Genomic DNA, 52596 nt, shown 5'->3' with positions numbered 1-52596 from the left:
AGGACGACGAGAACAGAAAGGACCTACGCATTGAGGAATGAGCAGGAAAGGAAGTGTGCCGCCACTTTGAAGGAGCCTGAGCTCAAAAACAAAGGGTTGGCCAAAGCCGAGCTGCAGGTGTCCCCCATCCAAACCAAAATAAACTGAAGCAGTGAAACGCAGCACTAAGGCCTTGTGTGGGGGCTTGGAGTATGTTCGGACACAGGTTGACTTACCAGCTGTTGAGAGAGAATCTCGCTTGACATATTTCAGGCCTCGTACATATGACGTTGGTGTCGCTTCTGTACGCATCTCTTTTGTATTCTTACTTTGAGAATGTTTATTACCATTTTTTTTATTGAAGATATTTGCTGTGCATTTTACTAACCCCTAGTTCGTTTTTGAATAAACACTACGCCTTACTATTCGAACTGGATCAACTTTTTAACATGCTTACTAGGGAGTGACAGCATTGGGTGAGGTGGTGTCAGTCTGTCTTGATGTGAAACAGTTGTGTCGCTCTGGAAATTTTGCAAAGGCACTCAAGGAAAACTGGGAATTTGGAAATGTCAACTTGTTAGACACCCTGCTTCTGCTATACATGTGTGTAGTGAGGAAAGGGCTGGTTTTATATTCTGGAAGTTGTGCTCAACACGATGGCACATCGCACATTTTCTAGATTGCATTTTGACCTTCATCTGTTGCAATTTGGATTGGCTTGATATACTTGAGTGTTGCCGTCTGTCATAAACATTCCACTGTTTGACAGATGGCGGCACGCTTCCTTTCCTGCCATTTGCCAGCGTATTGGGTTCCTGCTGTTTTCAGTGTGCGTGTACCCGTGTTGCTTCGAACTACCTTGCTCTACGCCTATGAATCGAGGATATAAGTTGGGTTTACAAAGCAATCCCTAACATAACCAAGGTAGGCAATTTAAAGGTGCTGCAGTTCTTGCAAATGGGATGGGATCACTGCTGTCAAAGCCTTGCAATGTGACCAGCGCTGTAATTGAGTGGGGCAAATGCAACAGTTTGCTGCTCTTGTGCAGGGTGTATTTGAGGCAGAAGCACAAAATGCGTTGACTTCATTTTATTTATTTATTTATTGTACCTTCAAGGCCCAAAGGCGTTACAGAAGGAAGTGTAATGAAATACAGAGCATGTGCAGGTAACGGCATAATAAAAAAATTAGGAAGTGCGGATTAACAAAAGTATTCAATACTAGTTCTAAAGGCAGATGTATCGGTTATGTTAACAATTGAGGCCGGCAGCTGATTCCATTCATTGGTAGTTTTAGGAATAAATGAATAAAAAATAGGTTCGTGCGACAGTGGAATGCTCAGTTTATGCAGATGATCAGTACGAGAGGATATATATGCAGGTTCGGACAAAAGTTCACTTTTTAATTCCAAGCCAGGGTCCCATACAGAAGAGGCATGTTCAAGCTTAGGACGTATTAGTGTTTTGTATAGAAGTAGCTTTCAGTTAGCAGGTGCCATAGAGAAATAAAGGCAGCACTTGCAAACATGGCTGTTAAAGCTCTGCTACTTAAGGCAAGTGGTTGAAGGGCAGAGGGTACGCATACCTTGCAAGTGTTCAGCATTCTGTGGCAAGGGGCAGCGGTTCAATGTAGCAATTGTGGAGTTGTTTGTAGTTACCTGTATTTCATAAGCAAGGTTCAACTGAATTGTACTGTTCCAATTTTACCAGCTACATGCATTGAATCTAGTGTAACAGGGGATATGTGATGCTTCCTAAAAGGAGTGCAGGCTACAACAATCGGCTGTCTGCTTTATAGCAATGGTACCTGCTTCTTTTATCCATTAGGTGTGCAGTATATGGAATAATCGCTTCTAATCAAAATGTTCCGTGACGAGGACGTAAAACAGTAGGCATATTCGGCATTTGTAAAAAGTAAGCAATTCATATATTTGAAGCAGTTGTGCTTGCGACCTTTCAAGTCGTCTTGATTTACTTGGCACACTGCGAGGCTTTAATAACTGCCTGTGGTGCAATTGCCACATTTGCTTGCTAAATTACTGTAGAATGATAGGCAAATACAGCATTCAGGAGGTAGTTGCACAAATCTAGTCGAATGCTAATAGCTTTCCTGCAGGTTGCCACAGACCTAGGTCCGAACACCAGTATCGTCAGTTGGCACAGAGTAGCACGATGGCAATATTCATGAACATCTAAAGAAGAGCAGTTCGAATGTCTAGCAGTCTTGGAACAGCTGCACGAGGTACAAAACATTGCATCGAGAAAGCAGTGTGCTTGTGCAAAATAAAGTAGCAGTGGTACCAGCACATTTCAGTAAGGTGTTGTTTTGCTGCGATTGCTTCCATAATTTGGTAACAAGTGTGGGCAGGAGCTTGTACTAGGAAAATTTGGCTTGCATCTACTCAATTTCGGCGATGCAGTCGGGAAGAGCAGATGGCAGACTTCATTTCTGTAATATCCTTATTGCGTGGCAAGTGCCTTCTGTATTGGAATGTTGTATACCTGTAGCAATGTGACATTTTAGTAATGTGGCATTAAATACGATTATTTTCCCAAGAGGCTCTGCAGGATGCATGAAGCCGGCTATTCAAGTGGGGCATTTGAACTGTAGGTAGCTGTCAAGTTATAGGAACATTAAATAGAAATGCTGAATCAATTCACTCAATCAAATACTATGTAATCTTTTAAAGGGTCCCTCAGCAGGCCCCATAGCAAATTTTGGTTATACACTGCAAGTTGTGTTCTCTAGGGAATGTTCTGCCGTAAAAATTTTCAAATCTGCTCATTAATAGCAGATATAAATATTTCAGTGCCGCGAACCCATGATTTCGGCAGGCAAGCTCCACTGCTAAGCGGGGCACTCTCTCACCCCGTCTAGCCTCCACAAGTGAAATTTCTTCCCTGCGTTCTCGCATAGTGTACATCGACGATCACATGACACATACGTCACGGGCCCCGCCTTCCATTTTTTTTTCTCACTTGGTTCTTTTGCGGTGCTGCGCACTTCCACTGACTGCGTCACGCACAAGCTGTTCACGAGGACACATGACTAGCGGTATAATTCAGTGCTACACAAATATCGAGGCACACACGAGCGAATTGCCGAGCATGATCACATGCTGGAACACGCACACGTGACTGCACGACCATGGGAACATGCATATGAAGCGGAAGGACATCTCTCTTGCTTCGCTGCGGAGTAAAACAAACACGTAGGCAATCCGTTTGTGTGTTTTATTATTTCTCTAAACTTCAATTGCTAAATTCAAGCAACAGATCACACAACAGATGTTGCCTTGAATAATTCTCCAAGTCGCATGTCTCGATCATTGACTTCACACTGCGAACACAAGTACGTCACCGTCTGGCTTGGAGTGTAGTCGCCACGAAGGAAAGGAAAAATGGTGTTCAAGTTTAAATTTTAGACCTTTCTGCAGCGTGTAGCAAAGTAATACTTTGCAAACGCCATTATTAGTGTGCATTGTATGCTCTGCACTTGTCAGCTCAAAATGGCCAGAACTGGTGAGGGGCTTTTTAACAATATGTTCATTAACTAGGAAAGAAGCGACTCCTTTGATGCCAGGTGTCGGACAGGCTTTGCTTAACCAACTCTGATTTTCTTCTAAAGTATTGTGATTATTTGCTACTTTGGTGGTTGCCATTCTGCAGTATATTGAAAAAAGATTTTCTTGCCACGGCGTGCTGTCGAAATATGCTTAAGTATGAAAGTATGTGCAGAGGCACGGAAATAAAATTGCTCTATCATGTAATGCCACGCAACATTACCTTCAAAGGTATTTTAATATGCCCTGTTTGTTGGCACCTTCAGTAGGAAAAACTGCTTTAAATGCCTGAAACATTAACAAAAATTTGTCAGATTTCCTATTTTTCACTGGCGGAATGACTATTCTGATCGTTGCAATAATTTTACATGATTGTTCCAGAGTTGTATGGCACCTTCAGTAGGAAAAACTGCTTTAAATGCCCGAAACTTTAACAAAAATTTGTCAGATTTCCTATTTTTCACTGGCGGAATGACTATTCTGATCGTTGCAATAATTTTACATGATTGTTACAGAGTTGTATTTTAAAGCAACAATTCTCTTGCATCAACACATTCTAGAGACTGAGAAAGCAAGACAGACTTGCCAGTTTGTCAGCTCTGGCCTACTTTCAGCCCTGATTTTCGCAGTGTGGTGCTCTATGCAAAATGATACAAGAGGCATGTTTATTTGTGTTCCATATGCGTTACCTCTTCGTTATAGGCAAGATATGAGTTTTTGAGTTTGGTCCCTGAACCACACTCTGCCTAGTTCCGTGCCACTGCAGAGCCCAAAGGCTGACAGGCAGTTGGCATATGCCGTGTGGGTCTAACACGAATGTATTCAGCACCTGAGGACTTTACTCTGCTGCCCTCAGGTGCTAAATAAAAAAATTGCAGCAGAGCTCGTCTTACGATGACTGTCGACCGTAATGCAATTAGCGTTCAAGCAATGTAGCGACGCTGTGTCCATGAAGTCACGTTTATTTGATATCTGTAGTCATTCCGAAACGTCCATTGCTTTGGTTGTATGTGACATAGTACAGTATCGTCCCACTGTGCTGTGGCACTCGCTCGCCGAAGTCCGATTAGCACGGTGCAAACGCAGACAATGATTGAATAATGAAGGAATAGCCTCAATGGAGAGATGAAGGCGTTAATTTCTTGCGTTTGGCCCCCATCGAAATGCGCTTGCTCAGTGGCGTAGCTAGGTCGTTTGGCACCCGTGGCCCATAGGTCTTGTATCACCCCCCGGGCGTAGCCGGCGGAAAGAGGGGTGTCTTCAGACGTATATGCCAACCCCCCGCTGGCCCCTTGCACCCGGGGCCCACGGCCCCCCGGCCCTCCCTGTTGCTACGCCACTGCGCTTGCTGGATTCGAGATTTGATCCTGCGCCCTCGTGCTTAGCAGTCGTATGCCAAAGCCACTAAGCAACCACGGTAGGTACGACAGCGTGACGTCACCGTCGTGATGGCAATAGGATGACAAAGCTGGAATGACTGGTACGACCACAGCGGAACTGCGAGGACTATTTCTCTCCTCGGTAGGTCAACTGTAGTACTGCGGCATCCGTTGGACAAGGACTGGAGGTGACTTTATTGTTATGCTTTGTGCGGGGCGATTCTAACCCCAATTTTTTGATTAATGATTTCATCACGATTAATCGGTTGAACTGGCATGAGAAAAGTGGTGTATTAGGTTTAGCTTGTCCGGAGCGCAGGCGGACACCGAGGCGTTGGGGCGGAGGCGTAAACGTGAGCGTCCTGCATGTCCGCGATAGCGGGCAGCTGATCTTACGTTCGCTTATTGGCAGCGAACTTGTATTGCCAATTTTTTTTTATGCGAACACCCCCTTGCACGCTTCGGCCTCCGCGGGCCCAACCCACGGGCCGCCCTGCTTCGAACTTTGATCTCCCCGCTACCCCTTGGGTGGCCTGGAGATCCTGTGCCACCTGCTTTACTATAACCTCAGGGGCTCTCCGTTTGCCGGTTACATATGCCCTCATGGAGCGGTGCTTGTAAAAAAATCCAATCTATCGTCGCGACGAAAAAAGCGACCCGCGAATTATGCAACACCAGCCATAACATTGCCCCTTCAGACACGGCGATCACCAAGGGGTAGCGGGGGGATCAAAGCTGGAATCTTGGCGGCCCGTGGGTTGGGGCCGCGGAGGCCGAAGCGTTCCAGGGGGGGGGGGGGGGGGTTCGCATAAAAAAATTTGCTGACAGTCGATCTTATGCACCCCTGGCACGCGCAGGCGAGCCCCAACCCACGGACCAGTCCGGGTGCTAGCTTTGGCATCCCCGTTGCCGCATTGGTGTCCTGGAGAGGCCGCCTGTAATGCGAAATAATGACGCGTTGTTACAATTAGTAAAAATACGTTTGAATAAATATAATTACGTCTAGCCGCCAACTTGTGACGTTATAAGTTCAGCACTGCCGCGCCCCGCGACTTCTGCAGCACCAGTCGGAACTTTGCGTCTGAAGGTAGATCGGACAGACTTCCTCGCGCCTGCGGCGCTGGGGCTGGGTCAGTCATCGTCCCCGGTGGCCTTTCAGCCACTTGCGTTCAATTGCGATTGCTAAGGCGCTCTGCCTTCCAGACAATATATGCGGCCCGGGCTCTACGATCGCTACTGCTCCTACAGAAACATCTGTGATGTTATTTACAAGGTGCCCTCCTGGAGCAGTGCTTGTAAAACGCGATCTATCGTCGCGACTAACAAAGTGACCCGCGACTTGTACAACACCAGTCAGAACCTTTCCCCTTCAGAGACTGATCACCAAATGGGGCGTCCGTGTCCACTGCCTCACCGCGCGGGCAGTCAGCGGCGGAGCGTAAACAAACTCGGCCCCCCTCCGCCATGCCGGCACGCCTAGGGACAAACGCACGCTACACGCGCAAAGCAACTTCACCGTAGTGCCTAGGCAGAGTCACATATTCAAGGAGCAAAGGCCCCCAAATTTTCTCTCTCGCACCCGCTCTTACTCGCGCCTGCGCAGAAGCGTCGAGCGCCGTCAAAAGCGCCACGCCCCGCTGTACCTACTAGCCATTGTAAAAACGCGTTTGTACCGCTAACAAAAGCTACAACATTGTACTACGTGGAATCGGTGCACCCTCTATGGCGATGTTGTTGCGAGCCTCCCACTAACCAGCGTGCACAGGCCTCTCAAGGAAGCTTGATAGGCGTCTGCACTTAGCCATATATGGTATCCCAGTAGCCAGGATTCTTAAAAAATCAACGCAGTATAGCTTGACTGCAGAGCTAAGAACAATCACTCGTCATATGAGAAGTCAGGACGTAATCTTCATGGAAATGGCTGTGTCAAGGACTTTGTGAATGCGAGGCTTACTGACATCTAAATTGCGAGGAGGCACGGTTTACCTGCCGGCAAAGCGATCGCGTCGGACGCTCGGAAGGAAGCGTTCGAGAAAGATTGTAACCGGATAAGAGACAGGCCGGAAGAGTTTCCGCCCAACTTTAGCACATATTCTACGCACGCAGACGCGCTCTCGGCAAAGGTCGAGTCCCCTTTAGGGCGGTCCAGGTTTCGGGCGTTCATCTTTTTTATGCGCGCTCCTCCACACACTAGGTACGCAAATTCTATGCAGATGAATTACAGCGGTCATGTTGAAACCGCGTCAATGACATATAGTCGTGCACACGGAGCATCGTTCGTCTCAGCGGACGAACATTCTGAGGAAGATTAGATTCCGAGGTAATATTAAAAAAAAAAGCAAAGAAAGAAAGCGGGCAGTGACTAGGATACCTGGAGAGTGAGGACATTCGCAATTGATGTGAGCGAAAATTTCCGATAAACAAGGGGCCCAATGTGTGACGCTTATCCAGGCTGAAAAGAATGAGTACAATTAAGGGTAAGAATCCAATGCCGCTCGCACTTTCGATCGCGATCGTGTCAGCTATGAGCTAATTTCGCGAAAGCGAGATGACGTAGCTTTTACACGTAGCTATAGTGCTATCATATGTCGGGTGCCGGCACCCATATACATCAGTCGACGTCATTTTGTATCTCACACGAAGACCGCAGAACTCGGAGTATTCCTTCGCAAATTCTCTTGCGTATAACTGCGTTATCAACCATGACATCAATCCGCCTCTTGAGAAGCCGCTTTACCACAAAGTTCAGGCACTCTTACTCGATCCATGTTTAATGTCGCACATGGTTGGCAGGAGCGCCAAGCGCGTTGAGTGTGAGCTGTTCTGGTCGCTATTGCATTTGCTGGTTTAGCTGGTTTGGTTGAGTCTGTCGCATGTTGTTGTTGTTGTTGTTCGTAATTGTACGCTGCGTAGTGGCCCCTTTCCATTTTTGTTATGCTTTACCGCATAACACTGTACTGCGGCTAAGCTAACTTTATGCAGTGAGCTATTGGTGTAAAGCCTGCTCATGCTACCGAGTCATGTGAATATCTCACGAGGACATTCTTATTCGCGCGGTAAAGTTAATGAAGCGATATAGTTTCTCCGGTGTTTACAACCGAGTTATGCAACGCTCTTTACCCTTGCCGGTTTGTGTTTGGGCAACGGCTGACGTTTAAATGATAATCAAATAAGTCAAACAACATTATATTTAAATTCTCGCAGAAGCAGGCTGTTCTTGTGTCTGGCCAATGTGCAGACAAACACTGACGTTGCGTAGCATGCAAATATATCTTTTTCAAAAAGAAAGTAAAACCCTACCTAGGGGAAAAAAAGAAATAAAGTCGCGCGGACAGACTACACATCAAAATCGTAGAAATGCTCCCGGCCGGACGTCAAGGTAAGTGCGGAGCTTGTCAAGCTTTCAATAAAACTAGCAGAGCAAAAGCATTTGGCTTCTGCAGTGAGCACTAATAAAATTGTGCGGTCTGTACTTCTCAGATGCTAACAAGAAAAATTCCATTCATCTATGCATGTGAGCTGAACTTGTTTCATTGTTGTTCTGCATAACTATAGCCCATTCTAGCACAAGAATACTAACATAATAGAACAATTAGAAGCAACAGCGTTGTAATGTGGCTGTGTGAATTAATGATTAATTTGCCCCATCATATATATTAGTAAAAACATTTACGCACAATAAACGAAAATGCCAAGGATTGCAGAAACGTACCAGAAACGTACGCATGGTTCAGACACACTGGTTGAAAATAAGGAACCTCAGATAAACTTTATCCCTTCATTAACACGACTGACCTCGCGAATAATGTCCTAAAACTGAAAGGACTTATTTTTCCCCCTCCATATGTGTACTCTTCAAGGCGACAAGGGCCATTTTTGTACACCTCGTTCGCCACTTGCATTTCATCCGCCGATTCATAGAGTGTCTGAAACTCCGCGGAAAAGACATGGGATGTCTATAAATGGAAAAAGAAAACTCGGTTACATTTAAGGCGACGCCACTCGTATCGGCATAGCCGAGGGACATGTTCACTAGACTCGGTAGTACGAGCAGGCTTTGCACGATGCAACACCGTTGCATCTAAGGAAACGTCTCTCTGCGCACTACGGACATTTGTACCCACTGTTTAGGCACACGCACACACGAAAAGGGGCCACCGTAGCGACGAAAAAGTCCGATAGCATACACACAGGCTATTAATCTCAAAACGAGGAACGAAGTTGAACGATGTCGACTGCCGACGAACATCCGTTAGCTCTCTCTCTCTCTCTCTCTCTCTCTATATATATATATATATATATATATATATATATATATATATATACACACACACTTCTTTTTCCCACCGCTTCACCTCCTCTCTCGACCTCAAGTGTACGCCAAAAACTGTCTCGTGCAAGAACTTGCACGAGAGGGCTTGTGCGAGCGGCGTTGCTTGGGCAAGAACTGAGCAATGGTAGGCGCAATTTAAAAAAAAAAGATTTTAGGTGCAAATTACGAACATTCCTCTACACTCTCATGGTTCAGCTCACATTGCTACGAGTGCATATTTTTGGGCTGGTTGGTTCGTTGCAGTAATTGAGGTCACGGCGCTGAATTGACACGAGAAAAGCGACAGGGCGTGAGCGCACGTCCTGTCGTCTTTGTTGTCCGTGACAGCGCAGGGCTATGACCTCGATTACCAGGGTCAGCCATGACCATGACGGCATGACCACTACTGTACCATAGATGACTGTACGATGACCACAGCTCTGATTACGATGAAATGACGAAGAAGGAACGACAACGATTGAACGTCGAATGTTGCGTGACGACGACGGGTTGACGTTTCTGCAATCATGACGAGGGTACGACTGGCAGCTCGTGAAGATGACGGCAACACAAGAGTCAGATGACGGAGCTGAAATGATGACGACGGCATCGCGGCCACACAGACAGACAGACAGATAGATAGATAGATAGATAGATAGATAGATAGATAGATAGATAGATAGATAGATAGATAGATAGATAGATAGATAGATAGATAGATAGATAGATAGATAGATAGATAGATAGATAGATAGATAGATAGATTTACACGTAAGTTCAAATTACGTGCATCACCTGGCTCCCTCGACATCACTGTGCCGAGCATCGTGTCGCAGAAGACAAAGAAGCTGTCAATTCGATCGCGCGCGGCCCGTGCCTCCACGCAACGACGGTTTCTCGAATCAGCTGCCACGTGCTGTGAAGAACATAGCCGGCGAGTGGTCGCGTTGGGGCGGTGTTTTCGGTCGTCTTCGAAGCGTCGCACTTGGTCTCTGGTGAAGCGGCCACCATGGCTTGCTACTGCGAGTACGTACTGACGGCCAGCGGGATCCTCAAGCTGTTCCAGATGGTCGTTGGCGCCGGCATCGTGTTCCTGCTGAGCGAAGGCCGCCTGGACGCCAACTGCTACCTGTCCATGCGCCTGGACGCATTCATCCTCTTCATCGCGTCCATCGTCTTCTTCTTCAACGCGCTACTCATACTCATCTGCGTGCTGGTCGGTAAGTCTCTCCCCCTTCGTAGGCGTCCGCGAAACTCCTAAAACCAACGCCTCATTCACCTATCCATCAAACGCGCTCGAAAGTTAAGTGGAAAAGGCACTTGTACTTGGTTGGCGTATATATAGCCTCCGAGATATACAGCGTGCGCGCACCCATCCAATCTGGCAGGACATGTTTAGCGTTAATGAAAGGTTAAATTGTCATTCTCCTGACTGTAGCACGAAGCTACAAAAGAGAACCGTACGGCTTTCTCAGAAATAAAGCTTCGTAGTAGAAGAAAAATTCCTCCCGGTCCAGTGATCGAATCCAGCACCACCTTTCCGGGGCAGTCGCTCTACCGTCCTCGGATAAGTGGTATAGATCAGACGCGGCTGCTCTGGAAAGGTGTTGGGTTCGATAGAACAAATGTTTTTCTTCCCCTCTGAAGCTTTCCGAGAAATCTGTACTGGTTTCCTTGGTAGCTTCGTGCTACAGTCAGGTGGATGACACTTTTTTTCTTTCATGAACTTTCCTCCACCTTGCGGGCTTCCGCAGAACTGATTTTCCATGTTTAGCGTTCCTTTATAACGAAGGAAAATAAAATTAACTTGATTAAGTCGAGAGGAACGCATTCATCATAAGCGACTGCTCGTGTGAGTTACGATTCCAAGATATGAAGGTTGTGAACAACTCCGCGCGAGCTGATGGAGCCTGTCGTATTCATAAAATATATATATATATATATATATATATATATATATATATATATATATATATATATATATATACATATATATATATATATATATATATATATACACGGCATTACTGATACAGCGTGGACATATCGGGCCCTTCGGTTTTTTCAACGGGGTGTGGTATACTATACTGTCTGAAACCTCCTGGGGCTCTTCATATTAGGCTATATAAAGCACGCCACACAGTGGAAGGCTCCGGATTAATTTTGGTTTCCTGGGCTTCTACAATATGTGGCCTGAAATGGAAATTCGCGGGCTTCTGCTTTCAGCTCCTATCCAGAATGCTGCAGCCACAGGCTTGTGTTCGCACTCACGACCTTGTGCGAAATTGTTATAAGCTTTTTTTTTTTCCTGCTTCTTCCCTTTCTTGTGAATTTTTCCCCCGCAAACCGTGAGCCACGCAGGCACTGTCGTTAACACGACTGACGGCGCGAATAATGTCCTAAAGAAATGTTCACTAGACTCGGTAGCATCAGCAGGCTTTGCACCAGCAACACCATTGCATCTAAGGAAACCTCCCTCTGCACACTACGGACATTTTTATCCACTGTTTAGGAACACGCACACACGGAAAGGGGCTACCGTGTGCTTACACATTTGTTGTCCGTTATCCATAAACGGGCATATATCCTGATAGAATGTCATGCTTGAGCTTGGGCTCCCTGGGCATCTTTTCCGTGTAGTCTCGGTAGTCCGGTCAGCGCGAACAGGCTGTCAACTGCGCCGCGTCTGTCTGCACGCAGGCGCCCTGGAGATTCCCGGTTCGACGGTGTACCGGATGAACTACTTCCTGGCCACCTTCATCCACGTGCCGACCAGCATCGCGTACCTGTGCATCGAGACGCGCACGGGCGTCTACGTCCAGGGCTCCATCGCCGGCGCGCTGGGCATCCTCAACAGCCTCATGTTCCTCGCGAACGCCGTCATGGCCTACCACCCGCGCGTCGTCTGAGAATAAAACGCCCGCCGCGGGCGCGTATCGCCGACCGAGCGTAAATGAGCCACGTAACTAATTTGTGATCTCTCTATATAGGCGTAGTAATAGTATACCAATACATAACTTTAATTAAACGTTGCATTCCGCTTCCTTTTAAGTGTCCTTTACTTCACGTGCGGTATAAGGCTTTCAGGGTGCACCCAAAGGTGTTGCGAAAGTGCACGATGCCGTCTTTAGCACGATTGGTGATTGTGTCAGTTTGGGGACAAGATAAGTTGAATTAAGTTCTGGGTTTTTACGTGCTAAAACCCCAGTATGATTACGAGGCACGGCCGTGTAGGGAACTCCGGAATAATTTTGATCACCTGGGGTTCTTTAACGTGCACCAAATGCACCGTACATAAACGGGTTTTTTTTTTTTTTTTTTTTTTTTTTTTTTGCATTTCGCCCTTATCGAAATGCAGCCGCCGCGGCCGGGATATCTGATCCCGCGACCTCGTGCTTATCAGCGTAGCGCCAAAGTCACTACGCGACCATGGCGGGTCAAGATAAGTTTCAAAAGAGTGCACATTATTTCCTGGAGTGCACGTGTTTGATAGCCACCCCGCAACCGCAAGAACGCAGGCAGTACATTCGGCCATTCAGACGAGGACGAGGTAGGTTTTCCTAATCTTATCCTTGATGCAAAGGCTATGCACAGCTAGGATAAAGCAACCAGTTTAGAGCGCGTCTCTCTTCTGGAGCAGTAAATTATACCAAGCACCGATCATCGTTGGTGCTGATGGATAACGAGAGAGAGAGAGAGAGAGAGAGAAAGAAAAAATTTATCCAGAACAGTACGTGGTCGAAGTGAGCGTCCGGAAGTTCATCCGCCCTGCAGTGGGCAGGTGGTCCTCTCAGTACAGCACAGTAGTCCAGAGACCTTAGCTGTCCCTTTCACTCGGTCGACAAGCTCGAGATGGCCAATCAAGTCGGAGATGGACACCGCTGCCTTCCATTTTATGTCTGGCGGAGTGTGTTAATGGCGGCAGAACCTCCGATCAGCCGGCGAGCACGGCGCTGCGATAGCTCTACGTGAGCAAAGCGTCTCGCGCAAGTTCGAGGCCGAGCACGCGCGGCTAGTGCGATGAAGAAGAAGGGGCACCATGGCGGTGCACATCCCTGCGGTGATGGCCATGCTGTTGTATTTCGTTCTCATCATGTGCGTGGGCGTGTGGTCGGGCCGCAAGCTGCACATCTTCAAGGAGGATGGCCACATCTCAACGTCGGACCTGCGCCACAGGCGGCCGCAGCAGAACCGCTTCCTGCACCGGATGTTCCTGGCCGACAGGAACATGTCGCTGACACTCGGCATCAGCTCCATGACAGGTGAGCCGCGTCTGCCCTTCTACAAAGCAGGGACAGACGTGAGAGCTTCGATCGATCAATCAATCAATCAATCAATCAATCAATCAATCAATCAATCAATCAATCAATCAATCAATCAATCAATCAATCAATCAAAATTAGGTTTACTTAAACAATTCAAGAAATGCGTGCAATGTACTTGGACCAATAGTCTATGTGGCTAGTAGCTAGTCAAGCGAGCAGTAGTGTAGCCAGAAATGGGTGAGGTGTTTGAGGGGGTCGCACCCACTTTACTGGGGACGGGAAGGGGGTGGTAGACAGCATGCTAACGCAGAAATGTTGAGGGCGGGGGGCGGCGTGCCCGGTGTTCCACCCCCTGGCTGTGCCACTGCAACCATGGACATGCTTGCTCAACGAGTGAGAACATTAAAAGAACGAGCATTAAGTTGACTAAAGAAGAGTTGTGACATTTGATTAGACAAGTAGAAGCGCTAACATGCAAGGTGAAGGTATCTGGCATCTTTTACACCTTCACATGACTGAGCTTAGAGTGTTTCTTTTTTTTTTTTTCACGCAGATACCTTGTGCTTTTTAAAGTGAATCGCTTTCTTACCGAACCCTCCCGGATTTTGAATCACCGTGGCCGCTGATGATACCTTGCCGAATATCCGCGCCCGTCACGTGCGCGCACGAGAACACGTGACGCGCGCTCTATTGTTTACACGAGGCGCAAGGCGCAGGAATAAAACGCGTGAATAATAGTCAAGCTTACCCCCTGTCTTTCGCATGGTACTCTTCTCCGTGCGTACGCCCCTCTTCGCCATTATTCCCTTGACAAGCATCAATCATCGCTCCCGTCCCCGTGACATATTACTGCGTCGACGTCTTATACAATGTATACATTTGCACGAACGGCTCTTTGCATTTCGGCCCAGTTTGTGAGCGCTGAATTGTACAAGCACAAATGTCACGTCACATTGAAGTAGTCACCTGTGCGGGACACCAACATAGACATTGCGTGAGATTACGTGTTGTATATAGGATGACAATACGGACTATCGTGCGCATCGCGATTGGTTTTATAGCATTTAATTAGCCGCTTCACTAAAACTTCGCTTGGCGTAGATTCCAACTCGTGCGTCGAATCTGCATATATATTTTTTTATTTGTACAGATAAATAGATAAAAATAACCGTGGAGCATACGGTGCAATTCGGCCCGTTCAGGTGGATTACCTGAAGAGGCGGGCATTATACGTGCACGACGACTAACAATGTCCAGGCAGCTAATTAATTCTATATGTTCTAACTAACTTTAACACGATTATTCCCTTTAGGGCGCGTGTTGAAAATGCGAAATCGAAGCCAAGCTTTAGTGAGGTCACGAGTACTTATCATAAATCCTAACACTATAGCACCAATTACGGTATCCATCCTTAAGATGCGCTACGATGTACAGTGGACTGTCCATTTCAACGGCCGCTGACTGGCTGGAGGTACGAGAGAGAAGGAGACAGGCGTCCCCAGCCAGTTACCTTCTCGCTCGCACAGCTGCAGCCAATCAGTGGTCACTGAAATTTACAGTCCACTAGGTGGACACTTACAATAGCCCCCCTCCCCCATGCTCTTGCGAAGAGTGCTAGCGTAAGAACTTTTCTTCTTCCGTTTATGAATACGAGTCCTGTTTACGAAAGGGTTAAATATGTGGCGCCGGTTTCGTCAACAGCCATATGGGTCGGAGGCGGCTACCTGAACGGCACTGCCGAGGCTGTCTACACACACGGCATCCTCTACTGCCACGCTCCGATCGGTTACGCTATAAGCCTCATACTCGGTGAGTGAAGACCACGGCATTTTAGGCTTCTGAAACTTGGATTCGATCACGTGATACGTTTTTGCATAATCTGGGGCCATATAACGTAAAGCTATTCCAATGTGTTTTTATTCCAATCTCCTGACGTCAAATTTGCATAGCCGCCGACGCAAGCATCGGGCGATGACCCGCAGCGTTGCCTCAACACCCCAATCGAACGCCCTCTTAGCTTATAGGAGGTCACTTTTCCTTGGTTTCAAAACGAATAACATTGCTTACGCTGAGCGGCTTGTCTTATATAACTGGCTGACAAGAGGCGAGGAGCACGCTCAAGTGGAGGCGGTTTCGATGGGGCAGAGCCAGTGCACTGAATATAGATAACCGGATGAGGAGGGTGGCACCGGCGTCTGCAATTGGCCCGCTTCCCCTTATACTTAGCTTGCGGTGGCTGGTCGAAAATCGCGGCGGCTTGCAACGGAAGGTTAAGAACGCTGCTAAAACGGATCCTCAGCAAGGAAGAGTTGGTAGAGCGAGGTCGTAAACGAGTCGAAAGTGCTCAAAAACGTTACACGGTCACGCAAAAAGTTTTATTATAGGCAAATAAACCCACGAATGCTCTCCGGCAGGTGCGAGTAGGCAGTGCCTGAGCGATCGGCGGCAGCCATCTTTTATTCATTTCGGAACGGGGCTGCAGCCTGCGGCCATTCAGAAAAGAAAAATTGTTTTGTTCGGCATATTAATGCATCTTTAACGCGTACACGTCACTTCGAGGGGGTGAGTTTTCGCAGTTTTGTGACGTCGCGTGACCGGCAGGGGAATTAAGTAGCTGCAGCCTGAAAACTTTCGACCAATAGCCGAGGGCTAATGGCGAAAAGGCTTCGAATGAGAAATAACTATTTTTCTTTTGTTCAGTCTAATCATGCATAATCAGTGTGTACGGGTCATATTAGATGGGGAGCTATCGCGGTTTTCGTGACGTCGCGTGACAGACAGGCGAAGTGGAGGTGATCGAAAAAAGTTTTTGACCAATTGCGGAGGGCTTATTGCAGAATTGGAACAGAAAAGTTTGGAATAGCTTTACGTTATAGCACTCCTGGTCCATCTCTGTGCGCAAAAGGCTTCCAGGATGAATCTTCTTCAACTTTAAATGGCGACGTAACCACGAATTACAAACAATAACTGTATACAGCCGAACGCTGTCGAAATTTATGACATCACGAATAAATGGGCCGGGGTGATGTGGTTCCATTCCAATGCCGTTCCTTTTCGCGCCTCATCAGCGATGTGAGTGGCGCTCCGCCCGCCTTATCGACGTAATCATCAACCGACTGTTAACGGTAGACGATGAGAGTGGCGTAGATGCGAGTGGAAGGAAGCGCTACGTCATACTGCGCTACCAAATACCGGCTCTGGCGAAGGAATTCAAAATGGCATCACCACCGCCCGTCATTGCTGCCTTCCAATCAGCATGCCCTCACGGTAAGACCTGCCGGCCTGTTGGTAGTTCCAGAAGTGCAAGTCATTATTCCGGATTAACTGCAGACATCCCTTAAATGTGACACTACAAGAAATAATAATAATAAAAGGAAACGAAAGGTCTCACCGAGACTCATGCATGCATGCATGCATTGCTGTCATGTCATGCATCATGATGCCATTTCAAGCACGTATTTCACGAAATGTGATTAATGTCACGCCATGCATGCATGTCATATGATGTCTTTAAGTGTCATTAAGTGTCAAGTCATGCATATCACATCGTGACATGTCGTTCATACCATGCCATGCGTGTTAGACGGCGAATTCCGATGTTGATGGCACTGATGGAAACGAAAAGTTGGCATCGCGTCCGTGAAGTTGGCTTCTCCGCAACACAGCGGAACATTTGACGTCATTTTAGACCACGTGTTGAGAGTCGGCGAGTAGCGGCACGAGCGGCGCGCGGAAAACAGAGGCGTAACTCTGGCTCACTTCGAGGCATGCTGTGTGTCGCAGCTAACGCTAGACAAGTCAGTTACAAACAGAATATATATATATAAAGAAAGATAAAAGGTGGAAAAATCACGGTGCAATAAACGATTATAAGCCTGACTACCGAACAGCGTAACACTTAAAATTGTACCTTGCACCATGTTTATTGAAGTTTTTTTCTTTTCTTTGACCAGCTTCGCTAACGTCAGCTGCGACACCCTATATATGGAGGGACTACGCCCTCCTCCAACGCAGCTCTTCATTCAGCATATTTTATTGACGTAATCTGCATTCTTTCGCAAAATTGTTGCACAACAATGATTAGCGTTATATTGTCCTCTGATTTCTACCATCATACTATATTCAAGACATTGCAAATGAAAATAATTGTTTAAAATATGAAAAAAATAATTACTCATCGTGGTGAGGAGGCGCCAACACTTTTGTGCTGACTGTGTGGCAAGACTGTCACGTGTGCGGCCATCGGAGAGCAACACTACGACCTTGCACTTTTTTTTTAACCACGGACTTAAAAAAAAAAAAAAATACGCAGCGGGGTGCTTTGCACGCCCGAATGTCATCTTGCAGAAAATCAAGCCCCTCAGATCAACGTATTATTTTTCGCTCATCCAGATCTAGCGACCCGCTTATGAAAAGTGCCGAGACTTACTTATACGCTGGTATTTATGAGCTGAAAATTAATAGGAAGCTTTATCTCGGAGCCTCTTATCTAAATGCATGGGAAAGGAGAAATCATTTTTCTCGACGACCACTGCACGAAATTTGATGAGGTTTGTTGCATATAAAAGAAAAATTCCAAATGTAGTGACTGTTAGTAGCGAATTTTTTATTTATGTCGTCAATATTTAAAAATAAAAGTTGACTAGGATCGTGAATTTTCAGAAAACGAAACTATCAAGTTTGCAACTCTAATTCAGCAGTAAAAAATGATATCACAATTCTGTAAATTGCACCTAATAGTACATCCAAGGCGGAGAAAATCGGTATGTTATACATGGCTTTCAAATAGATCACTAAACTGTGAGCAGGATTTTTGAAATACTCTTGTAAATAATGTAACAAAATCGCGTAAGATATGACTTGACGTGTAAAATTTGTCCTCTTTGGATGTTCTAATGGATGGATTTTACAGGTCTGCGATTTCTGTTCAAGGTGCATAGCTACGAATTGGTTAACTTCGCGCTTCTATTTTTTTTATCTTATCAATATTTGAAAATTCCATAAAAAAAGAAACTCAGGCCCTAAATCGAAATTGCGCTTCCGACAGTCGCTAGAATTTAGCCTTCTCTCTCAATTGCAACCAATTTAAAATCGCCCTAAATGCTATCTCAGAAAGAGCGTTTCTGCGTTTTATACGTATTTGAATAGGAGACATCGGAGTCGTGCCCGAGCTATAGCTTCCTCTTAAGCGCAGTGCGCTTCTTTTTTAACAAAGCCCAGATAGACGAATCTTATTACCAGGCCACGGCCGGGGATGCTATTTTGGACTCGAAATTCCACCACATTGTCAAATTCACCATCTTGCTTAGCTCCGATTGGTTGACAGGACGGCTACGCCCTCTGATCGGCTCAGAACGCAAACATGGCGGAATTCAACAGTATGGCGAAATTCGACCGTGTGCAGAATAGCATCCATGAATGCATCAATCCCATCATTGCAAACAAAGAAGAAGAAAAAAAAGAGTCACAACACAACGAAGGAATCTGAGGTAGATCGAGAGGAGGTCATAGAAAAAGAATCACAATGAGACGTGAATATTGAAAACGTGCTTTGGTCACGCCGCGCAATTAAAGCTCGCGTGAACGCAAGAACAAAAAAAAAAGAAAGAGTTATACGCAGGTCTCACCGAGACTCGAACTCGGATCGCTGGATTCAAAGTCCAGAGTGCTGACCATTACACCATGAGACCGCAACCTCTTCCGACGCCGGGAATCGAACCCGGGCCTTCTGGGTGAAAGCCAGATATCCTAGCCACTAGACCACGCCGGAACTGCGAGCGGAGAAGGCATATGGCGCACGCTTTCGGCAGATTTACGGCCGCATATATATATATATATATATATATATATACGCGCACACACACACACGACGTATGCCTTACGTCATGCCAGGCGAGGCACGCACTCGACATGTCTTTTACAGCTGTTGGGACTGCGTCAGTCGGGAGCGAAGCGTAGACGTCATCGCGGCGTGCTGGCTTTGCGAAGGTTTCGCGTCTAGATCGCGTACCGTCTGGTGACATTTCTCGTCGACACCCAAAAAGAACATGAAATAACGCAAGAAAAGTAGGGAATTCGTTCATTGCATATGTTGGAAGGCCTGGTACTCAAGCCTAAAAAAAAAAAGAAAAATATTTAAAAAGAGAAGGAAGGAAGGAGGAAACAGCGAACGGAAGAAAGGGGAGGGGAAAAAAAGAAGAGAAAACTAAATGTCTGAAAAAGAAATTCTCTTAAAATATGAGAGCGAAAGAGAAATGAGACAATGGAAAGCAAAGTGAAAGAATAGCGGACAGACAAAGCAGCATCTATTTTTTTTCTTTTTTTTTCTGTGCGTGAAGCTTTAGCCCAGAAATCTTGACATTTCTTGATGCTCTTACTCGCGCCCTGCTCTCGCATTCACCTACCTTGTCGTTGAATTCTATCGGCCAGGGATATATCGTACTTCCTGGATATCGGAAGTATGGCGCACTAGTGTCTGAAGTTGTTATAAGCAACTGAGGAGAAAAAAATAAGGGGGCGAAGTAATGTAAGCGATTGTAAGCGCAAGGTACAGTGGATAGATCGTGAGAAAGTGTGTATAAGCTACCAAATACGTAATTGATTACTCAGTGCGCGTTCCTGGGCTTCGAGTTTTTTTTAGTAGTCTGCTAAACACCCAATTGGTGAAGTCATGCATTGTATTGTAGCTAAATTAAAACAAACACAAAGAACAGAGGATCGAACACCACGGGTGACACCCATAGAGGCCGTGGTGCCAGGTCCTCTGTTCTTTTTGTTTGTTCTAACTGCTCCATACAATGGCTTCACCGAGTATCAACTAACTTGCCTAAGACAATTCATGCTAATCACCTAATTATCTCAGTTGGCCGAGTCACCGTCCCGGAAAAGCGGTAGTGCGGAGTTCTACTGCAATACCAGGGCGAAATCTTCAATTTGGAATGTTCTTTATTTGTTACTTTTTTTTTCATCATGAACACGTACGGGTCGTTACGTAAAAGGAAGAATTGTGACCGTCGTGTAAATTGCAATATGGATGCCAAGTTTTCGTCTATACCATCGGCCGCGCATGCGCGCCTTGTGATCGCAGGCGGCTTCTTCTTCGCGCAAAAGATGAGGACGACGAACGCGGTGACGATGCTGGACCCCTTCCAGGAGCTGTACGGCCGCTGGATGGGGCTGCTGCTGTGCCTGCCGGCCGTGTGCGGCGAGGTATTGTGGACGGCCGCCATGTTGGCCGCGCTGGGTGAGCAGGGACGTTGATCGAGGGTCTGGACTCTGCACGCACCGATGTTGAACATCGTTGGGCTCGACAGTTGTAGCTTCTCCGTATGCGTGTTCACGAAACACGAGTGACGATGACGACTTGCGGTTTTAGAGCGCAGCTCCTATGCGACCCGTTCTCACGGCGAGCGTCGGCGTTGAAGGCGGTGGCGTAACCGAGTGAGCGAGCACAGCGAAAGACGAAAGCGAACGTGGAGCGCAGCGGGGGATGAAAGATGCGAGGAGGAAAGCGGAGGGGGAGGGTACGGCGAAACCGTGAGAAGAAAAGCGTATTGCGCGGCGACGACGGCTACGAGATGGCGCCAGAGTAGCGAGCGTCGTCTGGGACAGGGTGTCAAAACGAAATGTTTTTCGTTATTGTTTAAATTTGTTCCACTGAAAAATGTTCCCCTCCGGTCCTGCTCTGGAACAAAAAAAAAAATAAGAATGATCCGTAACGGTTCATAACGGTTTTGGTTCGCTTGCAAAAAATATTCGAAGCAAAATACCTATAAAAACGCAGTATTTATTTTTCGCCATAAGTGAATAATTATTTCTGAGATCATGCACAGTGCCTTGACTCAAGGTACCGAGCATGATTGCAGAAGCAGCGGGTCATCGAGTGTACTCGCCGAAATGCGAGACCATTGTTCCGATAAAACGAACCTAGCTAGGCGAACGATAAAGCTTCGGTAATTAATCGTTGCACCCGTAGAAAACGAAACTATAAGCTCTTCGGCGCACAATCCTTGGGTTTCGCTACGATGCCGATCTGCTATTGCACTGAGTGGCAAGCTAAGATTAGTGGAGTGCTCGCCCGGCTACCACTCGCACTGTACCTGCCCGAGATACGCGCTTAGGCGGACCCTCGAGATACGCGCCAAATCGGACGTTACCTGACGTCGGTTGTTTCGGATTGCCGACTTTCCCCTTGAACCGAAAACCGATCAAAAATATTTCTATTTCACTGTAAAACAAAATAATAGATAACGTTCTGGTTACGATTTGTTTCCGGTCAAAAATATAGGGTTTTTTTTTCGTTTTTGTTTTCGTTCCAATCAGACACACTGGTCTGGGAGGTCTGTCGATGGCGGCTGCTGTGAATCGCGCGCACGCGTCACTCACACGCTGCTTCTCGCGATTTCCCGATTAACGAGGCAGTCGCGCCACACTTCGCTCCGTTTGCAACGTGGAGCACGAGACAGGTTATCCGCTCCAGTCAATATATCGCGAAATGAAAACACGTATACAGCTGCGCTCATATTTCGCATTAGGGAGTATCGTAATAATCGCTGCTTTTTTCTTTTTATTTGCGCAAAGGTCAGGGATGGCCCATGGCCCAAAAGCGCCGTGCAAGTAGACATATGAGTTTTTAATGGGTAAATGAAAATGTACCCGTTGTAATACATTCCGAATAGTAGATGTATTATATGGCTGTAAAGAAAACTAAAACCTTAGTCACTGTAAATTGCGTAAGACATATATCTAATAGAAGTGTGGTAATTATTAGTGATGTGTGCTATAAGTATAAAAACATGCGTTGCGAAGCATCGGGACACCGTAGACGCGTAGACTAGACAACGCGTGCTGCCCAGTCTCAGAGGCCATGCACAAAGCCGCGACATCCCGAATCGTGCCTTTGCAATCTCGGAGGCCAAGCACAGAAATATTATGTTCTACCTATCTTCTGTCACGAAGGCGTTGATAGGAAAAATTACTAGCCCATAATAGATATAATTTTATTTATGCCGCAATGCAAAAACTTTTCTAATGCGTTGTGATTCAGGAAAGTACTGCGTTACAACGTGTGGCGCTGCTACTGCCGTGTACGACTCCCTGAGTCCATAAAACTGTAAACTTTTAACCCTCCCTGACGATAAGTTAGGTTTTTCTTTCTTGACCCACTCTGACGATGTTTTAACCGGCCCGGGGTCCTGTCTTCTGCCGAAGGCCGGACAGTTGCCGGAACTTTCGAAGTAAGTAGAGGTTTCGCACGTAGCCCGTTCATTTCGAATGCTTATAAACCACTGGATCTGCAGAAACGTTCACTTGGTATATACGGGGTGTTTCAGCGAACACTTTCAAAAATATTTAAAGCTTGCTGACAGCACAATTCTAGTTCATGAGCTGGTCTGCTCGAAGAGGTGGACATTACTTGCACAAAAAATTGAAATACATAATCCACGAATTAACAAACATTCACTAATTAGATTTTAAACTAATTACCATAGGGTCCATGTTGCAATTTACAAATTGTAGCCGTGGAGTTCGCAAGGCGGATCCACTTGGAACGAATTCTCAGTACGACACCAGTTTCGAGATAGTAATTCCCGTACTTTGCGGAGAAACGCATTGACATTTCACTTACCTTCTTAACAAGACGTCGTTATATGCATTCAAGCACAAAACTAACTGAAACGCCTATGCATTTCTTCGCAAAGTCCTGGAATTAATATATCAGAACTGGTGTATTCCTGAGAATTCGTTTCAAGTGGATCCGCCTTGCGAACTCCACGGCCACAATACGTAAATTGTAACATGGGCCATAAGGTAATTAGTTAAAAATCTATTTAGTGAATGTTTGTTAATTTGTCGATTATGTATTTCAATATTTTGTGCAAGTAATGTCCTCCGCTTCCAGCAGACCACCTAGAATTGTGTACGCAAGCAATTCCCAGCACCAAATTTTCTTAACCACTATTGGGAACTTTGTTTTTGCACACCTCCGTTGTTTGTGGTCTCCCTCCTTTTCTGCCATCAAACCTCCAGTCCCCTCTTACTACTCTTTATTGCGGAGATTTACTTTCCCCCTGCTATCCCTGAACCGAAGGAATTCAAGGAGGCCGGATGAGCCTAAATCTATCGCTATGCAGATATCTTTACATTCCTATCATAACATGCTCCGTCTTTTCCTTAGCTTTACCACAGCAAGCACATGCTTTTTCTTCCTTGGTGCACCTCGCTTTATAACTACGTGTTTTAGGGCATCCTTATCTCGCTTCAAAAAGTAAGGAGTTTCTCTGAGTTTTTATTACTCTTAGATTGTTACTCATAGCAGGTTTCTTTTCAATTGCCACAAACCATGAGATCGTCCAGCCTCTCTGACTTTGCGTTTGACGTACTTTGTTGCCATGCTGCTTACTATACTGGTCGCATACTTGCTGGTAAGCTTCACTGTTCTTTTCCTGTAATGTGAGTCAATGTTTTCCCCATAAATATACCTAAACACTCTTCCAGCCCATTTACCTTCTTCCATATTCCTCAGTCGTTCTTCACAATCAATTTTACTCGGAGCTTCCCTCACTTCAAAACTTGTCCAGCCCATATCACCCTGCACAGCTTCATTTGTAGTGTTCCCGTGAGTGCGCTATGCTAGGCCTCCCACTGACCTTTGGTTGCCATTGAGTCCTGATTGTACCTCTGATTTAAAGCAACAAACAACCGCATTTCCAAAAGTAAGTCCTGGAACCATTACACCTTTCCACATACCACCTTTCCACATACCTCGGAGGACCTTGTACCTATTGTATCCCCATAGCGCTCTGTGCTTCATTATGGCTGCATTTCTCTTCCCCTTCACTGTTATTGTTTCTTCCTGTGTTTCCATATATCTATATCTTTTGTTTATACATATGTCAAGGTATTTGTATTCCTTTACCTGAGGTATTTCCTGGACCTGTGTTGACACTGTCTACTCACACTTTTTATTGAATATCATAAAACCTGATTTTCTAACGCTATATTCCGATGCTAAATTCTCACGTTCCTATCCCCGAATCTTATCCGGATGTTGCGTATAAATTTGCCTGCTACCAATCAACACAGTGTCGTCAGCATAAAACAAACCTGGAAGCTGCTGCTGTACTACTATACCTGCCTGTTTGTATGAGAGATTATACCCGATATTCTCTCTAGCGCCCTTTTCCTCCCCCCCATGACATCATAAACAGCAGTGGGGATAAAGGGCACCCCTGCCTCAGTCCTTTGTTGATATGAGCGCTTTCTTCTCGCTCCTCATCCCTTGCAATTCAACGCAAACTGTATTTTCTAGTTAAATCTCTCTCAAAGGCTGTAACAGTCGTTTCCCACGCCTTCTTCGAGAATATCCCATACCGTATTTACTCGATTCTAAGCACCCCCTTTTTTTCACGATCGCGATGCCCAAAGTGAGGGGGGGGTGCTTAGATTCGAAAAATCTAGAATGACCCCCCCCCCCCTCCCTCTTTTCGCTGCGACATCACGACGAGACGGTTGTGAGAAATAAAATTTTATTTTGCAAACATCCAAAAGAAAAATCGGTGCAGACACTGAACCCATCGCTTGTGTCGGATGCTCAGTTACTATCACTGCCGCTCGAGTTCGTCGCACCGCTTGAACCGCCGCTCTCGGTGTCCCACAGCAGGCGCCGTCTTCCGTTCCGTCGAAGTGGTTTGTAATCGAGCACTTCTTAAATGATTTGACCACAGCGTCCGCTTGGACCCGCTTCCAAGCATCCGAAATCCACTTTGCGAAGGTTGACGGGGACAGTTTCTGCAGCTTTCGCCGTACAGCCGTACAGTCCAGTTGTACGGCGTACTCGCGCCGTGGACGCCGTGCCACCTCGGGACTCGGACTATCCGACGGCTCCGGCTCGATGGCAGAATGAGCAAGCGCGCTTGGTAGCCTTGGCTACGCGCTCCTCCTAACAAATAGGGGGGTGCTTAGATTCGCATGCAAACGTTTTTCCGAATTTCTTCGCGAAAATAGAGGGGGGGTGCTTAGAATCGCGAAAATACGGTAATATGTTGTGGGTTGCGGCCCTGTTTCAAGTTTCCCACAAAATGTTGCGGCCTACGTTGTCATATGCTCTAGTAATGTCTAAAAAACTCACATTTAACGGTCTCATTTCTCCTCCGGATATTTCAATACAGGGAGTAAGAACAAATACGTGATTATCCGGACGCCTATCGATTCTGAAGCCATTCTGAAGTTCTCCCAATGTGCCACTTATGTTCAGCCCACCCTTGCTGCAGCTTTAATGTAATCGCCTGCATTGCTAACCTATATATTACCGATGAAATGTCAACGGCATGGATGAGTGAATTCTATATTTCCCCCCCTTACCTTTATAAATTAAATACTCTCTACTGAATACGAGAAGGTGGCGCCATCTGTAACTGCTATTGTGAAATGCGGCTTTAATCAACAATTTATTTACAAAGCGTCACCGCAGGCGGCGCACACTTAGTTTCTATCGTGATCAAAAACGCAAGTAATGGTTGCAACCGGTCGTATTAAACTGAACCCTCGGCGAAATACTACCTTTTGTGACAACTGTGAGCGGTAATCGGCTATCGGTTTAGCTTGAAGTGTCACGCATACCTGCCGCTCCTGTTTTATGCAACACTCAGTAATACCGCAGCGTATGTGCGCGCAGTCCTCGGATAACGCCGCCAGCCTAAAAACGAGAACAAATATCAAAGGTTAGGTCTTCGAGCAATCATTGCTGACTTGTGAGGCTTACGCGCTAAAGTATTGCCTGTGTGCGTGACACTGCGTAATGGTACGTAACCTCACGTGTTCGGCGCCACAGGTGACACGGCGGACGCCATGTTGGAAGTGGACTCGCAACTCTTCATCGTCTTTGCCGCGACGACCATATTCTTTTACACCGCGCTGGGAGGCCACTACTCCATCGCCTACACCGACGTCCTCCAGCTGTGCACCACGGCAGTATTCATGGTAAAGAATAATGTCTTTTTCACGGTGCGTTCGTGACAAAGGCATAGCAGACCATTTGAGCTCAAGTCGTTCGCGGTAATCAATCAATGGGCTCGCTTTGAAAGAGTACTTCGAAAGTCACGCAAAGCAGAGAATACGCCATTTGAAGCGCTTGTACTCATAGTTAAGGGAGATTTTTAATGCTCATGCACGGTATACTCGAACTACTTAGGTAAATATGAAAAAAAATAAAAAATTCCGCCTCCGTTTCACCCCGTGAAAGCGGATGTACAGCGAAGCTGTTGCCTACGTTAGACAAGCACAACCGACGTTAGACAAGTACCGCCACCCCAACTGACCTTAGACGAGATTACATGCTCGGCCCCTTGCGCACGTAGTTGCTCGGGTCTGGCAGCACGCCGCTGCTTGGAGGGCTCACGCTGCTCTTCGGCAGACCTACGTATGCGAGGCCTACCTATCTGCCATTGGGTTGCTCCGATTGACGTCAATCCACACGCCACCAACGGCAGGTGCGCTGTCTAGTGGTGTCATCCCCCCCCCCTTTTTTCTAGCTTCTAGCTGCCGTTCGAGGGATGTCTGAGTGGGCGCGGCCGCTAGGTGGCGGCACTCTTTCTGGACAGTGTTTGCCATAATGTCGATTACCGTGGCAGCACACGCTGCGCGACAGATGCAACGTACAGAGCGTCCACGCTTCAAGGACATGTACACTGTGCGCCACGTACGTCACGCGCGCACGCACGTGTGCGGAAGTGTAGCATATACCCTCATTCTTATAGGCCCTCAGCCAAGCTCAAGTGCCTTATTGAACTTATTGAGATTTTCAACGTACATTGCGTCAGAAAATTTATGAGGTACGACTTACGCACAAGCTGCAGACGTGATGGCTTCGGATTGTAATTCGAATATGTTAGAAAACATAAATCTTTTACGCGGGAACTCATGGATAAAGCCCTTTTTCCAGCTGCCGTTTAAGGTTTGTTTGAGTGGTCGTAGCCGCTAGGTGGCAGTACTGTTTTTGGCTGAGCGCGAGTCGGCGAAAAATCCCGACGAACTATAGAAGCTAACAGCTTCGCTGTAAAAGAAATGATCTAATGACCACTGACATGATTTTACATGCGTGCCGTTGTGTCTACTGATGCCGCAGTGGGTGTGCGTACCGTACGTCCTGAAAGGCCGCGGCGTGGGAACTGTGACCGGTCCCGAGACCGACTTGCTCGGCCACATTCCGATGGCGGACGCCGGCCAGCTGTTCGACGCCTTTCTTATGACCGCTCTCGGAGGCATCCCGTGGCAGGTGGGTAAAGAGGAGGCTAAATGGTAAATCGCACTAAATATGACTGCAAAGCTAGTGGATAGTTAGGAATGCAGAATAGGCGTCTCTCAAAAGAAGCCGTCCCTCCCAACCCGAAGAAATGTGTTGTTCACTTTACCGATCCAACAGGCATGAATGGGCGATGTCCCAGGTGTCGAGAAACAATGAGTACTTCATATGCGTCGCACACGATAAACAAGAACAAAGAAGAGAGGAACAAGGACACATGAGCTTGAACAAGAACTTGAAAAATTAGAATTTTTGGTTAGGAATGGGAATGCAGTGAGCATGCGCGACGACCGTATATCCCAGATACAATATGTAGCGAGGTATACGTTAAGAAAAGATCAGTTGAAAGTCAACGTTACGTGTACGCTCCATTTCTCTCTTCTTTTTTTATTTGTTCTTTTTTATCGCACGCTAACCATATGAAGGCAAGAACTTGCTCAAACAGCTACACAATTGTGAACAATGAGCACGCAGCGCTCATGCACCGTACCCACCGACTGGAAACATCGCCAGCTTGTATGAACAAGAAAAACAGCTTGCAATATAAACGGGAAGCTTGAAAAATAGGGAAAGGGATGTGTCTCCCCTAAGGGAACGTTAAGAAAGGCACTGCTCTCCTGTCAGCATTGCAGCATAGGCGCTCCTGGCAAAATGTGAGAGCTGTATGGCCACACCGTTCGCTAGAATTCTGTTGTGAGGAGACACGTGGATCCTGCGCGCTCGGCTGCAGTGATGCCGATCTCCGGAGCAGGGCTCACCTGTGCCTCGGAGCTGACTGTCGATCCTTTGGCTGCCTCCGCTTGGCTCTTTGGCACGAACGGCGAAGGTCGTGCATGTTCAAGCGAGTGGTCCGAAAGACCAACTATATGCTCTGCTTGTAATCAGTAAAGCAGTTTTATCATCTTTCATAGAGATAGCAATCATATGGACACTGAAGGCGCATTTCCGCCGTCGGCGTCGGCGTGATGTTCCGTGTAAAGGCCAACTGCGATAACACCGTTGCAGCGCGCCATATATTGTAGCGAAAGCGTGCGAGAGTGAGTCCAGAATGGCGACTTGATCTCTCGCTCGCAAAGGAGCAAGGCGGGGAGGAAGCGCGCCGTCTTCCACCGCGTGGGAAGCACAGGGAGAGCGGGGAGGTGTACTCTGGCGGCGGCTACATATGGCGCGGCTGAGCCTGGCCACACGGGCCCTATCTTGAAAGCAATGTGCGATGAGGGCAGACTCTATAAGTGGGCCGAGGGCTGATACCTTCGTGTGCGCTGTGTTCTCGCCGCATAATTCGCGTTGAAGCGAGAGGCAGCACGAAGGTCAATTCGCTCGCTGCTGCTGCTGCTCTTCCTCACGCCAGCGTTTTAACACCGAGCGTCCGCGCTCATCGAGGGAAATGTGTTTATGTTTGCCTGTGCGCGCGTGACATGATGCTTGTGAATTTAGTTAGTAAGCGAATGTTTACGAATCTATATGGCCGGTAAAACTACTATAATTATTTCGCATAACTGTCCACCAATTTTCTATAGCAATCGATGCTTCGCCTTTCGGGCGAAACTGAGACTTCTTTAAATGAACCGCTTCTAAAGTTTTCTCTGGCCTATTTGCTAACGAATTTACGAAAAAATTCATTGCGCAACATTGAAACAGAAACAATAGTTTCTTCCGCTGACAAGAGATTCTTTCTCGTCTAATAAATGCAGAAACAGAATTCTCAAAGTGCACTGGACAGTAAACATATATGGATTTGGCAGCTCTCTTCAGCACACCTTCAAGCCTCACAATTTTGACATGATGGTCTCGCCCGGACAGGTCTATTTTCAATGCATACTGGGCTGCAAGAGCGACTTCGACGCCGTGGCGCTTTCCTATGTGGCCGCCCTAGGATGCGTCTTCATGGCCTTGCCACCGCTGATCATCGGAGCAGCAGCTAAGACGACAAGTACGCAGTAATTGCTGATAGCAGATGGAGAGGGCTGATTATACCGCAGTGGCTGTTTCGTGTATGCTTCGTCTTATTTGTCGCGTTTTTTTAGAGCTGTCATTGGCGCAAGTATATGCGGTGAGTCCGTTACTCTAAAAGGTGTGCGCACGCGGCGGCGCTAGCACTGCGCACGACGCGGAAGTGGGGATAACCACAGCGCGCAGGGTGTCTGAATGCGGCGGCGTTGACTTGGGTCGCCATGAGTTGCTTCGAACAGTGGGAGAAAAGGTCGGACAAGTGTGTTGACGCCGATCGATGTTGTTTTGAAGGGAACTAGCTTATTTTCTAAATGCAAACATTTTCTTTCGGAAACAGTTTCTTTTTTAGGGGGTAGGATTTTCCCCTCGTATTAGCGATGCTTTGTTATTATTTTTGTTATGTTGATGTTTTGCTTTATTACCATACCGGTAAAGTATATGTTGATTTCTATCTACGAGGCGGCAACAACATTTAGCATTCGGCCATGAGTTGGCGATTATTTTTGAGAAATTTTCGCAGCCCGCCCACTTGTAGTGCATGCGTGAAATTTCAAACGGCGGCTGTTCCATATCTAAACTGTCCGATACTACCATTCTTTACACGGTCTACTATTTCGTTGTAGTCCGCCCAGGAAGGAGCCACTAACAAGAAAGAATAAATCAGTTATCGACTGTGATAAAGTATTCTTTGAAAACTCTGCTCTCGTTAATTTTGCGACAATTTACGATCATCATCAGAAGAAAAAATGATGGGCAATGTTACGTTTTTCTTTTCTCTTTGTTAATTTCGCGCCGAAACCTCGATGCCGGTATGTCGGTGTGACAGCACGGATTTCACAAGTATTCTGCCGCATTTGGGCCGCTGTGGCTCTAAGATTTTCTGAAACTGCAGTCCTTGCCTCTCCTAGAAAAAAAAAAAAAAGATGGATGTCCCTTTTTACCCATGAAAAATTAACTATAGGCTCCAGCAGACGCATTCAATATCCATGACGTCACGATTTGTTGGTGCGGCAACTTCAAGGCGGCGTCGTCACGAACCTGTCCTTCGCTTTTGCGTCTTTTCCCACTTCGGGGTAAGAGGGGCTTTCCAAGCGAAGGTTGTATTGGCTCACAAGTTTCGCTGGCGTTGTTGTGGTCACGCAAAAAAACCCAGTTGCTCCCAGAGCAGAGCAGCTGCGAGAAAGGGTGGTTTGATGAGTTGGCAGTTGCGCCGTCGCCGGAGCCTGAGTCATTAGCAAGGATTCTAGCTGCATAGGCGCGCGCTCATGCCACGCGCGAACCATCCAATCACAATGCCATGCCACGCGCGCAATCACAGCCGTTTTGCTTCCGCCGGGGAGGGAAAGGGCGGAAAGGGTATCGCGCTCTGCGCCGGCTTCGTTTCCGTTCAGTTTTCGAAAACGGATGGGACCGCCACGGGTTGTGCGTTCCCATAGGAACAGGCAGTCTTCGACGAGCGGCGGCTAAAACTCGCCCGTGAGAGAGCTCGCCGTCGGCGCGCCGATCCAGCCGTTAGAGCCGCCCGAGCCCAGGCAACCCGACAGCAACGTGACGCCAAGTTGAGGGAGCGGGAGGCCGAAGCAATCTGGCACCGTTACCTGTGGGTTACTTACCCGTGATGAAGGTCAGGTGTACTGGTGCCAAGAAAACGTGCACTCGCCAAGAATGTTAGAAAAATAAAGAACAGACGTTTCGGGCCCCGTACGGGTCCCTTGAACACTATGAAGATATAATCACAATGAAGATATAAGCATGGGACCCGTACGGGCCCATATAAGCAAGGGAACCATACGGAGCCCGAAACGTCTGTTCTTTATCTTTCTTGGCGAGTGCACGTTTTCTCGGCACCAATATGTTTCCTCGCCAGACGAGTTTTCGTCGAACACTTGACTAGGTCAGGTGTGCGCAGGGCAAGATTCGCTTACCCCCATTTTCCGGTAGGGGAAGGGTTGGTCTTTCTTTTTTTCAGTATAACAGATCGAGTAGTAAATTACTAACGCAGCTCAAGTATACTTTCCCCTTTAATGTCCCATTAGGGAGCTTGCAGGTAGCAAATTCTACGCCTACTCACGACGGTATGCGCGCGCACGCATGCTCTGGCGCAGACTTCACGGCAGCGGGCTACCCGGGCCCGTGGCAGCTGAGCGACAAGTCCAGCGTGTTGCCGCAGTCGATCCGCTACCTGACTACGCCCGTGGTCTCCATCATGGGCATGCTGGGCATCACGGCGGCCGTCATGTCGTCCGCCGACTCGTCCATGTTCAGCGCCTCCGCCATGGTCACCAAGAACGTCTACCACGTGCTCATACGGCCGAGCGTGAGTTGTTCAATTCTACAGCTGCGCCACGTCCCGCTCGCATCTTTTGTTCAATCAATCAATCAATCAATCAATCAATCAATCAATCAATCAATCAATCAATCAATCAATCAATCGCTTTATCGGAAAATATATTGTCCAACCGAAAGCAAGACGCCAGTTCAAGGCATAACTCTTATTACGTGTACAATTGCAACAAAAAATATGTAGATCCAGCGCACATGTTAGAATGTACGTGAAGCGGTTAATTAAATGCTATACAACGAAACGTGATTGCACAGTTGTGTCTATTTTCATCCTATTCAACGTGTAATCCCATGCAGTGTTTATGCACTACACGGTACCAAAGCTATGCGAAATGCAAACCGCCATAAAAGCAAATCTTAAAAAAAAGACTGATTCATAGCTGGGCCAGAACAATGTAGCGATTCTTTTCGTTCGATTTACCTGACCACAGTGGCTCACAGCAGCCATGGCGTCCTCGGCACGAGCTGGAGGGGTTCGATTCCCCGACAGCGGTGGTCGCATTCTGATGCAGAAGAATCATATTTTTAGCGCAAAGAAACGCACGACACGGGAGAAGGCGCACGGGTCACTAGCGCCGCTTCCTGTCTGCCTTCTCTCGTGTCGTGCGTTTCTTTGCGCTAAAAACATTAACGTGCAATACCAACTATAGCCCACCAGACTGTTTAGGAGAATAAACGCCAACACGTTTATGTACCGTGGATTTGGTGCATGTACGTTAAAGAATGTGAATCTACCGCATCTTTCGCTCGATTCTATTGCTTCATTTCTTATCATCTGCTGCTCACAACCAGTCAATTCTAGTGATAGCGTAGGCGGTGGGCTATAGTACGTAATCTAATGAAGCGCAAAAAAAAAAAAAGCCGTTACATTATTTTGATATGTATACTTTTAAGAGCTAGCTACCGAAATCCGTATTTTTCTTTTTAATATACCGACTTTAACATGTACTCATACAGGTTAGCATGCTTTGTAATGACAACATTTATTATTTCCTCGTATGTCTCATATGTGGGGATTGGACACGAGCTTGGGCGTCAGTGAACTAGGTTTCACAAGCAAAGTAGGAATCTCCCTATCATGAAAGAGATCAGGCAAGGAGGCGCAATTTCCGAATGCTATTCACGTTCTGCATGCTTAGAAGAAGTATTCAAGTTATCAGACTGGAAAGGCGTAGGAGTGAGGATCAACGGTGAATATCACAGCAACCTTCGGTTTGCAGATGACATTGTCCTGTTCATAAACACATGAGGACAAATTATAACAAATGATTGAGGACCTTAACTGAGAAAGTGTAAGAGTGGGGTGAAGGTTAATATGCAGAAGACAAAGATAATGTTCAGTAGCCTGGCAAGGGAACAAGAATTCAGGATCGCCAGTCAGCCCTATAGAGTCTGTACAGGAGCACGTTTATCTAGGTCGATTACTCGCAGGGGATCCTGATCACGAGAAGGAAATTTACAGAGGAAGTAAAGTGGGTTGGAGTGCATACGGCAGACATTGTCAGATCCTGACTGGAAGCTTACCACTATAGTTTAGAAGAAAGGTGTACAATGAATGCATTCTACCAGTGCTAACCTATGGGCCAGAAACTTGGAAGTTAACAAAGAAGCCCGAAAACATGTTAACGACCGCGCAAAAAGCGAGGGAGCGAAAAATGTTAGGGGTAACATTAAGAGATGGAAAAAGAGCGGTGTGGGTCAGGGAGCAAACGGGGATAGGCGATAGTCTAGCTATCATTAGGATAAAAAAAAACATACTGCTAGGCAGGGGTAGGGTAGATAGCCGGTAGGTGCGTAGGGTAGATGACCGGTGGACCATTACAGTTACAGAATGGGTACCAAGTAAAGGGAAGCGCAGTCGAGGACGGCAGAAAACTAGGTGCGGTGATAAAATTGCGAAATTTACAGGCAAAAGTTGGAATGGGCGAGCGCAAGACAGGGGTAATTGGATATCACAGGGAGAGGCCTTCGTCCTGCAGTGGTCTTAAAAAGTTGGCTGCTGCTGATGATGATGGGTTCTTACAGCCGCCACTCAATCTTCGTGATAACGTGAGGCAATCAACGTGGCTACAACCAATTTCACGCACCCAATTTCACGTGATTCTTGCGAATGAGCTGAATGCACCCGACAGACAGAATACAGCGGACGAGCATGACGTGTAGCTCACACCGCAGACGTAGACCAGCTGCCGACGCCCGTGTCGCACTCGTCTGCAGACTCAAGCACATATGAAGTCAACACGTCCCGGGATGGCGGGGAACCAAAGGGGTCCCGCACTAAGGGCGAAAATACAGTCAGGGGCGCCTGTAGCACGTCGCTGCGAGAGCACAGGCTCAAACGGGGACACGCCGCTAAGAAAAGTCCCGGCGGCTATGCTACTTGCTCTCGCGATAACCGATGGGCCAACTCGCGAGAGCTCGGGCAATCTCCTGCGGCTTGGGCCTCCGATAAGTGCGGCTCGGCGTGGTACGACCTCGCGCGAGCACTAGGCACCCGTTCTTCGGCTTAGCTTCGGGATAAGATCAACACGAGCTAGGCGCTCCCCGCACGGGCAAAGGCACCGTGCGTGAGCTCAGTCCTAGTCACAAAGTTGTCGGCGGACGAGAGGAAGCATGTACGTACCGGGCACCTTCCCAAGGAGAAAGAGAGCATGAAGAGCCGCCACCGTCACGGCAGTAGCCACCAGGGGCCCCTTCGTGACGTCACTAGCTCCGCCCTCACCGCGAACCATCGCGAGTGGAGCGCCACCGCTGACAACTGGTTCGGAGCGAGGACGGCGTGGCTTAAAGATTGCTGAACATGGCTGAAATGCGCCCGCGCAATGGCGCGTCGAATTCCCCAAATCCCCACAATGATTTCTGACGCTACCGTGTGTCGGGCAACGCTTCGCTTACCAAGTTCAAGAATGCTATGAAACGGGCGCGCGTCAGTTGCCGTTTGGTGTCGTCTCATTTCCATCGAAGTTCAAGCGGCTGGCGTGGACAGCTAGCACTCGTAGGAAGCTGAAACAGCCTCGACGCCACCTGGCCTGTGCGCGTAGCTGATGCAGGTCGCCATCTGAAGTATTTTGCGCACGCCTGTCGTGAACTGTGCGGTGTTCCTTCTTCGTGCAGGCGTCCGACACGGAGGTGGCCTTTATTCTGCGAATCGCGGTCTGCTTGATCGGCGCCTCGGCCACCTACCTGGCGCTGTCGGTGCATTCGGTGCTCGAACTGTGGACACTGTGCTCGGACGTGGTGTACGTGCTCCTCTTCCCGCAGTTCGTGTGCATCTTCTACCTCAAGGACACCAACACCTATGGCTCTATCATAGGTAAAAGACTATAGAAAAAAACTTTATTAAGGCTGCAGCCTCTGTGACACTGCCTGCATGGCCTCCAAGATTGCACGCAAATCTCAGAAGCCGTGCTGCATGTTCCACTTGTGCCGCCATGGCCGTGAGTGGTGCTGGGTGACACTAACTTCTGCAACAGGACGAAGCATATGCCTGCTGCAACAGAAGTCCCGAGACAATTCAGCAAACTGTAATGGAGTGCCCATATATTCATCAAGCCAGCCCCGTATAGAAGCGCTGCGATTTAAAGCTGATGGTTATCTTGATTGCTGACCAGTTAACGCTCCGTGAACTGCTCAGCGGTCGAGATTAGCAACTTGCAAGAGCCACTTTAAATAATCGGTGGAATAGAAAAGTCGCAGTTTCGCCCGAAAGACGAAGCGTCGATTGCGATAGCAAATTAGTAGGCAGCTACACGAAGTAAGGATAGTAGATATATCGGCTGTATAAACTTGTAAACATTCGCTTATTAACTAAATTAACAAGCACGGTGTTACGCTCGCACAGGTTAACATGAACACGCCTCACTCGATGACCGCGGCAACTCGCTGTCAAAACGTTAGAGTGCAACAAGCGCGGTAGCAGCAGCGAGCGGATTGACCTTCGTGCTCCGTCTCGTTTCAACGCGAACTAAGCGTCGAAAGCACAGCGCATATGAAGCTACCAACGCTCGGCGTACTTTGTCCACATCGGAGATCGCTTTCTGATATGGGCGGCCGCGTGCCGCGCCGTACGCAGCGGCCGCCGGATTAGAACGCCCCTCCTGCTCCCGTCTTGCCCTCCCCCCCCGGTGCCTTACGCGCGACGGAAGACGACGCGCGTCCTCCCCGATATCCTTTCTTGCGCGCGCGAGATCGAGCCGCGATTGTCGGCTGACCCTCGCAAGCTTTCGCTCGCGCATACAGCATACGGAGCGCGGCGACGGTGTTATCACCCTTGGATTTTTTACGGAACCTCACGACGACGTCGACAGCAAAATTGCGCCTGGAGTGTCCATATAATTGAAAGCTGGGAAGAGATTAAACCGGGGCCAGGCATAGGTAACTGTACATTAAGAGATAGATGTTTTAATCAAGAGAGAGAATATGGACTAGAGATATGGGGCAAAATACTAGACTTTAATACATGCACTAAAATATGCTGAGCTGACAGGCTAGCTAAATTGATCTCTCTAGATCGTGCCGCTCGTGCGGAGGAGATACTAGTAGTCAAAGAAGACGTTGGAGAACTACCAACCAGTGTAAAATTTCACCTTCGTCGGCTCCATGTTCTTCACTACACTTCACTAGGTTTATACTAAGATAGCTAGCTCAGTGGTAAAAAGGTGTCGTTTGGGTGAGTTGGTGCACATGTGGTGCACATGTACGGTGGAAAGCAACACAACTTCATACGGACGCTGAAAGAAAATACATACACCGGCGTTTAGCTGGCTAGTGTCAGCCACCATATGATAATGATCTTCTGTTGGAATCCCCTGTGTACAGTCGGCGTCACCCTTGTGTAGAGCGGGGGAACGGCGGCAACCGGGTCGCTCAAGCGTCCGTATGAAGTTGCGTAGCTTTCCACCGCACATGTGCACCAACTCACCCAAATGACACCTTTTTACCACTGAGCTAGCTTAATATAAACCTAGTGAAGCGTAGTGAAGACACGGAGCCGCGAAGGGAAAATTTTACACTGGTTGGTGGCTCTCGAACGTGTTCTTTGATTACTAGTATCTTCTCCGAACGGGGGGCACGATTTAGCGAGACCAAAATTTTATCAGCATATGTATGAAAGCGGTGCGGACAACATGCCATACGGGGCGCAAAGACAGGAGTGTGACAGAGGGCTTCTTGGATGCTCCACTTCTGGCTACCCGCGGGCTGCCAGAGCCAGCCAGAGCGTCTTCGTTTTTCTCGGGTTGCTCCGCCCACCGCCCCACGCACTTCTGCCGGGCGTTCGTTTTGCTCGAGCTGGATGGTTCTGGTAACCTGCGGGCTGCCAGAACCTGCCAGGACGATTTTGGTCTGGCTGCTCTCTGGAAGTTCTCTGGCTGGCAGACGACGAAAAGAGGCGATGGGCGCTCGCCGCCATCTTTGCGGGGACTTCACGGATTGAAACGCGGGCGCTTGAGGACTTATCGCTCAGCCAACTGTCTACGCGGTCATCTTCAGATTTCGTTACTTCTAGCGTTATCTGTTTAGGTGCTAACGCTCCGTTCCGCATTGCGAAGCGGTGTGATACGAGCAGTGGTGAACCATTTGAAGCTTTTGTATGTGTATGTGTGTGTCCCCTGAAGGCTTCTTCGTGTTTGAACTGCAGGCCGTTGATCTAAGAATGCAGTGATTGAGTAATAGGGACACGTACATTAGGCACACGTACATTGGCTTATTGCTCTCATGATCGCGACCAATGTTGTTTTTCGTGTGAAACGTTTCGCTAGTCACAGGCGGCGTGCATTTTCATGCGCCAGCCGCGTCCCCAGCTCCTTAGGGTCGAAACGAGAAGCACCATCAGCCAGAACAAACTTTCTGAAATCTAAGCCCAAGCAGGTCGGCACGAAACTTTATGCATATGAGACGTACCCGATATCCTGCTTTTTCATGCTTTGTGAAGTGATGACACAACGCCAACTCATCAATGTCGCCGATGGGCGATGTGATCGCTGCGAGCAGGGATCCTCGAGCTATTGCTTTCGAGTATACAATCACGCGCGATTTCGCGTCTTGACATCGGACGCGTCGGAGGCCATCTGTTGCGCAGCGAAAGGGGAGGCTGGCCCAGTGCGGGTCTTGCGCCGAGTCGCGCGAGAGTGATTGTACCCTGAACGCAATTGTATATTTTCAAGCTGGCAACGCATAAATGGACTACGCCAAGCGCGCGCCAGCCTCGCCGGACGCTGCCATGCTGGTAGCATGTTTACATTTGGCCAGCTGTACCGGCGTTCTGTTTTGCCAACTTCGGGCAGGTTCGGGTTGTCTTGGGATCCCAGCCCACGTGACTTCCTATCAGGACCGGAACTAGCTGGCTGCCAGCGGGCTGCCAGAGCTCCGAAAATCGAAGAGGCCCAGAAACGGTAGAGTACCGGAGCAGTGATGCGACAACGCAGCGTTCCCTTGTTGAAGTGTTGCAGCAATAATTTGGTTATCGCCTCGCCACATCGCTGCTCATTTCACCGATTAGCCGCACTCAGTCATCTACGCCATTGCTTGCGTCAGCGCAGAAATTGCGAAGTTTCAGAAAAAAAAAAAAGGACCTCCGAGATTTGGAGGCGCTCGCTCGCCATCCAATCTCGGAGGCCATGGTTCCACCTGAATGGTCGTTTGGGACGGCCTCTCGCAGCGTTCGTGCTGGGTGCCTTCTCGCGCTGGTTGTGCGGCGAGCCGTCGGTGGGCCCGACGACGCCAGTACGCGCGCCACTGCACGAACCCGAGCGGGGCCAGCAGTTTCCTTACCGGCTGGCCTGCATGGTGCTAAGCCTCGCCGCGCTCGTCATCGGCTCGCTGGTGTCCGCCATGGCGTTCGAGAAGCACTGGCTGCCGCCGCACTGCGACGTGTTCGGCTGCTTCCGCCCGCCGCAACCCAGAGGGGGTGCAAGCCGACGCGACAGCAAGCTCTGGACCAGACCTGTGCGTAGCGAGTAACAGGAAATCACGTTTTAGCGAGAATGGCTAGCTCTTTATATACCGCGTTGGCATATGGTAAATTTTATTTTTCTTGCGAACATGGCTGTGCGCATTATGTCAGTCGCAGGTTGTCGAGCACAAGTTGCATCCCTATCGAATGTATACTCGACTATCTACCGACTAACATCGACTATCTACACTGCTGCATCTCTCGCCCTGCTGGTATTCTGGACGGAGAGAATACAACGCCCCCTTCAAGCTTGTTAGACAAGCCCAGCCTGCCGACGGATGCTTCACACTTCGGGCAGCAGAGGCAGCGGCAGCAACAATCGTGAAGCGCCTGACCATCGTCTTTGCTTTACAAGTAACCAACTGTCCCGCTGCCGCTGCTGCCCTAGCTTGGGGTCAATATGAGTACTGTGCCGACGGATACTGGTCTTACATGTTTTGAGGATTTTTCTGATGATCAAGATTTCATGACATATGCAGAATGTCGTCAGCCCTACCACCTTGGTAAAGGCGCAGCCATTAGCGAGCGAGTATGCAAAGCAAGAAATGAAGCAGATAAGAAAAGATTAAAATGACCCAACATGCCGTTCACTTTCGTCTCGTAGTGGGCAAACGTTCGTGCTCTCACCTGCTTTGGGTAAAGAACCTTCTGAAATCAAGAAGAATTTGGCTGCACTTACTGTCAAGCTGGATGGTCTGACATCATTAAGAGAGACCGTAACAAGCATTGAAAAATCTGTTACGTATATTTCTGAGACATACGACACACTACTAACGACTTCTGAGAGACATGATGGAGATATGAAAGGCTACGCACTAAACTTGAAAGCACTGAAAAAGATCAAAACGAGCTAAAGAAAGAGCTAAACGATCTACAACAATATAGCAGAAGACAGAACATGGAAATCCATGGCTTGCCCTTTGAGGAAAAAGAAATCTTGCTAAATAAAATAAATGATCTTGCGGTGATGCTCGATCTACCCTGCCTATCAGACTCCGATATTGAAGGCCTGCATCGTCTCCCATCACGCTAAAAGAAGGTACCTGTGGCATTGATAAGGTGTTCTAGGCGGGCTCTTAAAGATGCATGGCTTGCAAAACGCACAGCCCTCAAAGAACAGGATGACAAGATACATTTTTTTGATAATTTGACTGCCACTAACAAGAAACTTCGATGGCTAGCTAAAACGAAAGCTCGCGAGCAGAACTACTCTTTTGTATGGTCAACAGAGGGAAAGATTTTTGTGAGGAAGGAGAGCGGCACTCCAGCAATAAGGATAGCTTCAGAGGAGGACCTAAGCAAGATAGTATAGGCATCGTAAATTTGCAACCTTGCTAAATCTCTCTTCGGAATGATGGCTTACTATAACCCTAACCTTTTCAATCATATTGTTCAATGCCATCGCTTATCCTCCTGAAGAGGTCCTCTCCTTGTATCACCTAAATGTACGCAGTTTGAAGCATAAGGTCGAAGAAATTGAAGCTGAATTAGAGGAACTAAAGTGTGGTTTTGATGTCATCGGTTTCATGGAAACCTGGTATAGTTCTGATGCAGAATTTGTGCAGATTTCATGCTACATCCACATTTCTATGTTCCGACAAGGTAAGCGCGGAGGCGGTATATCTCTATGCGTACACGAACGTTTGCCCTATGACGTTCTTACAGACTCATGTGTTGTAAATGAAAACTTTGAAGTTGTTAGCTTACTGCATCGCGACATTGCTTTACTTTTAGTATACCGCCCCCTCATGGTAATCTTGATGCATTCCTTGATTTCTCTGATAGTTTCCTTAATTTAGCTAATCAAAACAGGTGGCGTGTCATTATATTTAGTGATATGAACGTCGATTTGCTTAAGAAAAACCCGATGCAGACTAAACTACTTGAATTGATGTTCTTACATGGTTGCCAAAATGTTATCGACCTACCTACCAAAATAAGCCAGCAAACAGAAACACTCATTGATCACTGTTTTACAAATTTTTCCCCACATACAGTTACCGCAGGTTTCTTTTCATCAGCCATAAGCGATCATATGCCATTTTTTGGCCTGTTCTCAAATGAGCAACCCTCTGTCAAGCCTAAGTACAAGCGACGAACAGTGAATGATGATACAATTGCCTATTTTTGTTCACTTATGGCTGAAACTTGTTGGGCAGAAGTATATCTGGAAAATGATCCGTGCGTAGCGTACGATATGTTTTTAGAAAAGGTACAACACAATTCCAACCTTGCATTGCCTATGGTTGCCATCCATAAGCACAAAAAAGCTAAGAAAGACTGGATTACGCCAGCTCTTCTCAAACGCATTCGATATAAAAACTCGTTATTTGCTCATTTTTTAGAAACGAGAGACCCAATCGATTTCGAAGAATTTAAGAAATTAAGAAACAAATTAAATCGGATCTAAAAAAGGCGAAAACTGGCTATTACGAAAACAAATTTGTTTCAATAGTGGACAAACCCAAACAAGTTTGCAACGTTGTAAATGTCATGATATCCAATGGGAAACCTCGTCTACCTTCCGAGCTACTGATTGATGGAACTTCCTGCTCTGGTGCAACACTTGCTAATACATTTAATGGACATTTTCTTAATGCAGGCGCTTGTCATACCACAGCAGGCGCGTGTCGCCCATCACCTATAGAGCTTTACATAAAAGCTAGTTGCTGTGAGTCTCTATTTCTGACCCCCGCGTCTGAAGAAGTCGTAGCTATCGTTAATTCCCTTAAAAATAAATGTTCACCAGGTGATGACTATATAAGTACGGTACCAGCAAAAGCCGCTATCAGAAGCATTAGTCCACCTTTAACACATATACGCAACAGAATGCTCCTGACTGGTATCTTCCCTGATAAGATGAAATCAGCTCGAGTTACAGTAATCTACAAGGGAGGTGGCAAAAATGATATGAACAACTATCGCCCTATCTCGATATTGCCACTGTTTTCCAAAATCGCAGGACGTGTGGTATATAAAAGATTACAATACTTCCTAGGTAAAAAAAAAAACATAATATGTAAAGAACAGTATGGATTCCAGGCTGGTAAATCCACGCAGACTGCTCTACTGGAGATAAAAGATCGCCTTCTTTCTAACTTCGAACAAAAGCTTTTCACCATCGGAATATTTATAGACTTTCGCAAAGCTTTTGATTCAATTAAACACGATATTTTTTTACTAACGCTAGAAAAATATGGAATTCGCGGTATTGCACACAAATGTTTGGAAAGCTATCTTACAGGAAGGAGGCAGTCTACATGGCTACAGGAGCTTAAATCCGACACAGGTATAATAAAATTCGGTGTACCGCAAGGCTCTATCCTCGGCCCTCTACTTTTCATTTTATATATTAATGATATAGTAAATATACACTCAACTTTATATATGGTCCTCTACGCTGATGACACCAATGTCTTCTTTTCCGGTCCCAACCTTAGCTTGCTTGAATATCGATCCAATACCTGGCTCAAAGAACTGCGGGCATGGCTTGATGCCAATAAGCTTGAACTAAACAATAAACAAAAAAACTAAATATGGGCTTTTCTGCGCTAAAAATAAGCCTCTTGACCATAATCTCCGACTATATTTTAATAACACAGAAATTGAGCAGGTGAATTCTCATAAGTTTCTAGGAGTTCGTTTCCGCAGGGACTTGGGCTGGACCGATCACGTCAACAGCCTGCGGATACGAATATCAAGATCAATTGGGATACTTCAACGACTTCGTTATCTTCTTCCTATACATGTAAAAAAAGTAATATTTTTCTCTCATTCATTCTCATATTGTGTATAGTCTCTTAGTGTGGGGAACATGTAATAAAACTGACTCGGATAGCTTCAAGGGGAGTATGGTAGCGCGATTCAAAGACGGGACAAGAGAAGACACAAAGGGACACACACAGCGCTTTGTGTCTTCTCTTGTCCCGTCTTTGAATCGCGCTACCATACTCCCCTTGAAGATGCATTACCAACAAGCCCACATTGCAACCCTCGGATAGCTTGTTCTCTCTACAAAAAAGAGCCTTGCGCATTTTGGGTAGATATCCTGTCAGTACTAATGGCATGTTTACCTCTTGTAAGGTGTTACCGTTTTTTCTATGCTACAAACACTACTGAGCACTCCTTATCTACCAAAAAATAAGATATGACTTTGAATCTTTTTGTCGTTCTTATTGAAATAGAGAAATCATGCATAACTTGCGCACAATTTCTTTGATTGGTTCTAGGCCTCGCACTAATTACGGCACCTAGACTACAGATCACCAAATAACAATTTTATTCAATACATATCCAACATTAATTGCTTGTGCCCAGGAGAGTGTCAACATTCATCAATTCAAGAAGAAAATGAGCCATCTTTTGAACCCACCGTGTGAAAATTTTTTATGCATACCTGCTGCATTTCATTGTTATTTCTACTGCGAATGTGTTTTTTTTTCCTTTCTACACCACTTACTATCGCTCATTGTTGCTGACTTCTTCAGTATTATTTTCTGCCTGACCAGTGCTTGTATAATTGCTTATGTTGAATTCTTGTCTCGCTGTGTTTGATGTACCACTGTTCTCACTGATATGTTACTCCGCACCATCTGCACCGACGTGTAATGCGGGTGTTAGGCCTCGCCAGGAGACATGTTAGTCTCCTTTAGTCTCTCCCCGCGGTCACCATGTATTGTTGTCCGAAATAAAATAAAAAAAATTGGAGGCTTATCAAGGTTAAGCCCAGTGGATGCTTCGCATCCACTGGGCTTAACCTTAGCGTATCCTTAGCGTTTGGAGGCATCTTGACCGCATACACGCCCGGCGCAAAGACGCTGGCGCGGTTGCGGGCACAGAGACTGACGCGACGGCGGGCGCGCGCCGCTTCATCCCTGGCGTGACGTCACATATCACGTGATGCAGCGATGGTGGCGCCGCCGCCGCGTCGCGCGCGACGGCGCGAACCGAAGCGTGGAGGCCTCCGCCGGGCGACGTCCGACGGCGCGATATGAGGCCCCATCTGCAGCCGGTGTGACGTCATCACGTGACGTCACATCATGTGATCTCACTTCAGGGTCAATGGTGGCCACCGCCGGGAGGCGACCGACGGCGCGATATGAGGCCCCATCTGCAGCCGGTGTGACGTCATCACGTGACGTCATGTCACGTGACCTACTTGAAGGTCACTTCAAGGTCAATGGTGGCCACCGCCGGGAGGCGACCGACGGCTCGATATGAGGCCCCATCTGCAGCCGGTGTGACGTCATCACGTGACGTCATGTCACGTGACCTACTTGAAGGTCACTTGAAGGTCAATGGTGGCCACCGCCGGGCGTCGCGCGAAGGCCCGAAACCTACGTTAATATGCTTCGCATAATACGTAATAACGGAGGTCGAGAAGATTCGAGTGCTCGGGCTGCTCATCCATCGAAACCGAGTCAACGGTGAAACGGTCAACAAGCTCGCGGGCAAAGCGGCCGTGGCAATGAGACTCATCAAGAGGGTGTCCAACAGAAGAGGAGAGCCTGACTAGGCTCGTTCAATCCTTCGCAGTTATCCGCATAACGTACGTGGCCGCCTTCCACAACTGGAGGCCGAGCGAACGTAACAAGATGGACGCCACCATACGCAAGGCGTATAAGGCGGCACTCGGTCTCCTCGGGAGCACGAGTACCGAAAAATTCATGGCGCTGGGAGTACACAACACGCTGGACGAAATAGCCGAAGCTCAGAGAACGGCGCAACTCGAGCGTCTCTCTGAAACGAGAACCGGAAGACAGATACTGCGGGAGCTTGGCCTCGAGCCGAGGGAAGGCAAGCAGCAGAAAGACGTACCTATACCGGATAGCATCAACAGAAAGCTCAGGGTCTGCCCGATCCCGAGGAACGTGAACCCCGAGCACAACAAGGAGCGCAGGTTGGCGAGGGCCAGGGCTCTCGTGGACCTCCACACCAGAGAAGGCGCCGTCTACGTGGACGCGGCGGGGTATCGAAGGAGCAGCGACGCATACGCGGCGGTGGCTGTCGGGGCATCGACGGGTGCAACGGAAGACCGCGGCGAGAGTCCGGACTCGAGAAGCGCACCGGGCGGAGGAGGTGGCCATCGCCTTGGCCGTCTCCGACCCCGGATGGAGTCACACAACACTACAGTGTTGTGTGACTCTAGAATGGCACTGAAGAACTACGCCAAGGGTAGGGTATGTAGTGAGGCCGCGCGCATACTGCGCAAGGCCGAAGACATCGGACGCAAAAGTGCTGTGGTGATCAAGTGGTTTCCAGCCCACATGGGCAGTGACGTGTCGGAACGCGGGAACGTGAACCACAACGAGACGGCCAACTCGGCCGCGCGAGGACTAACCAACCGCGCAGCTGCAAGCACGGCCGACTCGGAGTGTTGGCCGCGGTGCAGTGCCAAGGACAAGATGACCACCTTCAACGAAATAGTGAAGTGGTACAGACTGAACAGACAGACTATGCCGCCACCTCATCCGGGGCTTACCCGGAAGGAGGCAGTGTTATACAGGCAGTTACAGACGGGGTCTCTGCTCACCCCGGTGCTAGCTAAGCACGTATGTCCGAGCGTGTACGCGAGTGACGTGTGTAGACTGTGCGCGAAGGAGAGAGCCACCGCGGCTCACATCCTTTGGGACTGTAGCGTAAATCCGCGAGAAGCCAGCGAGAAGACGACGATCCCGCCGCAGATAGAGGCTGCAACGAAGAGCTATGATAAAGAGACACAACTCAAGGCCGTCCAGCAGGTCTCGGCAGCGACCGCGCGAAACCGAGAAGGGAGTGTTGTAATCGCACCGCTGGCACGAGTGTTGGAAACCTCAGTGCTGACGCCCGTTGTTGCAAATGGGTCGCAAGCCCCAAGGGTAGCGTTGGCCTGGCGGCCTGGGGCACAACTGGAAGCATCCGAAGGTCCCGGCAAAGCATGAGTCGACTGGTAACAGAACAACTTGTTTATTCTAGCATCGCAAAAGAGCGGGCGGTCAGGTCGACCGAAGTGAGAGACGGGAGAGCACGTAACTCAACAGAAGAAATCGGAGCCTCTCTCTCGGCGTCCGGGGGCAGCTGCTCATATACTCTCGGAGTTGAGGGCAAGAAGGAACGTCTCGGGATGAGACCACGTGACTCTGGGCCCGGACAGGCTGAGAGACATGTTGAGACGAGTGTAGTGACGCATCAGCCAAGCCGGCGCCGAAAGACCTCCTCGCTTCACACTTGGGGAGCTCCTCTCCCCGGCTGCTGCGCTTTGACAAGCGTGGCACACACACACACACGCACACACGAAGACACGTGGCACTGAAACACGCCTGCAGGCGGGGAGGCGTATCGGCGGCGCTGAACGGGCCAAAATGTCCGCCGCTTTGAACGAAGCCCCGGCGTCCGTTGCATCCGCGCCGGCTATACCGCGCGTCGAAGGCGAAACGTAACAGGAGGCAGTACCCCAGGAAGGGGGCGGCGGCCCTCTCGGACCCGCGGAAGTAGCGAGGAACCAAGACCTCGAGGAGCACAACGCACGAGACTGACGTAGTGGCCGCGTCGCGGTAAAAGCTTGTCCTCCCTGCGTGGAGGGAGGCTAACCGATTCTGCAGGCATTTTTAATAAATTTGTTCTCTTTCTCTCTCTCAATAAATAAACATGGTTCTGCCTCGGTATTCATCGAAACTAATACCACGTTTCATAAAGCTCCGCACAAATTGATGTAGCTAGCTACCACATCAGCTCCGAAACTTCGGCGAGGTGCGTTGCTGCACATCGGAGATCTCGGAGGCCCGTTCCTTTACTTTCAGCCGTATGTCACCGCGATCCACGTGTCACATACACTTCAGACAGCTGAGCAGAAAAGTGTTTAAGGGGCAGATCGTCGTCGTGGCTGCGATTTTAGTAATAGCTTTAGAAATAAAGGATCGAGGTGAAGTAAAGTCAAGGTGAAAGAAATGCGACATAGTTACTCGATGTATTTTATGTCCTGCTACAAATCACTCATGCCGAGGTATTCTTTTTTGTCTTGAGTTCCTAAAAAACGAGATCATTAGGGCAACTTCGTAAGGTATTGACGTTTTATTATTATTATTATTATTATTATTATTATTATTATTATTATTATTATTATTATTATTATTATTATTATGCAGGCTCAGGAGCAACTCGACATTGCTATTCATACTCGACTTAGCTATCAATATTTGCCACTCTGGTATAAGCCGTGAAAATGTGCACTGAGCATTGGTTCTCACATGAAGCGTTTCTCCCATATGTCCCTGCGGATTTCTTTGAAACCGCTCGCGGAGTCCACAGGGCCCGCGAACCATATATAACTTACGAAGAACTATATGTTTGCAGAGGTGGTCTGATGCGTTCTTTACTGGAGTAGACACACATATAGGCAAGCGAACAGATGTATTTGTTTAGATTAAGACAGATTAACACCGCATTGAGGTAGTCGTCTACGTCTGGGTGCAGATAGACGTAGCCTCGTAGCCGGTGCCCTGTACACAGGATTCTCGTAGTTGTTACACACGGCACATTACGGGATGTCGGTCGAGCTGTCCATGAGAATTGCACGTTGCATGACATACTATGTATGAGGAAAGGCCGTAGGCACTGAATACCCGAAACCATGCAGGAAGTCACCGAGTACGAGCAGACCATCAAGACAGGTGCGGAGTGCGTCAGGTCGGAGCTGACCAATAGGAGCGAGCGCTCGCAGATGCCTGCTGGGAGGTCGCGCGCGACGAGCGTGGCCGCGTTAGAGACGTCCGGCAAGAGCGATCGCAGCCAGAGAACGACGGGCTCGAACGGACGGCGCAAGTCTAGGGCTGCTGCGGCTTCCACAAGGGCGCCCGAGCCGAGCAACAGGGGTGGCCGCGTCGGCAAGCATCGGCAGCACCACGCCAAGAAGGGAAGCAACGAAACGCAGATGACCGTCAAGGACGCCTGAGATAATCCGGCTCCTCTCGGAGGGGGCGGCGTGGCAGCTGGCTCCCGCACAAATAGTGCCTGTGGGGGAGCGAACGAGCGGGCGTGGTTTCTTCCTGGACAATACGGTTCTTCGATGCCAGCGCGGTAGCACACCCCCTGTCCTGGACCGGGACCATGCTGCGCCGCTTGCACCGCAGTACCAAGGACGGTCGCACCCGGTCCCGGGGCGAAATCGTGCTAAACCGCAGCATGGCATCAGGACCAAGGAAGGCTTCACTCGCCGTTGAGCTTCGCCATCTTCTTAATATGTGTTTGTGTGTGTGAGAAGCCGGATGCGTGTGTGTTGTGCCGGGTAACCGGGATAGTAAATGGACAGCGCGTTCATAGCGAAGACACTGGCGATGTGCTTGCCACAAGTGCGGATGACAATGACAGTGGTTCGGTGAACCAAAGTTAGGTCGCCAGGCACATTCGTCTCGTGAAAACGTTAGTTCAGCGAGAACTCCCATACGTCTGGGACGACGACGGCCTGGGTGGGACGCTTTCTTCCAGCACGCATCCGGTGGCGCAAGCTTGGCCTCCAAGATCGCACATGCGCATCTCTGAAGCCACGGTACAAGCTACCAGGAAGGCTGGCCCTTTGTGCTGACCTGCTTGGTTAAGGGGAAGAATGGGCCGCGTGACTGGAAGCCAGGACGTCCATCCATAGAACTAAATTAGCTGTCAAATTAGCATGCTGAACTGTGCAGGTGTCTACAGACACGGAATAGCCAAACGCTTTGCCTGCTCTATACATGGTCAATGTTAATAATTGCGCGTTATTTGAAATGAATACCTAAACGAAAAGTTCAGTCTTATAGTTACTACTTAACCTCCGCTTAAAGCATGGTCCCAATTGGGGCGCCTGAGAAACATCAGCTCGGTTATGCACGCTTTTTTTTTCAGACATTGGAAAATCACTTTGCCATGCGCAGGAGACACGTCATCCGGCTGTCTGGCTTGGTATACAGAGAGAGAGAGAGAATAAACATTTTTATTCGGTGAATGAAGCTTCGGAGAGGCGTCCTCATACAGAGGAAGTGGTCCAACGCAGAAAAAGCAATGGGTATCTGGCGACTCTTTTATATTATACATTTCTCATATATTAGAATGGAGTGCGGTCACAATCATCGGGGCAAATGTAGTTGCACAAACGTATTATCGCTAATTAACCCCCAGTGACTATCGTCATTGCACAAATGCTTCCCATTGCAAACGTACTGCAACGGGATGTGCGAGAATCCTCAAAAGTGGAGTTTAGGGGAGCGCCAATTGTCGCCCGCAGAAAGGAGCTGCTGGCACTCTATTGCTTTTAGGCTTAGGCGTACGTGTAATGCGCCGCAATATACGTTTCTACTTCTTTCTCCTGCAAACCACAAATGGACAACGTAAGACGTCGGTACACATTTTTTTTACGCATCTGTCCGAATGGATATGCCTGCTGGTGAGTTCAGTATAAGGCCGCTAACCTAGCTGCACATGCTGCTGTGCATGCAGATCAACAGGTGAGCTGCTCAGGTGCCTTAACATTTTCAACGTCCCTGATGCATCTGCGGTCTCTACTGGTGAGCTCCCTCCGCCTGAAGGTCTAACCGGTGAAGCAATAGAATGTTGCAGCATGCCACGAGTCGACGAACAAACTTATTTGTGCTCGTCGTCGCGGATATGTGTGTGCGTTTGTGCAGTCCTTGCATTCGCTTGCACGTTCTTCATCGCGAATTACTTTCGCTGGAGGAGTTGATCGTTTCAACAGTGTAGGCACGGTGCGCGATGTTCTATAATCTATGGCGAATAAAATGCACCTTTGGTTACGGTATTCGAAAATGTGAAGCGCGTGTAAACGAACGCCATGAACTTCGCAACCTATTCGCAGCCGAAGACCGCGGCCGTGTCGGAAACTCGTGGCACCAGGAGCGCTACCGGCACTTATACGCTACCACGCACTCTCTTGATAGAGCTTTGTATAGTCGGGTCTTAGTGCGCGCGACAAGTGATCAGCCACTTAGGGTGTACACTGAAGTCTAGTACACTCCACGCTTACTATATTTATGCGGATTGGGGTCAATGATGATGACAATAACGACGATAAGAGCATTTGCTGTGATGACATGGAATGATGCTACAGAGGAAGATGAAAATGACTTAACTCTGCCCGTGATGGGGCTTCCCTTAGAGTAATCGCACAACGAGACGATCGACTGTTATTTATTTGTGGAGTTTGTGGAAGTCTGCGGATATTAGAAAGCTTGGAACAACGAACCGAATAGTCGCTATTTGTAAATGCGACTATCTTTCGAATATTCTTCGAATATTTCAAAACACCAACTGCACCCAACTAAACATCAATCTGGAGCAAAAACTGCGGTAAGTTTTCGCCCCCGCAGGCACGATATAGATATAAAACATGAGACCTTGCGTAGTGGAGCAGGCTACTTCGCTTAGGTAGCCATACTTTACAAGCTGTACAGCGTTCATTTGCCCTCTCTGAATAGGCCATGCATGCGAATAAACCACTTGTTTTCTCCTAAGGCTCCATTTGTGTTTTTAATAAACAACGCCACATAACGTGTACTAAGTAATGACTAAAACTTGCTGACATTAAGAATATTTGAAGGGGTGCTCCGCTTTATATAAACTGTCATAACGGTTCTTCATTATTCGGAAACTTACATATTCGATTCGATTCGCTTCTGGCACTACTTGATTCGTATTAGATTATAGGTCTAAAAAATCGCTATTCGCACGCCCCTAGAGTTTGCGTCTGTACAGTGGGTTACACGATCGTGAAGAGTTCAGGTTTAATTTTGGCCGCCTTTATATGGTTCCGTAACATGCACCACGGTCTAAGCCCACAAACGCGTTTTTTTTTTTCTTTTTCATTTGTCGCAGTGGGCCTGGGATTGAAACCACGACATCGTGGTTAGCAGTAGAACTCCGTAGCCACCGAACAACGACTGATGCCAGAAAAACTGCGTCGTTTTCATAATTTTGCTCTACCTGCGCGCAGCGTAAGCGGCAAAACATAAGTGCTGACAGCTGCGCCAGTTGGTGCACACACAGCGGCAAAACGAGATAAATAATTCGCTGTCAGCTTGTTAAGGAACCCGCGATAATCCGTTTCTACAATTCTTCCTGACTTATTCTGCTGAGTTGACAGTTGTGATGTAGGTTATTCCTCTGCCCATTATCAATAAAAAGAAAAGAAAGTAGTCGCCTAAACCTTGGCAACTTCATAAGTGGGACTTATCTATAGGCGAAAATAAAATAAAGGTATACGCTTGTCAACAACGAAGAGAACCTCGATCGTTCTTCAAGTACTTCGAAGGTTTGCGGAATTGGCTCAATCTTCTTTATTTTTGTCTTCTCAAGTTTCTCGTTTGTTTATAGTATTTTTCCCCTCTCGCTATGTGGCCTTACAGACTATCATCAAATTCTCGGAATCGGGAGAGAAGTGACAGACCGTTTGTAACGGCTGGACCGTTTGAATTGGCAACCGTTTTATAGCTCTACGCGAACGGTCATCGAATGTGTCGATATCCGTTTCTTTAACCTAAGCACACCGGCGCATTTTAACAGGTTAAACTCAGCGCTTACAATGTGCTCACACTCTTTTTTTCATTGGCCTGCGTTGCTATACGCGGCATAATGTCGGAATGAAATTACCCGTATACTATAGCCATGTAGGTCCATGTCACACACGTTCTGCGCAACAGCGACTTGTGAAACGTATTGTCCATAAGCCAGCGTTCATAGTTTTCTGGTTGGTCACTCCGTAACTTCGCATACCCAAGTTCACTTTCGCTGTCTGTCCCAAAGCACGTCCAAAGCAGATGGCGGGAATCGGCTGCAGACGCAGGAGAGGAGCACTTCCGATAGACGTTGTCTTCATATACTCGACCCCAGGGGAAGTATTCTGTAAGAGTCCACCTATTGGACATGTCCGCTTCGCCTGCTGTTGAAGTTCTGATTGACTGTACTGGGCTGCGCATCCGCAGCAGCCGCCAATCAGCACTTCAGCAGCGGACGTAATGGACATGTCCACTAGGTGGACCCTTACAGAATATCTCCCCAGGGGCAAGTGACGGCTGGTGTAAAGGGCTTCCCGGCTCGAAGTCTCCGGAGAAAGACTCGCTTAACCCGAAAAAGATCGCGGCGAAGGTAGCAGGCACTGATGACCGGCCGAGGGGGTAACGTGCCAGCTATTTCAGCCCGCTGCACGTGCTCCGACCGACCCGCGGTGGCGGTGCCCTTCAGAGAACGAGCGAGGACGACGACGCTAACCGACCATGCGCCGCGTTTGGAGGATCGGTGACGACAGCAGGGCTGGCCACGTTTGGCGCCCCGTGCATTGTTGGTTGATTTGCCGGGTCTTCATGATCTCTTTGCGGTACGGGGGCCCCCGGATTCGTCACAGTCTGCCGACACACGTGGCGACTAGAGGGAAAAGGCAGCTCTGGGATTTAGAGGCGCCGGCTGTGGTCGGGCGTGACCACCTGACTACGGGGACGCCAGACAATGGATACCACGAAGACTGCGCTGCAAAGGTCGTCGGCCCTCGGAGAGAGCACCGAAACCTGTGCGGCATGTGTGTGTGTAAAAC

At 48.0% G+C, this 52596-nt stretch overlaps 2 protein-coding genes and 2 non-coding genes across 5 annotated transcripts; 2 read left to right on the top strand and 2 right to left on the bottom strand.

Annotated features, from left to right (window-relative positions):
• The first annotated feature begins 9510 nt into the window (after positions 1–9510).
• Positions 9511–12218, top strand: LOC126517282 (uncharacterized). Its single transcript, XM_050167058.3, has 2 exons — positions 9511–10452; positions 11933–12218. The coding sequence occupies exons 1-2, from the start codon at positions 10242–10244 to the stop codon at positions 12139–12141; spliced, it is 420 nt and encodes a 139-aa protein (XP_050023015.1). The 5' UTR covers positions 9511–10241; the 3' UTR covers positions 12142–12218.
• A 188-nt stretch (positions 12219–12406) lies between these two features.
• LOC129381509 (high-affinity choline transporter 1-like) lies at positions 12407–48948 on the top strand. Of its 2 annotated transcripts, XM_072287129.1 has the most exons (10): positions 12407–13494; positions 15199–15306; positions 20585–20740; positions 26330–26478; positions 27623–27772; positions 29603–29732; positions 31858–32069; positions 35210–35408; positions 38754–39040; positions 47662–48948. In XM_072287129.1, exons 1-10 carry the CDS (start codon positions 13272–13274, stop codon positions 47974–47976), a joined length of 1929 nt encoding a protein of 642 aa, XP_072143230.1. In that variant the 5' UTR covers positions 12407–13271; the 3' UTR covers positions 47977–48948. The 2 variants fall into 2 exon arrangements, with proteins under 2 accessions (XP_072143230.1, XP_072143231.1); XM_072287130.1 differs by lacking the exon at positions 38754–39040 and having other exon boundaries at positions 47662–47817.
• On the bottom strand, positions 19116–19187 carry TRNAQ-UUG (transfer RNA glutamine (anticodon UUG)). Its single transcript has one exon. It is a non-coding gene; the product is annotated as a tRNA-Gln (tRNA).
• TRNAE-UUC (transfer RNA glutamic acid (anticodon UUC)) lies at positions 19196–19267 on the bottom strand. The gene has a single exon. It is a non-coding gene; the product is annotated as a tRNA-Glu (tRNA).
• Positions 48949–52596: the final 3648 nt, after the last annotated feature.

Source organism: Dermacentor andersoni, chromosome 3 (assembly GCF_023375885.2).
Source record: "Dermacentor andersoni chromosome 3, qqDerAnde1_hic_scaffold, whole genome shotgun sequence".
Lineage (NCBI taxonomy): Eukaryota > Metazoa > Arthropoda > Arachnida > Ixodida > Ixodidae > Dermacentor > Dermacentor andersoni.
The sequence above is the reverse complement of the archived record's forward strand: the minus strand, read 5'-3'. Positions and strand labels throughout refer to the sequence as shown.

What these genes read in the sequence shown, in the direction of transcription:
- LOC129381509 (XM_072287129.1), top strand. Translation starts at nt 13,272, where the DNA reads ATGGCGGTGCACATCCCTGCGGTGATGGCCATGCTGTTGTATTTCGTT. An exon ending in CGGCATCAGCTCCATGACAG is followed by an intron (nt 13,495 to 15,198) that starts GTGAGCCGCGTC and finishes TTTCGTCAACAG; the next exon opens with CCATATGGGTCGGAGGCGGC. An exon ending in GCAAGCTCTGGACCAGACCT is followed by an intron (nt 39,041 to 47,661) that starts GTGCGTAGCGAG and finishes GAAACCATGCAG; the next exon opens with GAAGTCACCGAGTACGAGCA.
- LOC126517282 (XM_050167058.3), top strand. Translation starts at nt 10,242, where the DNA reads ATGGCTTGCTACTGCGAGTACGTACTGACGGCCAGCGGGATCCTCAAG. An exon ending in ACTCATCTGCGTGCTGGTCG is followed by an intron (nt 10,453 to 11,932) that starts GTAAGTCTCTCC and finishes GTCTGCACGCAG; the next exon opens with GCGCCCTGGAGATTCCCGGT.